We start from the raw sequence: 72,089 nt of genomic DNA, 5'->3' as shown, positions 1-72,089 counted from the left end.
GGAATGAAACACTTTGTTTCAAATAAATTAACTGTCTCTGCAGAAGAGATTAATGAAAGAGAAATTTCTGTAGCAAATCGACAAAATAACTTCATTATTCTGCAAGGCGATTAATGTTTGATTGCCAAAAACATCGAAATAAAATAAAATCATGAAACTCGAAGCTAGTAACATTTTTTTAGCCTACTATAATTATGTGAATGTATTTAAATGAACTCGATATCTCCCAGCCACAGAAATCGGTTTTGTTTTCATTTGACGTAAGAGCTGCAAATGAAGAGGAAACAGCAAAATCACTAAACATGAACACGAATGACATAGAGAGAAGACACGCTCTCCACTAGAGATCTGACTGCTCTGCACATGCATGAATTTTGCAGCTTGGGTGTGCCAGAAAAGCTTTTCTGTTTAGCATCTGACTGCTCACTGCTGTTGCTGATACAGCTAACAGCCACACTTCAAGTAGCCAGAAGTGGGAGAAGGTATGCTCATACCCAACTCAACTGCACATGCGCATGAACCTGATGGCAACTGCTCGACCAAATCTAATGTAAACAGTTGTGACGTTATGCTCATTGGGAGCAGTTTGTTGTTCTGGTGTATTGCATAGCCTTTGTGTTTGATACATTATGCAGCTGGCAGACGCTTGTATGTGCTCTGTGTTTTGTTGTAATGGTGCATTTCATTCGCAACCAAGTTTTTTCTTCTTCTCTCATTAATGTTTTAATGCTGCAGTATTATTCTGCAGTAGGGGCTTACAGTAAAATTTTTTGTTAGAGCATCAGATCTTACCAGTCAAAATTACAAAAATTTAACTGAAAACTAAAACAATGAAAAATTCCCGGGCTTTCCCTGGATTTTTCCAGTTGTCCCATGGCGTATACACCCTGTCCTGAGTATACCTGCGCACTGGACTTTAACTAAAATAGCCTGAAACTTGAAGCCATTTTTTTTAGTTTCTGCTTAACTATGAAGTCTAACCATGTATTTCTTAACAGTTTACTGTGAACATAAATCTAGGAGGCGCTGGTGCTGATAACTACAGCCGTTCTTTTTCAAAGCACTGCATAAACAACAACAACAACAACAACACAGGAGAGAGGCTGAAAGTGCACGTTTATTTTCGAGTATCCAAAGCTGCCGACAGTAAAGACAATATCTGGTTGCAAGCATCTGAACTGAAACACGACAGCCAGGTTACAAATGTAGTGTCATATGCTCTCTAGCAGTTGAACATTTAGCTATCAGTGCTGAAAATGTTATAAACAGGATTTTATTTTTTTGAAGTTACATTCTTAAGTTACCCAAGTATACTTGCGATTTTAAGTTTCTGTTAAAATAACAAAAATGAGATAACTCGGGGTTTAATGTAAGGCAATTATGGAATTTTATGTAATTCAAGTAAGGTTTTACAGGAAATTGCTGTTCTAGACTTGAGCATCAATCCCATTCCATCAGAAATGTTCACACTTATCTCTGAAAGTATACTGTGGATGGGTGGTAGGTGGCTTCACCTTGTGCAGCTCTCTCTAGAAGTGCCAGGAATTCCTGAATGGAAGCCTACCAGTAACAATTAATGGCGAGAGAGGTTCAATAACTTTCTGGTCATTCATTAATTCACTACCAACACAATTACATGGCTTTACAATACACTGTTAACAACAGACCGCAACAAGGTGCTACATTTACCAATCCAACCCTTTTCCCACCAACACCACAAAGGTCACTGACATCATCACATTTTCAAAGTAAACATTTCTCACGTATTGTTTACAGGACTGTATTAAAGCTTACTTAATACCTCAAAAAAGTCCTCATTTAGCAAACTGAAAAAACTCCACTACATTAATATGTTTTCAGTGAAGTTATTTCGTCTACTCTCATACAAGAGCTGAAAAATACTGACAGGTCGGGTTACGAAACTGCTACAAACAGCCCATGCACATGTATATGTATCACAGGGTGTATACATGGACAAGGAAAAAAAATTCCCGGATTTCCCGGTTGAAAATACACTTTTTTCCGTGTAAAGTGCCAGTATACTTTTCCTCGGCACTGTAAAACTTGTCAATCCTTAGAATGTTTATGGTTTTCTACACCGACGTAGAATTTCCCGGCACTTTAGAAAACCAAACTCGGGGGGGGGGGGGGGGGGGGGGGGGGGGGGGGACACGTTTTGGAAAGATGTGCAGCAACATGTACGCTGCATTTTTCCATGTTACGAAGGTATAAATTCGAATTCCGCCAAACACCGCATGTTAGTTTCCGAAGCATTGTAATCGAGTTTCCGACGCGCTTTTGTAAGCCAGTCATAGCTCATGTCACGTGATCTCGCCAGCTGATAGCTTAGGACACGTGATGTAGTCAACCAATAGCAAATTCACTCGTAAGTAGCGTGAACACACAAATCTGAAAGTTAATGATTTAAATTAATATACATAGTGTTTCTACAAGAAAAACAAAGCTTTCACATAAAATATTGGTTTCGGAGATTAATAGGCTGCAAGAGAAGCTAAGCTTCCACATATAATGTTGACTTTTTTGCGCGTTACATTAAGATACATCACACAAATGTGCAAGTAAAGTTTTTATTAACGACGTTGTCTGATCTGGGCTCGAAATTCTTCTACATGGTCGTCCTCAAAGAGTTAATTTTTAAATGAGAGTCAAATGCTCTGTGATTTAAGAAATTCATCGCACATATTTCATCTTGCGTAAAAGGGAATTTACTTTGACCGTAACGCTTTTCAAACCACCATTCACAATATTTTCCCGTGACCTGTTAGAAATTGGTTCGTTTTAGCAGTTGCCAGAGAGCGTCAGATAACGGACGTCACTGCGCTTGCGCAGCTACGATGACGCAGGAGGCCCGTATGTTCGTACGTGTAAAACATTAAAAAGATCTTGCAAAATGTCATAGAAGAAACAAGACATCAGACGATAATTAAAGAGCATCGGAATTTCGTGAACCTTACTAAAATGCATAAGTCGGCTTAAAGTGCACATTCGTATGTCCAGATTCGGATGTTAATTTTCTTGAGTGCCAGTACTGTATTATCTCACGTTTGGTTCTTTATTATGGCAAATGCCATACGAGCTAGAAGATGGAAAACGTGCACTTGACATGCAGTGAACAGTTGAAACTAGCCAACAGTGCGAAATTAAACACTTCGTTTCAAATAAATTGACTGCATCGGCACAAAAGATTAATAAAAGCCAAATCTCTTTAGCAAACCGACAAAAATAACTTCATTGTTCTGCAAGATGATTAATGCTTGACTGTGAGAAAGGTAGAAATAAAACCTGAAACTAACAACGTATTTTAGCCTTCCGCAATTATGCGAACGTATTTTAATTAATTTGGTAGCTCCCGGCAACAGAAATCCGTTTCGTTTCCATTTAATGTGAGAGCAATAAATGAAGAGGAAATACCGAAATCACTGAACGTAAACACAGGTCACAGGGAGGCTACCCACCTCCCCATTACAATCAGACTGCTCTGTGCATCAGTCCCGGATCTATGATATTTCCGAGCCGCGGCAATATTACACTCCTGGAAATTGAAATAAGAACACCGTGAATTCATTGTCCCAGGAAGGGGAAACTTTATTGACACATTCCTGGGGTCAGATACATCACATGATCACACTGACAGAACCACAGGCACATAGACACAGGCAACAGAGCATGCACAATGTCGGCACTAGTACAGTGTATATCCACCTTTCGCAGCAATGCAGGCTGCTATTCTCCCATGGAGACGATCATAGAGATGCTGGATGTAGTCCTGTGGAACAGCTTGCCATGCCATTTCCACCTGGCGCCTCAGTTGGACCAGCGTTCGTGCTGGACGTGCAGACCGCGTGAGACGACGCTTCATCCAGTCCCAAACATGCTCAATGGAAGACAGATCCGGAGATCTTGCTGGCCAGGGTAGTTAACTTACACCTTCTAGAGCACGTTGGGTGGCACGGGATACATGCGGACGTGCATTGTCCTGTTGGAACAGCAAGTTCCCTTGCCGGTCTAGGAATGGTAGAACGATGGGTTCGATGACGGTTTGGATGTACCGTGCACTATTCAGTGTCCCCTCGACGATCACCAGTGGTGTACGGCCAGTGTAGGAGATCGCTCCCCACACCATGATGCCGGGTGTTGGCCCTGTGTGCCTCGGTCGTATGCAGTCCTGATTGTGGCGCTCACCTGCACGGTGCCAAACACGCATACGACCATCATTGGCACCAAGGCAGAAGCGACTCTCATCGCTGAAGACGACACGTCTCCATTTGTCCCTCCATTCACGCCTGTCGCGACACCACTGGAGGCGGGCTGCACGATGTTGGGGTGTGAGCGGAAGACGGCCTAACGGTGTGCGGGACCGTAGCCCAGCTTCATGGAGACGGTTGCGAATGGTCCTCGCCGATACCCCAGGAGCAACAGTGTCCCTAATTTGCTGGGAAGTGGCGGTGCGGTCCCCTACGGCACTGCGTAGGATCCTACGGTCTTGGCGTGCATCCGTGCGTCGCTGCGGTCCGGTCCCAGGTCGACGGGCACGTGCACCTTCCGCCGACCACTGGCGACAACTTCGATGTACTGTGGAGACCTCACGCCCCACGTGTTGAGCAATTCGGCGGTACGTCCACCCGGCCTCCCGCATGCCCATTATACGCCCTCGCTCAAAGTCTGTCAACTGCACATACGGTTCACGTCCACGCTGTCGCGGCATGCTACCAGTGTTAAAGACTGCGATGGAGCTCCGTATGCCACGGCAAACTGGCTGACACTGACGGCGGCGGTGCACAAATGCTGCGCAGCTAGCGCCATTCGACGGCCAACACCGCGGTTCCTGGTGTGTCCGCTGTGCCGTGCGTGTGATCATAGCTTGTACAGCCCTCTCGCAGTGTCCGGAGCAAGTATGGTGGGTCTGACACACCGGTGTCAATGTGTTCTTTTTTCCATTTCCAGGAGTGTATTTAGTGGCGCCCAGCCACAAAACTGTAGCCAGAAGCGGGGTCATACGCGACTCGACTGCCCATGCAAGAGCCCGCCCGCAACTGCTCAAACGAATCTAATGTAAACAGCTGTCACGTCACGCTCATCGAAGGCAATTTGTTCTTAGGAAGCATTGCATATTCTTCCTAAAGCCTCTGACACACTTTGCTGTTGGCAGGCGATTGTATGTGCACTGTGTTTTGTTGTTGTATATGGCGCATTTCCTTTGCGACTTAAGATTTCTTTTTTCTTTCTCTCTCGTTCATGTTTTGGTGCTGCAGTATTATTCTGCAGACACGGGATACAGTAATATCCTTTGTTAGAGAATTGGTTCTTACCAGACAAAATCACAAAAATTTTACTGATAACTAACACAATGAAAAATTCCCCGGTTTTTCCCGGACGAAAAAATTACCGGGATTTTCCCCCATCTCCCGGTCGTGTACACCTGCATCAGGCCACACATTTAAGTGCAACACAGGAGCCACATGCCTTTTGTATGAGAGCTACTTACATGTTTCGTCTACTCACTCCTTTGCTGATACTGCACTCTGCTTTCTGGTAAAAGAATTACTTTAAAAGGAACACTAAGTGAAGCACATGTGGTACTGTGACTAAATGCACCATTCTGTGCTTGGGTCATGATGAGATTTGCACTGTTCCTCTTCCTTCTTTTGCCGTTCTAATTCTTCTCTCCAGTATGTCGTGGTTTTTGAGGAAGTAGCTTTCTAATTATAAAAGTTTTCTTTGTTGTCATTACTGCAACTGGTATTTCTGGTTGAATAACAGTTGTTTTAACCTCTTCGTTCCAGCGGTCCACAAATGTGGGCCTACGTTCGTTATTTTTTTTCTCCGCGAATACGCGTATTTTTCCGCTTACAAACCGTTGGTCCACCAGCGTGGACCTTTATTTCTCAGTTTCAACACGAGAGCGCAGCACCTCGCAAGGAACGACTGATGTAACCCGTAACTGGTACACCTGGGTCCCAGGGACCCGAGCGAAATTTCTTTTTTCCAGCTCCGTGATGTGTGTGGTAGCACTGACTTCCCTCTCCCTGTACTCTCCTAACAATCAACTGGCTACCAGCCCACAACATTGTTGCAGGCGTTTCTTTGTTAGTTTTGTTTCTATAAAGGTGATCGGGTCCCGTGGACCCAGGTGTACCGTTAGTGAAAGTTTTCTTTTCGTGGCATTATTTCCGGTATCTTGGATTTACGGTGTAGTGCTTCAGAAAAATGAGCGAGGAAGATACTACAGATAATCTGAACGAACCATTGGACAGTGATATTGAAGACATAAGTGGAAGCGACAGTGACTATGAAATTAGTGAACATGAAACTGGAAGTGATGAAAGTGATGATGGAGACAGTAACAACGAACAATCTGGAACTAATTATATCTATGGAAGAAACAGATTCAAGTGGTCAACAACACCCAGCATACGTGGAAGAACCTCTCAAACCAACATCATTGCTCCAATTCACTTTCCTGGCATACGTAATGCAGCTAGACAGGTAACAGAAAAGACCCCTCTAGCATTTTGGGAACTACTTTTCAGCAAAGAAATGATTGCAGAGGTAGTACTCAGAACCAATGAAAAGATTATGTCATTGCCACCTGAGTCAAAAAAGAATTCTTTTTCAAATCTAACAGACAGTACTGAAATAAAAGCTGTCATAGGTCTTTGTTATTTGTGGGGAGCCTTCAAGTCAAACAACGAAGATCTGAATGGTTTATATGCTACAAACGGCACTGGTAGACCAATTTTTAGGGCAACTATGCCCTTGAAACGTTTGCTGTTTTTATTACGTTGCCTTCGTTTTGATGATGCAGCAACCCGTGACGCAAGGAAACTCACAGATAAACTGTACCACATCTCTTGGCTCTTCAATTCATTGATAGAAGCTTGTCAAGAAAACTATTCAGTCGGAGAGTACGTCACTGTTGACGAAATGCTTGTAGGATTCCGTGGTAGATGTCCATTTAGGATGTACATTCCATCCAAGCCACGGAAATACGGTATAAAAATATTTATTCTAGCTGATGCCAAAATGCACTACTGTTTGAATGCAGAGATATATTCGGGAAAATCAGCTGTAGCCATCCCGCGCCGTGTCCTCTTACCAACAGCTGTTGTCATGCGGTTGGTTGAACCAATCAAGGGAAGTAACAGAAATGTGACAGGGGACAACTGGTTCTCAAGTGTGGAGTTGGTCAATGAGTTGTCGAACTGTAATTTGACTTATATTGGCACCATGAGAAAGAACAAGGCTGAGCTACCACCAAGCTTTTCAACAGCAAAGGGCAGAAATGTGTCTTCTTCAATCTACGGATACTCTGGTTCTGTAACAATACTTTCACACGTCCCCAAAAAGAACAAGGTTGTCAACCTGATATCGACAATGCACCATGGAGAATGTATGGTGGAAAATAAGCCTGAAATAATCCATGACTACAATAAAACAAAAGGTGGAGTTGACGCACTTGACGAAAAGACGCATAATTACACGACTTCTAGAAGAACAAGGCGGTGGCCTATGGCAGTCTTCTACACTATGCTAGATATAGCAGGTGTAAATGCTTTTGTTTTGTACCATGGGAAAGAAGATACTGATGATGTGACACGCAGAGAATTCCTCATTGAACTAGGTACACAACTCATAAGTGATTGTATGAAAAGAAGATTGGATTCTCCATTTTTGAGAAAAGATATCCGAAATTCCATTTGTGATATTCTAGGCATGACCCCCTCCAAGGCATCAGGAACATCCCAGGTTCACAGTGAAGCTGGTGCTACTAAATCGAAGAGGAAAAGATGCTCAGTGTGCCCATCTAAAAAAGACAGGAAAGCATCCCGGGCGTGTGCCAGATGTCGAACACCATTATGTTTGGAATGTTCCACTGCTTTATGTCCAAACTGTTTCGGTAGTCTGGATGAATGAAATAACTGAAATGGACTGGTGAAGATGCTGTATAATTGAAACCTAATATTTTGTCATAATTTCTGCTATTTTCAAAGATCACATAGTCATTTAGCTGAGAAATGTACTAAAATTTATCCAAAAGTTGTGCCTGCAGAAATTTTTATATTGATTTTGAACTTTTCTTCTGGCTTACTGTTGTGAAGCATAGTACATTTTGTGTTTAAACGTGAAGTTTCAGTTGTCTATCTTACTATTTGTAACTGATGTGCAGGACTTTCCAAAAGTATATTTTTCACATTTCGTATTTTATGCAGTTTATTGTCCTTTTTTGTAACATCTTTAAGGTATGACCATAAATGAGGAATGTGGTTTTAAAACATTAGTAACAAAACATTAATAAAAGTTTCATATTTAAATTTCATTTAAATGTGTTTTTTTTACCAAAATATACTCAAAACTTGGGTGGGTCCCGAGGACCCAGATGTACCTTATGTGTTACAATTTATAGGTGTACCAGTTACGGGGTAATTGTTTACAGCTGGCTGTGCACTCAAAATGACTGCTGAAGTTAGAAAGGTATGTAAATAATTATTATGCTCAAATATTAAGTCTAAAATGCTGTGATTTTTTTTCTAAAGTGTGTTAACTCTTCTAGATGTTGAGAGTTAGTTCCGATTTGAATATATTTTGTTTATTACTATGAAATAACTCATTTTCTGAAGGTCCTCGTATGTGGACCTCAGGTCATAATATGAATTTGCTGACTTCAATTTCGTCTTCGACAGTAGAGTACTGAAGTAACTCTCCATTTTATACTTTACAGATATGAATGAAATATTAACTGACGAGCAGTTGGAAGCGCTTCTGAACGACAGTAATGCCGAATTATCTGATGGGGAAGATGACGAATTTTCATTTTTGACCGGAGATTTTCCTGTTGAACCTGAAGCCAATGATGAAGATAAAGCAACAGTAGATGAGACTGTGGATTCTTTTGAAGAATTAGACGATAGAAATGGTAGGTTTACCCCACATAGTAATGATCAATAATATTATAAATTATGTGGCTAACTTACTCATGTTTTGTTCTTACAATTTTGTTTATTTGCGGATCCCCAAGACGAAATTCTTGTTCCACAACATCTGCCAGTGCGACCTATGAAGTGGTGGAAGAATGAAATGCCGTATTCGAATCCTTGTGAGAGCGAAATCCATCTTCCAGATTATGAAGAAGAGAGAGGAATTTTTGAATCTTTCTTGGAATACCTTCCTCTGACAATCTGGGAGGAACATGCACAACAAACCAATTTGTATTCAGTTCAAAAACGACAACATAAATCTGTTAACACCAGTGGAGAAGAAATGTTGCATTTAGCTGGAATACATGTTGTTGTGGGAGTTCTGGGCTATGCACAAAGTAAGCTGTACTGGCAGCAAGATACTCAGGTTCCAGTTATTGCTAAGTGTATGACAAGAGACCATTTCTATGAACTGAGAAATTATATGCATTTTGTGGATAACACAAGTGAGCACAACGAGAAGCTTTGAAAGGTAAAACCTTTTCTTGATGGTGTGCAGAAGAAGTGTCTGACCCTTCCAAGATCACATCATCTTTCCATTGACGAAAAGATGGTGCCATTTTCTGGTAAATGTGGCTTTGTGACTTACGTACCATCAAAACCTAATCCATTAGGTTTAAAATGCTTCATTCTGGCTGTACCTGATGGCCTTGTGTTGGACTTCATGTTTTTGCTTGGTCAGGTACTGTGTCAGCTGAAGATATGAAAGAATATGGTCTCAGTGCAGCAGTTGTTAAGATGATGACAGAAAGTGCTCCTAGAGACAACCAGCATTGTGTATACACTGAAAGATTTTTCACAAGTGTAAAATCTGTAGACATGTTGCTGGGAAGGAAAATTTATCAGACAGGTACAGTTATGAAGAACAGGTTGGGTCCAATAGTGAAGAAACTGAAAAATGACATCCTATTTCAAAGGGGGGAATGGGAAGAATGGGTTAGGGAAGATGATAAAATTTGTCTTATTAAGTAGAAAGACAACAGAAGTGTCCTAATACTCTCATCATGTGTTGGAAGCAGCCCTCCAACCCCATGTAAGAGGTGGTCAAGAGAACAGAAAAAGAAGATAGATGTTCCTCAGCCAGTGGCAGTGAAGCTTTACAATGAAAACATGGGAGGTGTTGATCTCTGTGATAGATTTTTGTCATATTACAGATGCTACATTCACACATCAAAATGGCCTGTAAGAATGTTTAACCATTTTATAGATCTTGTGATTGTCAATTGTTGGGTGATGTACCACAGATGGTGCTCAGAAAATGAAATACCCAAACAAAGAAGGTTGTCACTGATGGATTACAAAATGCACGTAGGCAAAGCTATGATTAATTACGAATATGTTGAGCCTGTAGCTAGAAGACGAGGACGCCCTTCAGTAGTCAATTCCTCTGATAGTGGAGATGTATGGATAAAAAGCCAAGAAGAGTTCTGTCACAACCAACTGCAGACGTTAGGTTTGACAATGTAGTCCATTTACCAAAATTATTTGAGGCAAAGAATGCCTCAAAATACAGGAATCATGGCTGCAGTTCCAAGACAAGGGTCATCTGCATCAAATGTGAAAAGTATTTGTGTGTCATGAAAAATAATTGTATTGAAGCCTATCACAAAAAGTAAAGATGCATTTATGGGCAATATCAAGTTATTATTTGGCAGAAATTGTTGCATGATATTTTTATTTTCTTTCATTAGTGGAGTATCAACAGAAACCTGTATTGGGAACACTGTATTTAAAAATACTGAAATCATACTTATTTTCTGTGTAAATTAACATGTAGTTAAGTTTACAATAAAATATTTTGTTGAAAAAAAAATGTTTTTACTGAGGAAGAGGGAGAAAAATGTAATCAAAGACAAGTACATTATCATGATAACTGTGGACCTCCATTTATGCCCTAGTGAATAACCAATTTTTTTTTTCTTTGGCATATGTGTCATGCTTGTATACTAGTTTGTTGGAAAATAGGAAAAGAAATTTTCCTGTAAATTTTTTTCGTCTCAGGAGTGAAGAGGTTAAGACTTTTTCGTCTTTGTCTCAGCCATTTTCAGAGGAATCTTATGATGTGCAGCTGGATAACATAACAGTCTACACTGGGCATAAACAGGTTAACAATGCTTAGTGAGAATTTTTGAACAGTGGAAAAGTCAGCAAGGCTGAAGGAGAAAAACAGTTTTTTTTTTTTTTAATTGCCATCATCTGCCAATGATAAGGAAAACAAGATATAAAGTAAAAAGGAACAATGTACTGCCATCTCAATACTGTATGACATGCTTATGTGTATACACGGTGGCCAGAAACATGTGATGACCTTTAAACTTTCATTTGCGGGATGACGGCTATGTTCTCTGGAGTTTAGCTGGTCTGTGAAACATTCAGGTGCATCACATTCCTCCTCCTTTTCTACTATAGCATGAATGCTCCTACATTTTCTTTATATGTCCTCCTTTCCCACTTTTTTGAAATTTTTATTCTTGGCTTAAAAAATAATAAATTCATTTTCATGTTTTCAGTTTTATTCTGTTTGCCAAAATTTCAAAAATGTTGTGTAGTGTAGTAATACTTATTATTATTGCTAGATGGCAGCATCAGTCCATTTACAAGTAACAAAATGTTTTGAATGTTAAACACACTGCATAAATCTGTATTGCTGGACAGATTAGCATCCTTGAGCATAACGTCACCATAACCCCACAGTTACCATTTGAGTTATTTTGCTGAGCTCAAGATGACATCTCTACCAACAGTGCAGAACAATGTGTTGGGCACACATGTATATTTAAGCAATGGCTGAACAATGATGTATTTATTTAATCACTATCCAATTATCTTATTTTCGTGATCTTGCGTGTGTGTAAATTGTATGAACACAGTGTTAAAAAGTGTGAAGTAATTAAAACTTTCTGTAAAGTTTTATGAGTTTTGAAGGCAAAATAAACAAATGGTTGCATGAAATATGAGTTATTGTTTTTACTGTGTGAAACAAGTGTCATTTCTGCACTTTTATTTTTAGCCTGAACATGAAGCATAAAAATGCCAAAGAACCTAATTTCTTTTAGCAAAGCATGGTTCAGGTTAAGGACTGATGAACATTTTCTTCGAGATTGATGTAATACTTATGATCAAATTGTAGTGTGGTGTCTAAATGTCAGAAGAAAAATGTTAGAACTGACAAAAATGGACTTAGCTTCTTCACCATTATGAAAACGAGATGCATAAAAAGAATACTGAATACGTAATGTCAGGAAGTCAGCTTGTTATGCAAGTATCTCTTCCAATGCATACAAAAGTAATAAACTAACAATAGTCTGCTGGTGCAGTAGGGATAACACAACAACAGCTAAACTTCTTTGCCCTTCAAAGGGGGCTTGCAATAATTTTAGGTGGAGGTCTGTTGATAACTTGAAGCTATTCATGGTAATGTTACCCAATAGTATAATTGCTGGAAAATTGGCATTATCTCACTCACTCCGTCGTTAGGCCACGAGTGGCCATCCGACCGCCGTGTCATCCTTGGTGGAGGATGCGGATAGGAGGGGCGTGGGGTCAGCACACCAGTCGTAAGATGGTATTCTTGGCCGAAGCCGCTACTATTCGGCTGAGTAGTTCCTCATTTGGCATCACGAGGCTGAGTGCACCCCGAAAAATGGCAACAGCACATGGCGGCCTGGATGGTCACCCATCCAAGTGCCGGCCACACCCGACAGCGTTTAACTTCGGTGATCTCACGGGAACAGGTGTATCCACTGCGGCAAGGCCATTGCCCAAATTAGCATTATCTGCATCAGAATTTTCCTATCTGATATCAGACACCATACGGCCACATTCCCACATACTATCATTAGATGAACTGCAAAAATCAGGTTCTTATACTTTTGTATATGATGAATTAATAGAGAAATAAAAAAAAAGTAGCTAGATATAAAAGTAAGGTACTGGTCACATGTCAATGATGAAGTTAAAATTCATTACTTGAACACTTACCTGATGTCTTAAGCTACAGCAAAAGATAGATCATAGAGTATCACGAAAGCTGTTGGATGATCATCAACTGGCCTTTAAAAATTTTTAATCATGTTGGGCAGTGATAGACCAAATGTAAATGAAGCAGTTGGTAGAATTATTAGGGAACAAAAAAGATTTTAAACTATCTGCAACTAACTGATATTGGCAGCTGCACTCTACATAATACATGAATTTAAAAAATTCATGATGATCTTCATCCAAAATTGAAACATATCAGACATGCGCAATGTAGATGGCCAACACTTCCTCCATGCATTGAAAGAATTTTGCGTCAGTGACCTGTTCTTTGAAAATACTTCTTGAGTTGCCAAAGAGTGATTAAAAAACAGGTGGTAACTCTTGATCTGGTAAAATTAATCTTGTACAAAGTACGTAAGACAAAATTTTACTTTACATGTTCTAATTTGTGTCTTAGTTGATGAGATGACATCGCTGACAAAGATCCTTCATTGGTGTTTTGTTCATGTTAAAGAATTACAAAACAGCAGTATTTCGGATATTGTATAGAAATTCCCTGACAGTAAACTGAAGTGACCGATGATGGAATGGAAACTGGAAATGAAACAAGGAAAATTCTTATAAAGTTAGTACCTGAAATGCAGAAGTCAGTTCTTAGTAAGAGACAATTTTATGGAGGGGCGGGGACACTACCTTCAAAAATTACCATTCAACAATCAAGAGAGTAGGTGCCTTCAAACAGCAAACAGATGTGAATCATGGACTGCGAATATCATTCAAAGCTCTCAGAAAAAAATTCTGTAGATAGTGCTACATTCCCAAATCTGAATAAATTGGTGAAAGTGTTATTAGACTGCCACAAGGCAATGCAGATCCAGAAAGAGGATTTTTTTAATGCTAGAAATTCTCTTTCAAACCATGGAAAAAGTTCCTATAACACAAAGAGTTTTTGAAAATAGTTACTTAATTAGACTTGAGGAGAAAACAACTGCAAGAAGTGAGTATTAGGTAAAGGAAAGAAGAATATGAAGAGAGGAAGAAAGATGAAGGAGCGGGACAGAGAGAAAAAATATTTTCTAAAATCAAAAGAAACTTTCATGAAAGAAAAATCATGGGGGGGGGGAAATGGATACCAAATTGGAATCGTGTGCCACCAACACACTTTTATCTGAAGTAAAGGAGAAAAACATGCCCTCAAAGTCAATGATATGACTGGCGTGAGGATCTGACAGACAAAGCAAAGTTACAAGCAGCACAAAATAAACTAAATGACACAACCATTGCTCTAGAAACTATATGTGAAAATCAAGAGAGACATCAACAAAAAGAAAAGAACAGAATGAAAATGTTTTGTTTATTTGATTGTTTCTTTTTCTTTTCACTTTTTGAGTACTTAACCCCTTACCGCATACTGGGTCATATGTAGCACATACCATTTTCCTCATTGTGGAGCTCATATTTGAAAATATATTTTATAAACGCATGTTGGGACAGATATGGTATGCTGTTAAGAATATCTCTGCAAACAATGAATGCCATCTGTTGAAAGTAAGGAGCTATGTAGTAAGAATCTTTGCTCTGCGCTGTGAGCCGTGTATGTCAAGTTTGGTCATATGAAAAGTTGTATTTGACACAGTAAACATTTGAGTTCGGAGTTTATAAATTTCTAGGGGGAAAGGACATATGTGGCTAATTGTAAAGATGTAAGTGTATATATCTGTCAATTAGAATACATAAAACATTGAAAAATCGGTTTGTGATACGTATGGCACAACATGCATTATTGGTAGCTTAGAGTAAACATTCATCATAACCTAACTTTCGCAGCTTCTTTCCAGCTGTGTTAGTGCAATGAATGAAACAAAGTTTTACAGCTCTTCTGCCACAATAAGAGTCACTAAGGATGGAAATGTTAGCAAAGACCCAGATATGTCAGATGACGAAACATTTTCTGCAGAACAATATTTTCAAAATGAAGATGTGCTTTGTTCAGAGTTCGATAGTTATGATAATATCAGACCTAAGAGCTATAATGTTAAGAATGGTGATACCAGAAACAGAATCAGAGTCAGAAGATGACAGTGAGATGAGGCTTTCTGCTGATTGTAACCTTTATGATAATGGTGTTGCAGATAGGGTTAAAGCACAGCAATGAATATCAAAACATCCTACTAAGGTGGAGAAACCTACAATACACTGGAAAGTGGGACACTTGATTAGAAAAGATGAAGAGAGAAAATTCACCGGTAATACCAATCATTATTGGATCTTGACAATCCTGTGGAATATTTTCAGTACTTCTTTACTGAAGACATAGTGTAGTACATAACAAAACAAACTAATTTGTGTATCTGTACAATGGCAACCCAATATGTTAATGTTGAAGAAATGGAACACTTTACTGGTATGACCATGCCAATGTCCATTATTCAACTCCCAGCAACAAGGCATTATTGGTCTCAACATCTGGGCCACCCTGCTGTAAGTGACATAATGATCTGTGACCAATGGAAGGAAATCAAATGCTTCATACACTTTTGTGATAACAGTAATCTAGTCCCTGCTAGTGACCCCAACCATGACAAACTTCTCAAAATTCGCCCACTGCTAGACCAGTTGCATGAAAGACTGTTGCGAGTACCAATAAGAGGAATTTTTAGCTGTTAATGAACAGATTATTCCAACAAAGTGCAGATCTTCACTAAAACAATACAATCCTAGTAAACCACATAAATAGGGGTTCAAAGCTTTTGTTCTTAATAGGGTGCCAGGATTCAGCTATGACCACTCGAAAACTGTGGTCGATGGAAGTATCCAGATTGTAATGGAAAATTCTGCATAACATGTCTGAAGTACAGTGCATCTTTATGTTTGATTTCTAATAAACAAGTAAATTAATGAACATAAATTGTAATTATTTTAAAAAAATAAACTTAGTCCTGCTAATGTGTGTTTATACAGTATCTTGTTGTATATTTTTGAAGTGTTTTCTCATCCAGCCTGAAACTAGAATAACAAAATGTTAGCCGTAACTGCATGCTGTCCCACATACAGCACAAACCCTTAAATCAAAACTAACGGACCACACATAAGAGATATAATATTTTAAGTATTTTTCTAGACATCAGGACACATGTGTAATTTTCTTCATGACAATTAATCAACTCTATTAATGTTAAACTTAGAGATAATGATGCTCTCATAACAAAATCAGATAAAGGTAATTCTCTTATTATTGCTACAAAAGATGAATATGTAGCAAAAACTTCAGAATTTTTTGAGGAAAACAATATTTCTGAGCTACAGGTAGATCCTACCCCAATTTTACAAAAAGAAATTAGATCCGCGGTCAATGATGCAAATTCCTTACTTAAGCCATTCCAGAAAAAACAGCTGATTAACATGAACCCCCAGCCACCTAAGCTTCGGGCCCAGTTTAAGGTCCACAAAATAAATCACCCCATTCGGCCTATTTCTAATAGTATGAACAGCGCTTACCACGATCTAGCAAAATTCCTTCATGATAAATTAAAAAGGTCTTATGTTTTTCGAAATAATTACTCTATAGCTAACAGTCAGAGCCTCATCAACAAAATAAAAGACATACACTGCGACGAAAACACAAAGGTGTTCTCATTTAATATTAAAAACCTTTATACCAATGTGCCTGTACTAACAACTTTAGATATCATAGAGAATAACTTACGTTTGTTCAAAAAAGAACACTGATGAACAGATCACTGATTTCATTAACCTAATGCAGATCGTAACAAAGTACAATTATTTCGAATTCAATGGACAGCTGTACCAACAACCTGATGGTCTTGCTATGGGCAATCCCTTAGCTGGCATCCTAGCAGACATTTTTACCAACTCTCTAGAAGAGATATTTTTCAAAAAATTTTCCCATACCACCTTAGGAATTGTTTCATATTCTAGGTACGACGATGACATTTTAATAGTCTATGACGGAACGAACGATGGCATTAACCACCTGTTCGAGATCTTTAACAAACTACATGAAAAAAATCACCTTCACATGTGAACTTGAAAACAGCTCCCGTCAGTCAAATTATTTACACTTAACTTTGACAATAGTGAATGACAAAATCTCTTTCAATATTTTTCGTAAGGATTCTTTTTCTGACCAAATTGTGCCAGCCCGTTCCACACACCCACGATCTCACAAAAAAGCATTTTTTCACTCTGCTGTTCATAGAGCAATCTCTACCCCTTTGTCCTCTAACAGAATTACCACACTTGGGACCACTATTGACGAGCCTGGCTATTTGAAGAAATACTTCTCTTTACCGTATGTGGGGCCAATAACCTACAGATTGCAACGTCTCCTTAAAAATAAATATGGCTGCAACATAGTTTTCTCTACCAACAACTCTCTCAAAAGTAATCTTATCCATAATTTAAAACCAAGATGGTCGCCTCTGCAAAACTCAGGCGTTTATAAAATCACCTGTGACACTTGCTCAGCTTATTATATAGGACAGACTGGACGAGCTTTTTCGATTAGATATAAAGAGCATCTATTGGGGAAAATAGGTACAAACGTACACAATTCGTCATTCGCTGACCACCTTCTTATCACAGGACACAAACCTAAATATGTTCATCATATTAGTATCTTACATACGGAAAAGAAAGGCTTCAGACTTGATATTCTTGAACAGTTGGAAATTTTCATACATTTTTCGCGTAACGACCATTTAATCCTCAATGAGCAATTACAATTATGTGATAAAAATTTCTTTGATGGTGTAAAGCCATTGCTTAAAATCACTTAACGCAGAATATTGCTATTATGCTTCCCGTACTGTAGCCTTAAATATTGTTCTCTCTCTCCCTGTTTTACAGTATAATATTTTGTTCAACTTTCGATCTGTTACATACTATCTGACATAATGTAATCAGCATATTACGTGCACTCCTGTTCCAATGCTTCCGACAGCTGTTGTCACTGTAAATTACAAGCATTCAATACTAGATGGCGCGATACAAGGTGCTGACTTGCTAACATCGACGGCGCGCACGCCTGTCAGTCTGATGCTGCTTACAGTGCCGGCCGCACACGCGACCCTTGGCGGCGCGTCTTAATCAAGTTGTGCATTCCTAGGAAAATTTTATAATGTACAAATATATTTTTATCTTTAACATGAGCACTGTTGCTCTAAACCATTTCATAACTATTTACTCTATGTAAGTATGCTTTCTTTGTCTACTGTACCATAGCAGTTAGCTATGATGTAATTTTATTACATATGTTTAATTTAATAATTTATATATTATTCCAAAATTCTGTTATAGGTAATGTAAAAATTTTTTACTTCTGATGAAGTCTGCCTTAGAGCAGTTGAAACCTAGGTAAAGTTGAAAATTTTTTACCTGTGCAACCGAATAGCTGTGTTTTCAAGTAATATTATAGACAATAAAAAAGTCATGTCGTAAGAGGTTAAAAATTGGAGTGCATAGAAATATTTATAAACAAAGGTAATAGTAACTTTCCTTAGACAGTCTGCAGTTAAAGAAAAATACTAGTGAAACTGTAAGTCTACTAATTTCAATCTATCATTAGTAGAAAATGTTGATGTTTTCATATTAAAATGAGGTTGTGAATTTAGGGAATATGATTCCAGTAACTGTGAATATATTATCATTTTCAAAAAGCAAATCATGATAAGACGAACTGGAAAATTATTTGTGTTTAAAGTATAATACACTGGAGAAATTCAACTATCATATTATGTTGTACAGCAACTGAAGTTCTCCTACACTGAATCCTACTTTTTCACTTTTACTTTTCCTACTTTTTGGAAAAAAGACTGCTGTGTTGCCTGAATACTGCACAACAACACTAGAGGAGTTTAGCTGCTCGATAACTTTTAATGCAGTTTTGCTCAACATGAAGCCTCTAGTCACAATACTCCATTGCTATGGGTATTGAAAATTGTGTCACAACGGAACTGTAAACAGCAGTGAGCCTGCAGGATGTCCTAGTTCGATACTTACACCAGAAAATGTGAATAATGTATGGAATATGATCTTGCGTATCCCTCGATGGCAAGCTATCGCACTCGGGTTAATCGATACCAGTGTTCACCGTTATCTTGCACAAAAATCTTGTCTGCCTTATGTACAAGGTCCAAGTTGACTTTAAGCTTACTAAAAGGGTCAAGATGAAGATACTTCAATTTTGTAATAAGTTCTTGGAGCTCCTGCAAGCTTACTGCTTTCAGGCAAGGCTCTTTTCCACTTGTCTGGGCACACAAACAAACAGAATTGTCAGTTCTAGCCTCCACACACCCTGTGTGGATTGCTGGAGCATACTAGACACTGCTCAAAAGTGGCAAAATGATGAGCAATTCCTTTGAGCGCATTATTGGTATATGTATTTTTGAGAATGAGGGCCATACTGTGAAAATAAATTCCAAATGCAACACAGCCAAGCTGCAGAACATTTCTACATCATGAAGTCAATCCCCATAATCACCTATGGTTCCAGCAAAATTGTGCAATAGTCAGTACTACATATCTTTCCACAGGAGCCCTGAATGAAATGTTTCCAGGCAGAATCATTTCTCACTTTGAAGACACCAACTGGCTTGTTCTTGTTCACTTCACCTGACCTGACAGCATCTGATTATTCATTGTGGTGCTATCTTAACAGAAAGTTCGTGAACAACCGGTACAAACGAGCTAGCAGATCAAATTCGTGAGTGCGTTCTGGAGATTCCAAACAACATGTTACAGTGAGTTATGTTTTCTTCCAGACAGCCTATGTAAGTGTGCTATTCAGCATGACTGACACTTACCAAATATTACTTTTAAGAAATAGTGATACACACTTTAATTCTTCATAAAAAGGGAATGTACCTTTACAAAAATTACTCTTTCCCCCGACTTGTTTTATTCTCAAACCATCAGCTGTTTCTGGGGCGCCCTGAATATTTTATTTTTCAGATGGGTTGTCCCCCATAACCTCACCTTAACTGTTCAGAACTGGGCCGAGGGACAAGACATTCTAATGTGAATTCATTATCATCGATGGTGGTGATGTTTTTGCTCGGTGATGGTCCATTGCCATATACTGTGAATCAACCTTCAACCACTTGATTTCTTCTGGAGAGTATCCTGGAGTACATATTGTACACAAGTCAGTGAAAGAGAATTAAGCTCAGCACCTAGGTGAACCCTTTTAACTGGTTCTGATACATACTTACATGCTCTCTTTGCTAATGATGTATATATGCAGCAGCAGTCGACAATGCCACAAGGGCAAATGTCAGATATATACGTGTGTTTTGACGTACACATGTAGAACTACAGCATATCGTGTGTGTGTGTGTGTGTGCTGTACAAATAACTTCACAATACTGCTCATGGATGGCAGGAGACAATTCTTATTTGCCTTTTGCAACTTTTGGAGGTATTACAGTGTCAGAACACGTACAAATCACTTAAAAAATTTGCAAGCTTGGACAGTCAAACGCAGAAGTTGGAAAGTTGCTTATGAACAATGACACTGAGGATGAAAATTAATTTCATCTTCTTATGAGCATTTTGGCTCTTCAACAAATCAAGGCCAAGAAAATTGTCCTTCCGTTTCACGTGCTTGTCTTCTTTGAGCAAAACTGGTGACTATGACAAAGTGGTCCCTTCCAGTGAAAAGTAAAGCACGTCTTTGGATAGTTTTCAGTGGCAGAGAAAGGTAATGCATCATGTGATACCTAAGTTTGACTCATCAAATTCAGGTGCAAATCTTGCATTTGCAGATAGTTTTAGCGCCTTGGAAATTTGAGAATTTTTTTTCTTTTCTCCATCTGATATAGTTCCACGTATCATAGGAGATACACTAACAGTTATCATAAATATAATGTGCAGAATATTGTTATTGAAGGGAATAGCCGTGTTTTTGCCTGGAGAGACACGTGTGTCGATGAAATGTATTGTTTCCTGGAGGTAACCCTGCTTATGATGCACTGATGAGTTGAACATACCACATTATAAGTTAAGAGATCCTCTTCTTCAGAGTCCAATTTTTCGTGAAATAATGTCTCCAAGACAGATATTTGCTGTCACTCTGTATGTTTCATTTATGTGATGATAATGTTCCTTCTCAGGGGGACAGCACATAAAGTGTGGTTATACACTGAAACACATATAATTTTAGATTTGTGACGTGCACCTATAACAACGGTACTACTGATTCTGGTTTTGTGACAAGTGTAACAATGTCACTCACAAGTATGATGACAGTGGACATCATTCAAATATGACATGTGCAGAGGCTATTACGGTATAAAGTGCCACACAGTAAGTTTTTATTAATCACAGCATAGTTTACCATCAGATTTGTTACCATGTTTAGCTTCTAACACGGATTTGTTAACTTATAGGAAGAGACACTGTAAGAATACTATCACACATTTTCTGTGCATTTTTGACAAAAGTTACCATTTTAACAAAAAGTAAGTTAACAGTCCTGCACTGTTGAAACCTTTCTGTCAACAGCTGCAGGTGACTAAGGAAAATTCCCCATTCTGTTTAAGGGGATAAGGAATTGGATTTTTGGTGAAATAAATCGATTCCTCTTTATACGACATATCATACACGTCTCTATTAGAATTAGAACTATTTTATTTTTATAGATTTGTGAGATCAGGTATTGCGCTTTTGTGATACACTTCTGTCATGGGGGACGATAAACTTTCTGGCACTATATTCATGCGACATGAATTCAAAATCCCGCTTTCCAGCGACTCTTTATACATAATTTGTACGAAATTGTTTGTCTGGTTGCATGAAGTTACTATTTAATTTTTTGACTTAGGACTGCTTGTAAACAGTGTGTTGTGAGAAAGTAGTTGTGCTTCCCCCCCCCCCCCCCCCTTAACGAGCATAAATCTGAACTTAAGAGAGATAGTGATATAATTCATTGTGCAACTGGAAACTTAATAAATTGAAGAATTTTTTTTTTATCAAAAGCTATATAACGCTGTTCAAACAGACTGTATCACAACTATTTAAAGAAACTGCAGAGAGGAAAGTTACATGGCAACAAAATAGTCAAAATTAAAGTGCCTATATCAATGAAATTATACAGCAGATGCATCACCAAAATCCAGGTAAATTATATTACCGGCAACATTATTCATCCGCCAGAGGCGATTGTTGGTACTCTGCACTGTAAGATGTACCTAGTAAACAGGTGTAATCTCAAACTGGCCAAGTAGTTTACACAATTTGCAGAGTATGGTAAAGTCATCATTTTCAAAAGCATTCACACTGGGCATTCAGCAGCATATGCAATTTCCTTCTTTGAACAACCTGAAATCGGGAGCTTATTGTCTTGTGGCAAAATATTCAGCTCCAGTACACTCAAACTCAGACTCCAGTTTATTGTCAAGGAAGCATCACTCGAACGACTGCATCGTGAGGATCCCTGAAGTTGTAGAAACATCTCAAGTGTTTGTTTCAGAGGAGCCGAGACCATCATTGTGATCATTGGTGAAGATTATTGATGTAAGCAAACTGACAATGAACATAATTTTTGAGGATGATACACGACACAAATCTTATAATTGAAGGCCAGACAAATGCTCCCTGAAACTGAGAAAGCAAAGCCTGTCAGTCACTGATATTTTTTTGAACAACTATGCCATGGGGCGAATCAGATTTTTTTGTCTGGTGTGAATGTATCTTATGGACAGAAAAAATAATTCCTGTCAGTTCTGACAAGTTCACAAGCTCACCACTGTGTCCTGTGAGGTCATGTCATGTCTCCATATTTTTGTTAACTCCACGTTTTTCAGCAAGACAGTGCAATGGCCCGCATAAGCTATCTGGCACAATACTGTATTTTACACAATTTTGATACGATTTTTCCTAAGGAATTTTAGTGTGCCAACACTCCTAATTTAGATCTCATGGACTACGGCACACAGACAGTAGTTGAAAGGGTTTCCAACAAATCTCAACATGCCAATCTGATGTCATTAATGACCATCACAGAGGTAGGCAGCACTTGCCAATATAGACTATGATACATAATTTTGTGCACACATGCACTTCAGACAGATATTGGAGGTCATTGTTTATGCTAAAAGAGGTTGGGCTGAAATACTGTGTTCTACACATGTAAAGAATTTTTCATAATATTAAATACTTCACAAACAAAATTTTATCTAAAGAAACTAATAAATTGTCCTGGGTTTGGTGATGCACCCTGCCTGTACCACCTTATATAACATCCTCAAAATGTCTTTCATCTAGCAATACCTTCTAGTTGTTCTGCTAACAGAAATATAATTTACATAATGAAAGCAAAACTTACATATTCCAGTGAACATGGTGGGAAAATGGGAATTCAATGTATGTGATTGTCATGATGCAGTGGTCAAAAAGTTTTATTAGTCAGAGTGTCTTCACAAACAGCTGAAAATTGTAATTACACTTAATCTCCCCCCCCCCCCCCCCACTCTCTCTCTCTCTCTCTCTCTCTCTCTCTCTCTCTCTCTCTCTCTCCCTCTCCCGCTCCCCCTCACACACACACACACACACACACACACACACACACACACACACACACACACACACACACACACACACACACACAGGTTTAACTAACTGGCTATTACATAAACAATGCAAATGGGTACCCATGAATAACTATGGCTATAGTCAAAAATGCAAATGCTGTTCTACAACTGAAACAACAAAACAAAAAAATACTGAAGCACTGTCTGCTCCCTTTAAAAATGTGTACCGGCTATTACATAAACAATGCAAATGGGTACCCATGAATAACTATGGCTATAGTCAAAAATGCAAATGCCGTTCTACAACTGAAACAACAAAACAAAAAAATACTGAAGCACTGTCTGCTCCCTTTAAAAATGTGTGATTGAATTCATATCAATTAATTTCACCTCTGTATTGTGATTAAAATTCAGTTGTACGTAACTGCAAGTGCCAAATGGCAAGAAAGGATTAAACTGAAGGAATCTTTACTTTACGTTAAGTTCAACCCATACCCTGTTTTTAATAACTATATCACAGTCATTTTTGTCTTAAATGCAAAAGTGCCACAGATAACATACTACACACTTCTCAGGGACCACATCACTGCACAACATACAATGGACTAAGTCTAGTGAGTTATTACTACCATAACCAACTTCCCTTGTGGTGAAGTTAGTCCTTTTCTCTGCTCTTTTTGAAGTATTGAGTTAAATAATACGGCATCAACGCATATTCTACTATGAACATTTCCTCCACTATAAGACAACAGCATTATTATCAACTTTATAGATGAAACAGGTACTTTTACTGCTATTAGAATTGTTACAACAACAACAACAGCCACCAACATAAGTAGCATGATGAAAAGAAAGACAGAAGTGCCATTGTTGAGGTTTAATGACCGATTCTGATGAATCACAACCAACGTGATACAAAATGAGGCAGTCTAGCGTTGTCATTAATCAGTGGAAATTTTTGCCTAGTGGGCACAATATGACAAAGTGGTCTACATGAATGGAGCTCATTCAACAATATCAACAAATGAATCACTTTTTTTTTTCACCCATTCAAGTAAACGTTAACTAACCAGTTCAATAAAACAGGCAACTACCTTCCTTCAAAGTATCTCCCGGACAGCCATTTGTGACTACCCATTCTGATCGTCGTCTTCTTCATCGCCTTTGCTGTGCTCGTGTAACAAAACATAATCTCTTGAGCTGTATCCAAATTTAATAACATCTCGCTCCATCAGTTCCACGTACTTCCGTGCCTCAATACGCTTATTGTTCACATACGTGCCGTTAGCAGAGTCCAAGTCGATGATGTACGGTCGCACTCTCTTGCCTTTTGTTCCATCTTCTCGAGTGAAAGGCACAAGTCTATACTGCAGGGCTGCGTGCTGCTTCGAACACGATGGGTGGTCCACAGGGATATCAGCCACCTGCAAAAATTTTAAATACTAGCTTATAACAGGGATTCTGTATGTAGTAGACTGGCAGAAGTGTTATTTATTTCATCACTGATGGTTACAATGTCCGTGTTTATACAGTGTCTATCTTCTCATGTGTCTGTTCCTTCAGACATGCATGCATGCATATCAGGGACATGTGATGTGCAGAAATGGACACTGCAGATACGGAAACTGTATAACTGCAGACATTGTAACCATCATCAGTGATGTATCCTTGCTTATATGAGATAAAACGATGGTAAATATCTGTCTCTCCCTGCGTCAAAATCACAATGTGTGCAAGCATAAGGGTTGTGGACTCCACGTGGAAGTTTGGGTCAGTCCTGAAGGCATGCTCAAACAGCTGAAGTGATTAAGGGACTGCTCATGATAAGTGGGAAATACAGATTCACACCCCAGTCCGGCACATATTTTCAACTGTCACAAAGAGCTGACACCAATCCAGATTCACAAAATCCAAATCAATTTTGTAATATTATTTATTTATGGATATGTGGCACCTGGGAACATTAAAGCCATCACGCCTATTACTAGATATCCTTAGAGATTTGAAATTATGATATTCATACTACACGAGAAGTAAATATTGACAATTAATTTGACTGAATGGCTGATGATAACACCAACAGCTCTCATAATGAATATCTATAATTTATGAAATGCCAGTCTTTGTGATATTATGTTAAGCTATTTCCTCGTTACATTCTTATCAAATTGTAACACATCCTTTCCTAGCCACCCAGGTGTTCTTTAGCAGTTTTGATACTGTAGTCACCCAAGCTGATTTCTAGTGGCAGGGGGAAGTGAGTTTATGTTCGGCCAGAGGAAGATGGGTTAGATTTTCCCTAAATGGATGCCAGTTGGAGCCGAGTAGACTGGCTCGGAGGGAGAGAAATACTGCAGGAATGATTCTTAAACTCCTGCCACGAGACACCACTTTATAGAAGTGCAGTTAAGCAGGGGCAGGGGATGGCTAATACAATGCTTACATTCTCCTCCAGATTTCTGAATGGCTCAAAGGTCTCTATTTTAAACAATTTTGTGGGCTGGTTGGGTGCTCACGAAATTGAGGAGTCAGACTGAGCCCTCATCAAATTGAGGTGGCAAGCTGTCAGCCATTTTCCCTTTTTCTCTTTTTCCAAATGTTAATTTTGAATGTCTGGAATTAGTGGCTTCTTGGCATCAAAGATTACATTTCTGGAATGGAATCCTATAAAGCATACGAAAGTGCGTTCCGCTGCAGGGGCATCGAATTCTATGCGTGCACTTTTTCGTGTTGTATGTCAGTGCCATGGATTAATGAGTGTCCACTTGTTCTGTGAAAGAAGGGCTCAGAGTGGTGTGTGGAAACATAAGCCAGCTGGAGATGTGATTTGAACAGAAGTGTAGGACTTGGATAGAGTTAATTAATAACAATAAATTTCATTTTTTTTCTGTGCAAATTTGTGCATGTGCATGTTTCAGTGATTGCATGACAGTTTCCCTACTTACCTCATGTAATTGATTGTGAAATAAGGACCAATATGTACTGAACAAAGATGAATAAGAATGCATTTATTAAATGACTAAAAAGAACAACATGAGATGTCTTAAAATTAACAGATTTTGAGGAAAGTCACTCGTCAATGTGGTGGCACAAGACAAAGGTGGCGCACGGTAGGAGCAGTGGACAACAAACAAAGTCACTACCTTGTCCCCAAATATCACCAGCATAATACCAAATTTTATCGAAGTGAGAGGCTTAGAATTAATCATCTCTTGTGGAAAAAATGGTCTGGACAAGATCCGGACTAAATGTACGTGTTTAACACACGAGTTTGCCGGCAGTGTCCAGTGGACCTTACGCACACTCACATGGGCATTAACATTTGCCAGTCGGAATGCCTTGGAGCATGAAACACCGATTTACATGTTGGGCTGTGTAGCACGAATAAAGACAGTGAAATGGTGGCGAGTCACAATACTTCACGAAAGGCATTTCGGCATGAAATCGATGCTGATGCTGTGAGGAGAAGACGAAGACTGAGAGCAACGCTAGGTCAGTGGAAATCTCACTAGGAACTGAGATATTTTCTTGTACCAGTAGCTGCCATAACAGACAGCTATAGCGAGCTAGGAACATACGGTACTATAAAGATTACGACGATTTGAGTTGAGGGGGTGCTAGACATCATAGTCATCAGAGCCCTGACGAAAAGTCAGCATGCAAATCTCATTGGTGGGGATGAAGGCTGTCCCCACATGCAGAGCAGTTTATAATGTCAAAATCTGCTGCCCTTCCCCACCAATTTAGGGATGAGGCCTGACAGTGCACAAAATTCCACCAGCCTTGTAACACTAGAATCAGTATCTGTGAGGATGGTGGGTACATCTCCAGCGAGACTAAGGGCTGCCCTGATATCAGTATACAGGACACACACAGACAAAATATGCTGAACTGAAAGTGGCATGCAAGAAACTTCAGAGTGGGGGATCCTCCCACTGGAGGAGAAAACCACGTGTTAAAGGGCTATGCCTGAAGCGCATTCTGGTACGCAGAACCTTCTCCCAGCGGCGAAGCTGACATTAAGTCTGCCAAGCCTTTGTGGTTGATTCGAGCGACCGCAGTTTATTGTCTGTCACATGCAATCATTCAGCCTCCAATGCATCTGTCAGAAAATGAGATGATGGCGTGCAACGGGATGGGACAGTGATGGACAGCACCATCCCAACATGCTTCCTTGGCGACTGTCAGCCATGTCGTTGCTCTGTATCCCAATGTGGCCAGGTATCCAGCAAAACATCACCTCCTTACCACAGTGTTGGAACCACTGTAAGGAGTCATGGTTGCACTGAATCAGTGGGTCTACTGGATACATTTGGTGCTTGCAGGGGACTAAGAGAGTCAGAACAGACAAGAAACCTTGTACAGTGATGTCTGAACCCTCCCCAGTGGCACCAGAATGCCATATAATTCATCATCATAATTTGTAAATTGTTCTGGAAGATGCACTTTAAAAACTCTTATCAAGATAAACAGCAGAACAACCGAGAGCATTCTCTTGCTGGGAGCCAGTTATATAAATAACGATAAAACTGTGGTACGTACTTAAAATGGACGACAACATAGGTGTAAAAACAAAATCTGGAGTACAAGTTTTACTGTACTGTGTCAAGCTTAAAATCACTCTGGGCCTCTGAAGACACCAAGGTGGCAATGTGTTCTGTCCCTGGCTGTGTATTTTGATGCCTGGTACATCCAGATCCTTGAAACAGTCCATAGCATGTATCCCAAATGGCTTGGTCGCATGGGGCTGATTTCTGAACAGCCGTTCATAAGTGAGTTGGACCACTGAACTAAATGTCAATGACTGAGATTTTCAGTGCCTGCCAAGCCAAATGGATATGTTGCCAAATCCAGAGTGGTGGTTCACCAGCCTCTGCACACAGACTCCGAGCTGGGCTGGTCCGAAACACTCCAGTCGACATCCAAATGCGCTCATGGTGGACAGCATCTAACATCTTCAGATAGGAAGGACAGGCCAATCAGTAGACCACACTGCCATAATCTAAGTGTGATCGAACAAATGCCCTATAAAACTGCAGGAGGCGGGACCTGTCAGCTCTATGTTTTTCCGCTAAGACATTTTAAAATATTCAATGACTGGAAACCCTTTGTTGATAGGTCTTTCAGGTGGGGGAGCAAAGTCAATTTTGAGTCAAATAATAAACCCAAAAAGTGCACAGTATCTTGAAAACATAAAATATTGTTCACCACTGTGAGCATTGGTTGGTTAAACATTTGACGAGCACGGTTAAAAGTGACACATGTAGTCTTGGGTGAGAAATGAAAACCAATTGTCCTGGCCCAGGTTTCCAGCCTCGTAATGGTCAGCTGTAGCTGCCTCTGATCTTGCCATCGTCATAAGATCAGAGGAAGAGTAGACGACTGCAAAGTCATCCACAAACAAAGAGCATTTGACAGGGCTCGTGACTGCAGCGGAAATGGCATTGACAGCGATGGCAACTGCCGTGGGGGATCCCATTCTCCTGAACATAGAAGTCAGATTTGGCACTGCCAATGCGATATTGGAAACGTTGGTCCTCAAGAAAGGATTGGATAAGAAGTGGCAGATGCCCACGTAGTCCCCATTCATGAAGTAGGCAAAGGATGTTGTACCTCCAAGTAGTGTCATACACTTTTTCGAGGTTAAAAAAAGGACAGACGAAATGGTTTTGGCGTAAGGATGACTCCTGTATTGCCATCTCCAGTAGAATTAAGTTGTCAAGGGTGGAATGGTAGCACCTGAAACCACACTGGGTGCAGCTCAGGTGACCTCGGGATTCGAGCAGCCAGATGAGGTGGCTATTGACCATGCGTTTAAGAGTCTTACCCATACAACTGGTAAGGGTGACAGTCTGGTAACTGTTAGGGGCGCCACAGCAGTCCTTGTCTAGTTTCCAGAATTAATATTACCTCCTTCCAAGTCGTGGGGTACTGTCCAGCAAACCAGATCTGACAAACAAGAGGAGCTGTCCTTTCACTTCAGGGCACATGATGAAGCACAGCATTATGGATCTCATCAGATCCTGGAGCAGTGTCTCTGGCTGCAGACAAAGATAATTCCATTTCCCGCATGGAAAACGGAAGGTTGTAGACTTCGTCATTATTCAAGAAGAAATTTAGCTTCCTCACCTCTGCAGTCCTACAGAACACCTGAAAAGCAGGAGCTTGTCAGGATGACATAGTAACAGTAAAGAAGTGTTCAGCTAAAACTTGAGCCATGTCTTCTGGTGTGTCCACCAAGACCCCATTACTTGCCACGGCCATAAGGGGATGAGTACTACCTTTGCCTGAAATCCATCTTATTGATTCCCAAACTTGCACATTGGAAGTGGACCAATTAATGGAAGTCTTGAATTTCCTCCAGGAAGCCCTCTTTTTTTGCTTTATCACTTGTCTCGCATGTGCTCCTGCACATCTGGAGGCATGAAGAATGTCTGTAGTTGGACAGTGTTTTAAGTTCTGCAGAGCTGTCAGTCTGGCACTGATTGCCAATCGACAGTTGTCATTCCACCAAGGTATAGGCTGCCGTCTCAGGTGGTTACTAGACCTGGGGATGGACGCTGGGGCAGCCCAATTGATCTCACAAGTGATATGGGTCACCACCCCTTACGCACAATATTTTTGTTCAAAAATAGCCTGTCAACTCTACTGTAACAATTTTCCCTTTGTATCAGCCATCTGCAAGGTCTCCTGTTGGCCACCATCCTAGTCGGCATACAGATCCACACTGAGAAGCAGTCACTAGACTGTAAATCTGAAGCTACTTCTCACTGAAATGAGTCTGCAATAGCTGGGGGAAAAAAAAGAAGGGCTGATGGCTGAAAAAGACCCTGTAGCTGTGGAAAAGTGTGTCACCTGAACCGCGTTCAGAAGGTCGATATTCTCAGAGTATATGAGTCATTTGATCATCCGACCCCTAGAGCAACTGGTAGCTGAGCCCCACAGCACACTTTGTGCACTGAAGTTCCCCCACGAGGAGGAATGGGCATGGTAGTGCCCGGAAGAGTTCTTCCAGTGCGTCAAAGCATCAATAGGGGGAAGGTACAATGAACACAGTGTGATATTAAAGGGTACAAGAACTTTCACAGCAACTGCTTGCATGGCTGTGGTAAGAGGGGCAGCCACTCCACTTGTCTACAGTAGTATCGTCCTTCCTGTATGCCTGGTAGCCCCATAATGCAGGTGTGTCAGTGACTTTAAGATGTGTTTCTTGTAAGCAGATGCAGAACGGTTTCTTCTGGACCTATAGCTGCAATTCTTTCAAATGTGAGTGATATCCATTCAAATTTCACTGCAACACTGAAGTCCCTGTGGAAGCCATTGGTTAGCAATGGTTGTTCTCTTTCTCCCTCAGAGGCGATGATTTACTGGAGAGGTCAGGGAGAACATTAGCCGCTTCCTTGGTCTCCGGTTCCTCCAACTGGAAGTCCATATCCTCAAGAGCATAGTGGCCATCAGAAAGGAAGAGAGTGTGCCGATCTGAAAGTTTAACTACTGCTTTCTTGGAGTTTTAACTACTTTTCAAAGGATGTTTTTCTTTACTGACACGTGGTTGGCTGGATTGCGGAGATGGCTTAGTTGGCTTCTGATGTTGGTAGTGGTATGTGGCTTAGGTGGCAAGCCTATTGTTGATGACTTCTGAATGACTTCAGTTTCAAGTGGAGCATTTCCCCACACAGGTACACCGACAAGTGCTAGTACTCATACTTGAATCTGTGGTCTGAGTTCGTGTGGAGGCATCACACTTAGTGATTGGCATCTTAAGAGCTGATGCAAAAAAAGTAGCAAAAACCAGTGGTTGCACAGCTTTGAAAGCCTTTTTAGCTTCCCCATAGGGTATGTGTCTCTTTACTTCCAACTCCTGAATTTTACTTTCCTCGTTGTAAACCCCACACTTCCTGCTCCAGACTGGGTGATACCCAGAGAAGTTCATATGTTTTGGAGGAAGTATACAAAAATTGCCCAAGTCATGAGGGCTGAGCCTCCACAATTGCAATACATAGCCTTCCCATTACATCCCATAATGGTATGGCCAAATCTCTGACATTTGTAGCATCACACTGGTAACTCCACGGGGTCCAACTCCATTATACTGGAGCAGTTAATCATGCCCTTATTAACGTAAAGGGTGTCATGCAACTCAGCCTCGACTAGGGAGCCACCTAGGGCCTTACATCCCAGAAGCTTAGATATTTGGTTTGAATCTGCTGATTCTACTAAAAGTGTTCCATTACGAAGTCATTTGACACTTTTTACAGACCCAGCAATATCTTGTGAATATAGAAACGGGATATTTTCTCAAAGGTTCCCCCTGTTTGCTTGATTACAACGAAAGTGTTATGGCACAATAATGCCTCCGTTACTATGTTTCTGAGACTTCTTTTCGGGAGGACTGACCAACCGAGCTCTCTTTGAGGAGTGGGTGTAGGTACCAGCTGACTGTACACCCGTACTATCAGTGACAATAGTAGTAGTAGTTTGATTAGACCGTTCCATAGGGATCCCATGATACATTAGGGAAACAACCGTCGACCCAGGCAGAGCTCTGCATGCCTTAGCAAGCCTCATACAACGAGAGGATGGCAGGAGCCCGAGAGGTTGCCTGCCGGAGACTGCTTTACTTCAAGAGCCATTCACCTCATCAGCACGTAGCACATGTTGAGGTTGAGGTTTTTTTTTATAGAGGTTTGTACCTTCATTGCGGTCTAGGCGGTGAAGCAATGGCCTACATTCTCCAAAACAAACATTATACCGCTGCGCTGCACAGTGGTCGCTGAAGCATACCCAGAGCTTATGGCGGCAGAGGGCTGGCGGCACTTATCAGTCTCCAGCTCAGGAACCCCGGGGGTCAGCTAGCCCATACTCAGCAAACGAATGCAGAGCCACTGAGGGACGGAACTATTGAGACATGTGGCGAAAGGCTGTCACATGAGCTTTTGTTGAATTGTTACTTGTTTTGTTGCTACAGTAATTATTAAGGGCACTTACTAATAGCCAGATGAGAGAGGTGTATTGAATTGTTAGCGGTGATCATTTCCAGTCCAATGGTTGGATCTCTGAAACTTTTATGAAAGCAGTTTGATAGTTACAGGGCTTTTAATTACTGACAGTTGAGTTGCGAAGTTTAACCCTGTCACACAGATCAACGTGAGACTGGCTACCCTTCCTTTTACTGATGTGTAATGTAATAGGTTGGTGTATAAGTTTATAGCATTTTTCTTTTGCATGGGTTCATTTATCAATTGTAATTTTCTATTTGTAGTTCACTGTTGCTATTTGAGTTTACATATTATCATTTTGTGTTCTGAAGATACTGAGTGGAACTTTGGGCACTAGAAAATGGAGTTCCAAGTAGAGAATTTGAACATTTCTGACATATTCTTCTGACCGAGTTCAATAGAGTGGTGACATCAGCAAAGGCAGCCAGAAATATTTGTGCTGTGTATAGGGCTAATGCAATTGGACAGAGCATGGCAAGGAAATGGTTTTCTCATTTTGAGGAGGATCATTTTGATACAAGTGTCTCTCGATGTTCAGGAAGACCTTCAGGGTTGGATGAAGATCGTTTAAACACACTAATCCACATCAGTGTATTTGAGAATTGGTAAATGTGACGAATTTTGATCATTCCACCAATGTATGACATTTGCATGCAATGGGAAAGGTTTGAAAATCTAGTAAATGGATACCGCGAGCTCTAAGCCACAATCACAAAAATCGGTAGGTGCCTGTATGTGCATCTCTGTTTGCTCGCCATCAATTGGTTCGTGAAAAACATCGATTGTTCCTACCCTGAATGATTACTGCTGAAGAGAAATGGTGTCTCTATGCTAACATAAGGAAAAGAAAATAATGGTTGTGCCCAAACAAAGCAGCAACTCCCTGTACAAAGGCCAGCACACATCCACGAAAGATAATGTTGCGCATCTGGTGGAGCAGCGATAGTGTGGTGTACTATGAACTCCTTCCCCGAGGTTTAACCATCACTGTTGACATTTATTGTCAACATCTGAGATGTCTTGCAGATGCAGTCAATGAACAATGACCAGGAAGACCATAAAGTGATGCTACTCCACCATAACGCACACCCACAGTCTGCTAGATTGACAAAAAATACTATACAGGAGTTGGGTTGGAAAGACATTCTGCACCCACCTTATTCCCCAGATCTTGCGGCCTCACATTTTCACCTTTTCTGCTCTCTGTAGAACAACCTTCAAGAAACTTCTTTTCCGGATGAAAATGCACTCTGAATATAGCTCGAAGAGTTCTTCACCTCAAAACCACGATTCCTACACTCACAGAACTGAAAAGTTACTGCAGCATTGTTGGACTGTTGTAAATAGTGAAGGAGATTATATTGACGATATAAGTCTCAGTTACGTGCATCTGTTGTATTTATTAAACTTATGGAAAAATGCAATGAACTTGTGCACTAACCCAATAACAGTGAAACAATAAATCCGGGCCCACCATCAAATATTTCCAATCAAATCAGGAGAGCAGTGCTCTATGTCATTTCTTTCAATGTCATGCATTGCCAAGACTGCAGATGTGAGATGACTTCGCATGAAGTCATGGATGTTCCATGAAACAAATGAAAGCAATGTTTAAAAACATAAGAATTATATGTATCACAACAGTACTGAAGCAATCAAATGTGGAGAAGCAGCTGAGTGGTCAGAGGAAGTGAGAGAAACAGTAAGATAAGGCTAGTGGATGAGACGGAGGGAAGGAAACAGTAATGGATGGATATGAGAAAAACATTTCAGTGTTAGCAATTTAACAAATATAGTGTCAGACAGAAGGAAAATTGCTGGTATACATCAAAAGGGAAATAATGTTGATGGTAAGACTGCACGGACTTTTTAGCTAAAATGCAGGTTACTAGGTCCCTTGTTCCACACTTGTACACATGAAAGGGAGAAGAAGAAAAATTTAGTGTTATGCAAATGTGCAGCCAAGATGCTGGACATATCCAATCTGGTATTGCAGTTATGGAATGACGATAGGTTTTTGATACGTGAGGATAGGTACTGAGGACACTAGTGCTAAAACACCAACAAAGTAACAGGATGTGAGAAAATTACATTCCTATTCCATCACGTTCCCCCTAACTGAGCACAGGAAGGACCAACAATCTGGCAAGATACACTTTCGGTGGACGTAACACAAATGGAAAATAGGCTCTTCAACAAATCAAGTAATGACTTTTTGGAAGACTATATGTTTACAGAAGGATGATCCTCAAGTCATCTACCAACTAATTTACAAATATTATCATTGATAACACATACAGTGTATCAAAATCAAAATTCATTTGAGAAAATTGTAAAATTACTGTGACACAGACTGGCCAGTCAGTAATTACCTTCAGAGGGTTAAATTCAAAATACTGCATATACTTGTACAGAAAGTAGTAACGACAATCAGTTCACAATTACTTTAAGATTGACACTTAGGCAGGAGCACACCGAAGACACACAATCTCGTATTTCATTCAGTTCACTTGAACTCACAAACTATTCAACATATAAAGATGAAACCAGCATCAGTGTGTTCTTGAAGAAAAATGTTCAAATGTGCGTGAAGTCTTATGGGACTTAACTGCTAAGGTCATCAGTCCCTAAGCTTACACACTACTTAACCTAAATTATCCTAAGGACAAACAATTACACCCATGCCTGAGGGAGGACTCGAACCTCTGCCAGGACCAGCCGCACAGTCCACGACTGCAGCGCCTTAGACCGCTCTGCTAATCCCGTGAGGCTGTTCTTGAAGACCACTCAATGTTTTCATTTTAGGTTGTTTTTTTTTCCAGCAAATTTTTGAGATGATACATTGAAAGTTTATGAAACTGCATTTGCTAATGACATCAATGAGTTTTCAATATTACTCAATTTATGTGGACACATTAGGGGAATGAAGGTTTACAAGCATTTATCCGTTTTTGTTTCATTTCATTTTTCTTAGGAAATACAGAAAACTTAATTCATAACTATTTCCGTTGTCTGCAGTGGTTAGTAAACTTCGCGATCGGATGGCATTTCAAAACATTGTCTTGGAGCTCCTCAATACAATGATAAGTGTAGCACAACACTTCAGTTGATCATCAGTCACTGATAAGAACTCATATTCATGTAAATAACCTTATATTCACTCAAAACTGCAATGACAACACAACATGATACAGCACGGGTGGGCTACCGAATGGTGGCATGGTCAGATTTGATGTCAGCATTGCAGCCTTTTACTGCACCATCTCTGAGTGATTCCTACTGTGTACTCTTCATAACCATGGGAAAACATATCACAAACACTCATGGATATGATGGAATGATTTATAACTGCAATAATACATGAATCTGGAATTGATATTTTTGCCTTTTGCAACTAAGAAAAAGAATGGCACATCAAGTATACAAACCTTTCTATCACGGCCAATCAGGAATGCAGACTGTCTGTGAAGGTACAGCGTGGGCAATGCCTCATCGCCTTTGAATGGGTAAAATCGCCACCGACGTTTCGGCTTGCGAGCTTCTGGAGGCTCGCTGTACTTGATAACAACACCATTGTAAACATTGACATCTTCTGTCAGTTTCCCTGACAGGCCAAAGTTTGGCTTCTTCTTATCCTCAGCTGAGGAAGGGCCTCCAGAGTTGTTATTTGCAGCCTGTTTGTTGTCAGACTTGCCCCACTCGTACTCCCTCTCGTCTTCGGTGGGACGCTCACGTTTTATTCGGCGAGGACCTTCCCGTGAATCACCTACATGGTCCCTGGAAAGCAAATGACATGCTTTTACACTCATTTGACAACTGCTTTCACTAATACAACAATAAAAAGGTTGTTCTGCACTTTGCAGAAATGTCACAAAACAATGTGATGGCTATTCTGTATGTGAAGAAACAAGCTCTACATTTCAGTCTTGTCTAGTGTTACTTACAAAGACAGTCCCAAAAATCTCTCTCATTGAGAAGAGAAATGAAGAAGCATGATCACTGCACAAATATCATTTCTTCAATGTGACTGGAAAATGAACTAGAAGGTGACTCATTACTTAACACTATCAACTACATCCCAATCATCACTGAACTGCACTATTAGATGTGTAACTCTACTTTTTCCAATGTTACTTCAAAATAATAAAAAGGCAACACTAATGGCTAGTGTGCTGAGTACCTACATCCACTGGTTATCCACGAACACAATGATTAACTATTTGCATCTGTTTATTTTGTTTGTGCATTCTAATACGCCTCAGATAGTTGACAATACCTAAGCATGAAATATAAGCAGCAAATCATTCTGTATGTGCAAATGCAGTCAAAATTGATTCACAGCTCAATAAATGGATGGAACAGTAACAAGAAAGTATAAAGTATTAGTGTTCAACTGATAGCCATACTAATGGGCATGATGAAATTCCAAATGGGCAGCGATCTGCCGTAATTGAAAGACTTGGCACAGAAAAGTTTATGCAGGATGAAGTTTTACAATACTGTCCTTATTCAATGCGTTTCCTCACATTTCACGAAGTTCTTTTTGGAAAAAAATGCTATTTTTTATTTGACAAAAATGTGTACCATTACTGGCAAAACATAAATATACAGCCAATAGTTAACCAAAATAGCTTCACTTCTAAATGTGTGCAAGTATTACCTGTAATCCCTGTCTTTTATGTAATTGCTCTTTATTTTAACTTTTCGCAAAAATCTTCCCAATTGAGTCTTTAAATGGAAACAATGGATACTGCCCCAGTCTGTCTCTCTGTAGCATTCACCGAGTATGTTCATTTACAAGGTGCTGCTCACAAAATTTTTCTATGCTTACCATTTAGTTACTGTGCATGGTCTCCTCCAAAATACTCTCCTCCCAATTGATACACTGCTCCCAAAGCTGTTTCCACTTCCACAAGCAGTCTTGGTATGCCTCTAGCGGGATCGGTGAAGCACGATCTGCGAATTTTCTTTTATCTCATCTATCATTGCAAACCGTCTTTCAGCAGGATTTTCAACCTTTTTTTTTTTTTTTTTTGGGGGGGGGGGGGGGGGGGCGCCTGCAGGGACCAGGTCTGGAGAGTATGGAGGATGAGGCAGCACAGTTATTTCATTTTTTTGTGCAATTGTCATGCACCAACAGGGCTGAATGTGCAGCTGCATTATCATGATGCAAGAGCCATGAATTGTCTCGCATGTTTCAGGCCATTTCCTTCTCACATTTTCTTGCAGGTGTCGCAACATACCGGATAGTGTCATCGATTAACAGTTTGTCCCTGTGGTAGGAATTCATGATTAACTAATCCTCCAAAGTCAAAGAAGACTATCAGCATGGCTTTGACATTTGACCTGACCTGAAGAGCTATTTTTGGCCTAGGAAAACCTTTCCTGATCCATTATGAAGACTGAACCTTTGTCTTAACATCAAAACCCTAGAACCATGCCTCAACACCAGTTATGACTCTCTCAAGGAACATCTCATTCTCATTTGTATGATCCAAAAGCTCTTCACAGATAGTGAGGCGAAGGTCTCGGTCTTGACTCATGAGCCATGGGACAAACTTGGTGGCAACATGATGTCTTCCAAGATGCTCTGTCAGGATTTCATGGCATGATATTACTGAATTGTTAAATTCTTCTGCAATCTCTCAGACAGTTAGTGATGTGGACAGACAACAAAGGGCATCCTGAATGAGGGTCATCTTCAACTTCTGTCTGGATATTTTTAAACTTTGTGAAGCATTCATAACACCAAGTACGGCTTAAACACTCATCACTATAGGCTTCCTGCATCATTTGGTGTGTGTTTCATGATTTTCTTGAGTTTCATGCAAAATTTAATGCAGATGACTTGCTGCTCTAACTCTGCCATGTGCAACATAACATTCCACTCAATATAGCACCGAAAAATAACTAACAGATATACAACAATGAAACTTCTGGCAGTTACACATTAAATACAGGCACGTGCAGGGATGCCAACCACATTTCGCTCCAACACATCATTGGCACGATGTTACAAATGATCCAGAATTTTTTGAAGAGACCTCATATGCAGCATTTCTGATGATTTTCCCCTTGTTGGAGGTAGTGCTGAAATTCTGTTGGCCGATTACACTTTAATCTCTTCTATGGAGCCAAAATGCTGCCCTTTAAACCTTTATTTCATTTTCAGTACCAAAAAGAAATAATGCAGCAACCCGTCTTTGTTGTCCTACCTCAGAATGTTTGGTGTAACATCATCTGTAAATCTACTCAATACACCAAAACTTCCCTGTGACTGTCGGACCACATGGAAAAAATCCTTACAGAAAACAGCATTAAAAAACAGATGTATTATTAGTTAGAATTAATTTGCTGTTGATGTGAACTTCTAACATTTTTTTGGGCTGTGGAGATGATGGTGTCTTTCACTGTGAAGATTACTGTTTTGTTGCAGGGTCACTAATGTACACATACCATTCACTAGCAGTTATTTATTTGTTTAACCTGATCTAATTTGGGCCTCTCTTACATCAGGCCATAGTTTCACATGTACAGTACCCTTTCTACATCATATGTACCTAAGAAATAGCAATTTTAATATGAAAAATTAAAAAAAAGAAAATTTGGTAAGGATCAGACAGACAGAAGAGCTGATCCAGTTTTAGACCACAGGATGCAGAGTTAATTTGTGAAATGGAACAGCTATTTGCGTTTCTCTGAGCCTAAAGGAACTGTTAGAAGTTGCTTTTCCCTCTACTTCTCTTTAGACACAGTGTCACTCTGTGACGACAATGAAATGAGACGTCCTGGCAAGGAAGATAAATATTGTTTCAGTTGTGAATGGGTTTACAAGCAATTATGAGTCCACAGGAAGAAAGATGGTGAAAATGTGCCTGGAGAAGGAACAGAATTTAATGGAATCTTGTAAGTATTACAATCTGTTTCTTGGTGTATATATTTCAGTAGTAAGTACTATAATAATAATAATAATAATAATAATAATAATAATAATCCCTTTAGATCACATAACATCAACAGATACGAAGAAAGTAAATTGGAAAAAGAAAACACTACATGGCAAGCACCCATATCATCTAACACAGCCACACATCGATCAAGACGCATGCAACACATGGCTAAGGAAAGGCAATATATACAGTGAGACGGAAGGATTCATGATTGCAATACAGGATCAAACAATAAACACCAGATATTACAGCAAGCATATTATTAAAGATCCCAATACCACAACAGATAAATGCAGACTTTGCAAACAACAAATAGAAACAGTAGATCACATCACAAGTGGATGTACAATACTAGCAAATACAGAATACCCCAGAAGACATGACAATGTAGCAAAAATAATACATCAACAACATGCCATAAAACATAAACTAATAAAACAACACGTTCCCACATACAAGTATGCACCACAAAATGTACTGGAGAATGATGAATACAAATTATACTGGAACAGAACCATTATAACAGATAAAACAACACCACATAACAAACCTGACATCATACTCACCAATAAAAAGAAGAAATTAACACAACTAATCGAAATATCCATACCCAATACAACAAATATACAGAAGAAAACAGGAGAAAAAATTGAAAAATACATCCAACTGGCTGAGGAAGTCAAGGACATGTGGCATCAGGATAAAGTTGACGTTATACCGATTATACTATCAACTACAGGAGTCATACCACACAATATCCACCAGTACATCAATGCAATACAGCTACATCCAAACGTATATATACAACTACAGAAATCCGTAATTATTGATACGTGTTCAATAACCCGAAAGTTCCTAAATACAATGTAACATATACCATACAGTTAAAAGGAAGTCACGCTTGATGAAGGTCCACGTCACTTTCCATTTTTAACCAGACCTAAGGTCTGAGAAAAATAGAAATAATAATAATAATTATATTATTACTAGTATTATTATAGCTATTAATGGTGTTGACATTATTATTTATATTCATAGCTGAGGAAGAACGTGATGTGGAGATGCTCAGGACATTCATTGGTTCAGATACAGATGATGATCCATCTTACAAACCGGACAACACTATAGATTCTGGTGAGAAGCCAAACAATTACTAGACACTATAGCAATTTCAGTGATTTTTTCCTCCTTTCTCTGAATACCTGTCATGTTATTGTTAGACAGCAGTGTTGAGCATACAATGTCCCTTGTAAAGAACGTCACAAAAACTGCTGAGGATGCAACTATTGCACAAGTAAATCATCACAATCAGGACGGGGATACTGCAGATGCCAATGCTGAAAAATGGTAGCGGTTGAAGAGGAATGGAAAAGAAATCAAAGAAAAGTCAATTGACAGCAGGGTAGAGCATGTATTTTTATGCAGAATTGTGAAGTTCCTGCAAGAAATGTGGAGCCGAAAGATTGCTCTAGATGCCCAAAACAGTTCAGCAATAAGTTTACTGAGCAAGACTGACAAAATATCCATAGAGCTTATTGGGAACTTGGATCAGTTGAGCTACAAAGGCAGTACCTAAGTAAGTTAGTGGAAGACAGAGAGAAAAAAGGTGCAACAACAAAATCGGATAACTCACGAAGGAAGAGGACCAAGAAATTATATTTACTAAAGGGTTCTGATAAGATTCAAGTGTGTATGCAGTTTTTTCTCAAAACTTTTGACATTTCTGAAAACTTTGTAAGGAATGCTATTAAAAAGAGAGATGAACATCACATAATTGAGAAAGAGTGAAGAGGGAGTCATGAACCAGATATAAAGAGAGCAGAAGAAAGTAAAGAGGCTATAAGGAAACACGTTAAAGAGTTTTCCTGCCCTTCCTCCTCATTACACGAGGAAATAATGTACAGCAGATTATTTACCTGCCAATATGAGTATTAAGATAATGTATGAGTTATATCGGGTACAATGCTATGAGGAAGGACAGTCAATAAATTATGATGGTATGGGGAGATAATCACAAAGGACTTTAATCTGAAATTCCACAGCCCACGAAAAGGTGTGTGTGATAAATGTTTAAAGTTTTCACATCTGGCCGAGGAAAAGGAAGACAGAGATTTTAAAAGGGAACAGGAAGAGCATTTGAAGAAAAGGAAAGAAATGGCAAGGGATTTTAAGAACATTAAGAAAGAAACTGCAAGGAAAGGCAAATCTTTGCTAGCTTAATCTCACTTACAAGCTGTGCTTTACTGCCCATAAGTGAATGAAAAGGCAGTATTCTATAAAAGAAGACTCTCCATGTACAATCTCTCAGTTCTTAATATAGGAGAAAACAAAACTGATTGCTACATGTGGGACGAGACAACAGCAAAAAGGGGGTCCATAAAGGTGGCTTCATTTCTGTGGGACTTTTTGAAAAAATCATGAGCAAAAAAAACCGATAACCTTGTTTTCTGATACATGTGGGGGCCAGAACAGGAATGCCAACATGAGCACTATGTGTTTGCATGCAGCGAATGCACCGGACATTCCAACTATCGACCAATGCTTTTTTGAGCCTATATATTCACAAATGGAAGTAGACTGAGTGTTTGCGAGCATCGAAAGAAAAAGAAAACACATAGATGTTTCTGGTCGCATTGGCTGGTGTACAATTTTAAGAATGATCTCAACAAGTACAGAGTGACAAAGATGGGTAACATTCAAATTTTAGATTTCAACCAGCTTCAGAAGAAAATAATTCAGAATAGGAAAACTGCTGAAAATGGAGAAAATGTGAAACGACTTAAGATTGATTGGATGTAAACTATGAAAGAACAGCGTGACACGATGTTTTTCAAGTATTCCTACGATCATTATGACTTTCAAGTTTTGCACACCAAGAAAAGACCTGGCCTACGAAATTCTTCGAATTCAGGACCTAAAGATAATACTATCTGCCCAGCATATGACAATCTTCTCTGCATACATAAAGAAAAAAGATCTTATAGATTTATGTAATAAGGGTATTATACCTCCTATGTATCACACATTATACCAAGGACTCAATGCTGTTAACGATTTAGAAAATGAGGAAAACATGGAGGAATCACAGGAATAGACTTCATGTTTATTCTCTGTTTTTTATATCCCTTATTACTGTTCCTAGTTCATCACCTTAGCTATTTCATGAAACCACTAATTTTAGCTCGTTTAAATGTCTGTGTTGTATTATTTTTGAAACAGTAATCCACAAATAGAAAAACAAGTGTGAGGGAGCACTGTTTCGCTAAAATGATTTTTCCTATGTTTGTTATGTGAAGATTAAAAAACATGAATATCATTTCTGTTACCTGTAAATTATTTATTGTAAGTTCAATGTGACTACAGACAAATAACACAAAGTGAAAATATTAATGGCTTTTATATATTCTCCATCACAGTTCTCTTGCTTATAGCACTCACTGAATAGCTGTGACACCCATTCCCATAGCTCATTTCATGTAATCTGTATTTATAAAGACATTATTAATACAACTTCAGTAATCTATCAAATGATAACATTGCTTAAAGCTATGTATTATTTGTTTGACATTCATATGTTATACAGCAGCAGCCTTTAAGCTAAGGATCGGACAAACGTAACTATGTGGGTAATTTCATAAAATATTGCATTAGTGTCCACCAAGTGACTAGAATATGTAACACCTATTAGAAAACAACAGTCAATGAAGTATACTATTTATTTACCATGGAAGATATGTGAAAAATTATTAGAAATTACTGTTTTTTGGACAAAAACCTTTAAAACAAATTATCTTAAAATACTGTTTTTAGAGTAACGTTTCTTTGGTCCTAAATGGGTGAATTGTGCAGGTACGTTCTCTCCCTGCAACATATCTCTCATTCCTATAGACCCTGGCCTCTAACTTCACTAGTCCCATCCCGGTCTTCCACCCACTCCAGCAGTACACACACCTTTTACTCCGCCAACATTCCCACTGGTCTTTTGCCCTTCTCCCAACACAGTGTCCCGAAACTGCACTTAGCAACTCTACCCAGTCCTCACCATGCCAATGCACACACTCATATTATTGTTTTCCAATCAAGCACTTTCAACTGTTTGAAAAACTTAACAAATGTGATTCCACTGTGTCACCTCTCCCCCAGTCAGTCAGTCACTCACCTGGATCGCTCCTCCTGTTCATCGTTCCTCCGTCTTCTGCTCCTGCTCCTTGAATGAGAATCATCATCCCTTTCAGTCTTTACGGATGATGACAATTCACCGTTCACCCGGCCATTCCTCCGATCTCGGTGGCTGGTTCCATTCCTCCTCTCTGGCTTAACACGTCTAAGTAGCTCTGGGTGGGGCTTTCGCTCACCAGAACTAGAGCGATCACGGGGTTCCTCCTTTATACGATGGTCTGGCCTCAAACTGTTGTGACTGCTGGGAAATGTGAATTAAATTTTAGAATAAAAATTTAAAGAACAACAGATTCTATTAACACTAAATGCCACAAAAATGTATCAAGATCAGCACAGCATAGAAGACACTGAATGTGGAAAACTGCAAAATGATCAGAGATCAGGAAAATTGCAAAATAATAATCAGGTCAGATTTACAACATTGTAAGCTGTTGCCATAACATGACTGAATATCAGGTATAAGCATACATAATATAATCTAGAAAGTGGAGCATATTATACTTGACTAGCAAAATCATTTCTAAAATGCCAATACATTCTTTGAGAACTTTTTAGCTTTGTAATGATGCTGGAGATCGAATTTTCAAGCATTAAAAATGAAAACTGTTATCTGGCAAGTTCATAACAAGTATTTCCAGTCCTTCAATTTAATGAAATCCGACTTAGAAGTGTCTAGTAAGACAAATTCCCAACGCCTGTTTCTTGCTGTACATAATATTTAATTTTCTAACTGGAAATATTAAATTTTACTGGAGGCTTTTCTGAAGTCAAGTAACACGACCTAAGTGCTGTTACCTGCAGCTCTCTGTGACCAGTTAACACAGGAGATGAACTGTTTTACACAAAGCACAAGGCATAGTGTTTGCCACATACTCTAAATACACTGGTCTCCAGGATGTCTGCTTTCAAACTGAAGTTCTCTCTTGCTCTTGTGTTGTTAAGAAAAATTATAGGATTATTGGTTTTCTGTGAAACATTCTGCAACAGTTAAAAGTGTACAGCAAAGGCACCTGACTGCAAAGCTGGATCACAATTTTATATTATTTTCTTCATATTTATTTCTTAATGTTCCTATTTCTATTATTATGGGCACAATTTTTTTAAGGTGAAAGTATCTTTGCTTAACTACATAGATTATACAATCATTAACAACAGAGTTGTCTGAAGCAAAACTCTTCACTTCCTAAGGAAAATAGTAACTGTGCCTACTACTTCTATTGAAGGCAGTTGAAAAAACTGCATATTCTTCGAAGATTCAAAAAAAAAAAAAAAAAAAAAAAAAAAAAAAAAAAAAAAAAAAAAAAAAAAAAAAAAAAAATATTGAGAAAGCTTGCAAACAGAAATCTAAGTTTCGGGCACCAGCTAAAAATAGTAAGTGAGAACAATGAGCAACAGACTCATTCTAGCAAGATACTGCTCATCGACACAAATATTAGCATTATCAGAGAAAAGAGCATCGAATCATAGAAAAATATCTGTACCTTACTCTATGCAAGAAGGATTTTTCAGTGGCAGCAAAATTTTATCAGTTTCACAACCCTCGGTTTCTGGTAAAAATAAATTAATGGATCCAAAATTATAAAATAGAGCTAAGTGACGTAGTTGAATTTTAGGAGACATTGTTAAGGTACAATCTGAAGACAATGAGTAGCTTGATCACAAATGGCTAAACACCAGTCATTCCATTAGAGAACATGGAGAGATGACGATATATGTGGAAGTACTCCTATTCCCATGGCAATGGCACTATGATTACTGTTTCGCATGCTGGGACTTCCTCTGATTTTGCACTGAACTGTTTTACAGTTTACAAATCGGGGAAATCAAGCAACTGCCACGGGGAGATGATTCACTACAGTTTTCTGCAGTAGTTTAAAAAGGCAACTATTTGAAAACAAATCAGAAGTTATGCTACCATAATGGTTAATGCCCCACCTCTGCAGTTATTAAAGATGAAGCTCCAATAATGGCAACACAAAAAAAGCATCACTCTAGCAGAAATTCAGAAACTGTTGGGGGAAGCAATGGCACAAATAATGCTGTGGAAATGGAGTAATGTTTTATGCAACACAGAAACAGTTGTCGATGAAGCAAAGTGCGTTCAGACAATAATATCGAAGATGCCATTACATCCTTGGGCAATTCCAATGGCTCTTCCACATATCAGAGTACTGATAATGGCAATATTACGGATGTAGCATCTGACGTAAGAGGTACATACCCTTCACTGTATGTAGACACAGCTTTTGTTTCATATTTCGAGTGAGGGGCATCTACCATGCTTAGATTATAAATGTCATTTCACTATACAGAAATAACACTCTGCACAAGTACAAGATACTGCAAGGACTATACAGTGATTAGTATGTGCTTAAGCAGTTTATATTGTTTTAAAGTTGTTACTTATTGTGTTTACATGAAGAATTCAGATCCATTCGAGCACTGCTATCATTACGAGTACACCGACTAAATTTGAATCATACTGATTATTGTAAAAGACCATGTAAATCTATTATGAGATAATGTTATTACGATGTTGTAGAGTGGATTAACATTGCATGTTAACAGGGAACCCGACAAGACAGTTGGTATGGATTTTTACAGCTGTTGCCACTAGGGTCATTGCACACAGTGACCCAACAAAATCGCCCCCTTCCACACAATATTGTGCTTCGTTGCCAATCACTTTGATATTCTGATCCAAGTACTGTACCATAAAATCACCGTCAGCATTTCAGTAAGTAGTTTGGACATTACTGAAAATTGCAGTACCACACGTTGGTTTTCAGTCATGATGTCACCAAGATGGTGGACTACCATTCCTTAAAGCTTAGACAATATGACAACCAGGACATTACACATTATGCATTCGATCAGACACAAACACAAAAAATAACTGTAGGAATAACATGAAACTAATCGGGCAAATGCAGAAAATAGGGGTTTTTGTGTGGGAACAAACTAGATACATGACAATCCTAGTAGCTAATGAAGACTTTAAGAGTTCATGCAAAAATGAACCTAATGGAAAAATCAGAAAAAGTGGGTATTGGAAATATCATTTGACCTATTTAGCGCAAAAAGCCCACCATATCAGGAACAAAAAAACTTACAAAAACTAGGCATCAAAAATTTAACTCAACCTTTATAGGTCAAACGAAGTCTACAATACCAACACACCCCAACTATTACCAAAACCTAACCACACCAAAATAACTACAACATACTCAATTTGCATCCAACGCTACAGACTTTGAAACCCAACCAAAACCATAAAAAAGCTACTCTAACGTAAATTTCAATACCCACGTCTCAAACAAAATTAGGTACAAAAACCAGTACACTACAGTTCCGACTATAAAGAACAAAAATACCATAAAAAGATACATACCACACAAAGCCAGCTGGCAAATAAATCTAGGCTAGCACAACGTAACACACATACAAAACTGGGTTTACGGAAACGTTCGATTCCACCCGTCTGCTCTGACCAATGTCGTCACCAATATGGCGGAAACGACAATTCACAAAAACTCCCGTATCGTGACTATGACGTAAAGATGACAACAAACACAAAAATAGATCGAAAACCCATCAAACACTTAGTCCTCCAAAAATATACTGAAACTAACGGGACAATGGGGGGAAATAGGGGGTTTTTGGGTGGGGACAAAATAAAATAAACACGCGTCACTAAACCAAACGACAAAAACGATAAAATAAAATGACCACAACCTTCCCAAAATCAACTAAAAACAATATCCACTGGAATCGAACATTTCCCTTGACCTATATAGGTCAACAGCAACTACCGATACCAAATCATGAAACCCAAAACTACAACCAAGTCCACAATCATCACTACTTCAAAAAGCACAACAAAAAACAAAACTGGAAATGAACACTTCCCTTGACCTATATAGGTCAACAGCAACTACCGATACCACACTGTAAGTCTCAAAACTTTCACCACCACCACCACAATGAATCCTACCACAAAAGGAAACACCTACAAAAACAAAATTGGAATTGAACGCTTCCCTTGACCTGCTATCCTTACGACATCTCCACATATAGCCATCCCTAATCCGAGCCACCGGAACTTTAGTAAGCCTCATTTCTTCACAACACACTGAACACTTCATGACTTCAGCCAACAGGCCGAATAGCTGAAGAAATTTTATTAGAGACAATGCACTGTCCCTCATCATCGCCGACAACTGAAAACTTTTGACCTTGCCAGTCATATCCATACCTACCAAAGACATAAAGTGATTTACCAAAATTGACACACACCGAACAGAAAAAAAAACCTACAATAACGCTGACATAACAAAACCAAAATCGTTAACTCACTGAAAAATAGTCTGCTGAAACCACAGTCACCAACAATACCACACACGTGCAATGCTACCACGCAAATGAACCTCATACGCCACGTAACACACTAACCATAAACACACCACCAGAGAGAACCACCGACAGCAACAATACACCACCTATAAACACACCACACACGCAAACTAAGCCAAAAACATCACCTAACACACAACACGTAAACACACCAACAGAGAGCACCACCGATCACATCAAATTTCAGACCGTGGACAACACAATGAAATAATAACTTGAGACCAAAAACAAATCAGTGGCCATGGCCAATAACTTAACTCCTTCCCAAAACACTGAGTAGCACACAGAACTACGTCCAACGCCACACCAACACCACCTACAAACAATTTAAGAACAGACACATCTCACACTAGAATGCGCCACCACTTTACTCCAACAGGCGCTCTGCAAATAAGATCCATTTCCAATAAGCCACACAACAACGAAATCACACAACAGTTGTATCTCAGGTCCACGCCAATGGGTGGGGGCACAGGTTTCAGTTGACCCTTAGTTTCTGGTGACAGTGGGATCTCCGTTCAGCCACAGGTCTCAGTTAGGTCGGAAGCCAATAGTTTCGATGCGAGTAGGCAAAGCCAATGATTTGACAAGACAATTATATTTTTATAAACCTATAGCTATATTTATATCCCCACTGAAAATCTCTATTTTCTATAGCTTGAAAATATCAAGTTCTTTATATGCTATTAACAAAAATATCCCCTCCTAAAACCTTCCATGTTTGTATGATGTCTTAGTAACAAAGTAGGTTACACAATAATGACAAATAGATTGCATTGTCCACAACTTTGTAGCTGTATGTGGGCAAAACTCAGGTTCAACAAAGAGAAAATTTGGCCACATATAGACTCAAGAAAGAAATATCTGTCACCCAAGAATGGATTATGTAAATGTAACAACAGTTGGATGTTGGAGCAGGCCAGTATGAAAGTAAAGTAATTATTGCAACTATGAAATTAACATACACAATGCCAATTGTGTTCAGAATGTAAGACTACCAAAACCAATTAGTAATGTCAGATTTAAAAACACAAAATTGGTAACCTTTAAAAGGAGATGTGGGTAGGGAGAAAGTTATATTTTAACACACTATTTGCCCCACCAGTCCCTCTAGCTAAGTTACAGTGAAGGCGACCCCCCCCCTTTTTTTTTCTTCGACTACAAATCTAGGCAATACAAGCCTATTTGTTAGACCCAGATAATTATGTTGCTGTCTGACATTTACAACCTATATGGACACACAGCTTTGCTGCATCACATATGCTAAACGTGCATGAAACTTTACGTATGGGTTCTCAATTTTTTTTATGGTTGCCAGAATCACATATTATAAAGGTAACATACAACTTGCATCCACAACACAAATGATACTGAACCCTCCATGCCTGCACACACAAAGCAACGGCCTTTCTATGAAAATAAGCCTACCCAGGAATCTCCAATGCATATAACCACAACAGCCCTGTGCACAGAGAACAAGAAACTGCAATAACATTCATGTCATCCATGTCAAAACATCTGCTCATCAGAAAGTGTCTTTCAGAGTAGAACACAGTTATGCAGTTACCTTTCTAACAATATCAAGGTCATAAAGATAGAAACCCTGTTTTTTAAAGAAAAAAAGAAGTGTGATTTTCTCTTTACATGATGACCCCAGAGAACTGAGTGAAATCTTACAAAAGTAAAATGGACAATTATGTTCCCTGGTGTAATTTTTATGAACAGCAATGATGTTCAATTTTACTGCGAAACAACATTTTATGTATCAACTGCTTAAGAAACACACTTATATAATTAAATATTGGGAAATACCTAAAATAACAAATATGTATTGTCAACAGCAACACTGCTGCCACACATACACAATGTCTAACTCAAATGGCTCAGAGCACTATGGGACTTAACAGCTATGGTCATCAGTCCCCTAGAACTTACAACCACTTAAACCTAACTAACCTAAGGACAGCACACAACACCCAGTCATCACGAGGCAGAGAAAATCCCTGACCCCGCTGGGAATCGAACCCGGGAACCCGGGCGTGGGAAGTGAGAACGCTACTGCACGACCACGAGCTGCGGACAATGTCTAACTATGCTGCTTATATTAATCATGCGTGATAAATTACATTAACATAATCATATGTATTTATGGTGAAACTCAAACTCTGTGCTGTCCACACCTACATGTCTGTTTTTATTAAAGACTCCACACTTTGAGATCACCTCACTCAGTAACGTACAACACATTAAATATATTATGCATTTTTGTTGCAAGTCCTACTAAGATGAGAATGCAAGAACTACGTCTACCTGTTGGAATGCCAGTTCCTGTCGTTAACGTCTGCTGATTGTTTTTGGTCCTTTGCTCTTTGACGGCGTCTTGTCTCTTCATCACTGCTTAGTGGCTCCTGTTTCACTCTCACTAGCATCTGTTGTTGTTCATGCTGATGACCAGGCGAATGGTCATTATCAGTTTCCCCATCACGTTTCCTTCGCGATTCACTTAAATGATTAGCTGTGTGATCGTCGTCCAGCCTATGTTTCTTGCAATGTTTTCTCTTCTTTTTTTCTTTATGTCTGTGCTTCTTTCTTCTCTTGGCTTTCTCTTCATCTCCTTCTGCGTCGTTATCAGTGTCACTAATTGAAATTGTCATCACATCACAACGCGTGTTTTCACCGTCCCTTTGTCGCCGTTTCCGTGCAACGTTTTCGGGAGATTCACTGCCACTAGCACCACATTGGTCCTTGGCAACAGGAAAACATCTCTCACTTCCCGACGTATCTGACGGAACAGGAGCTGGGGATGCGTCATCAGTGGCTGTTTTCGATGAACTCTCCTGCCGTCGTTTATGTTTAGAATGGCGCTCATGATGGCGATGACGACTATGGTGGTGACTTTTACGGACTTCACTTTTCATATTTCTGCTGTCGTCCTGTAAACACAATCATTTTGTGACTACATACACTTCCAATGTATATAAAAAAAATAACATTAAAAGTCACTAAACTGGAACCCAAGAAATGATTTTTCAGTGAACAGGAGAATCTATAACAAACTACACTAACAAAAAATCACTTTAAACTTTTATTGATGTGCATTATATTACTTTAAAACCAATTGCTCCACGGAGGCGAAAAAAATTACCGTTAACGAATATGGAGGTCACGAGTCCCATCGATGGACGAACACTTCCTTGAAATCTAGGTTAGGATGGTATTTCACACACTATTTATACAATTTCACGTAGATTTTTTTAGAACCTGACACATTACCTGGTGAACAATCCGCATTGAGCTTTATCAATTTCAAAAGCTCTTGACAAGAACACGTTCAATTTTCTTCTCAAAACATTACTTAACAACTTACTTCCTCCCCCTACGTCAGAAACAGAAGCAATCACTGGCGTCACGTTGGTTACACGACAGTGTTGCCAACCTATCCATAACTTCTCGTTTCCTGCCGAAATGAGCGGTTGCTTCCACAAAATACTCCCTCATTATCTGCTATTAAGTATACTGTAATTAACTTTAGATTGTATATTTTCGGTTTACTTCGGCTCCTCGTATTTCGGGTATTTATTTTATGACAATATCGATAAAATTACCGTATTTTTATGTAGAGGAACTCTGACTCAAGTTTAAAAGAATAACTGACCATGCACTGGATAGATGTAGACAACGTAGAACAAACAGTTCATAACAGGAAGGAACCTCCAGAGTATACAGTCACTGTAAAGAAACACCTAAAGAAACAGGGATCATTGCATGATAGGTATAAAACAAAGCACGCGCCTATACACAAAGAGATGCTGAAGGAAACGCATTTAACTGTCAAGAGAGCAATGGGTGATGCCTTCAATGACAACCGTGCAGAATACTGTCACATGATATTTCACAAAACTCAAGGAAATTTTGGTCATATGTAAAGGCTAGTAGTGGCACCAAAGTTAGTGTCCAGTCCCAATGAGTGCGATAGGAACTCAAACTGAGGGTAGCAAAGCGAAAGCTGAAATGTTGAATTCCGTTTTCCGCTTAACTCCATTTTCAAATGTTCCTTTATAAAGGGAAACCCAAGAGGATTGCTCCAATTTAATCATTGTGCCATCAAACGAATGAATGAAATAAATATTAGTTTGAGTGGTGCTGAGAAACAGTTGAAATCGTCATCACTGAACAAAACTTGTGGCCCCGATGGGATTCCAGTCAGATTCTAAACTGAGTTTGTGGCTGAGTTACCCCCCCCCCCCCCCCCCTTCTAACTATAATCTGTCGTATGTTACTCGAACAAAAAACCATGCCCAGTTCTTGAAATAAGGCACAGGCCACGCCCGTTTACAGGAAGGGTGGTAGAAGTGATCCACAAAACTACCGTCCAATATCCGTGACATCGATTTGTTGTAGAAATATTAGAAAATATTATGAGTTCACACATAATGAGGTATCTTGAACAGAATGACCTCCTCAATGCCAAACAGCATGGATTTTGGAAACATCGGTCACGTGAAACCCAACTTGCACTCTTCTCACATGCCATACTGAAAGCTTTGGATGAAGGCAACCAGGAAGGTGCAGTATTTCTTGATTTCCGAGAAACGTTTGGCTCGGTACCATACCAACGCGTATTGTCGAAAGTACGCCCATATGCGGTATCAAATGAAATTTGTGACTGGACTGCGGAATTTTTGGTACGGAGGACACAGCATGTTATTTTGGCTGGAGAGTCATCGTGCCCCCAAGAAGTATGTTGGGACTCTTGCTGTTCATGTTTATATTAATGACCTTGCAGACAATACTAATGGTAAAAGTGGGTAAAACAGGTGGTAGACTTCAGTTTATGGTAGCATACTGGGGAAGTTCAATCAGTCTACAAAAGAGATTGCTTTCAAATCACTCGTGCAATCAGTTCTAGAATCTTGCTCAAGTGTCTGGGACTCCTACCAGATAGGACTAACAGGGATACTGAAGTATACAGAGAAGGGCAGCACGAATGGCCACAGGTTTGTTTAATCTGTGGTAGAGTGTGACACAGGTACTGAAGTACGAGGGTTGGAACTTAAATAGTGGCAACTATTTATTTACAACTCGTACAAAATAGATACGTGTTTCAAAGTTTTACTGACCTTCAAAGTAGTCATCAGCATTGTGTAAAACACGTTGCCAGCGACGTGGAAGTCGTAGGATACTCTTCGCAGTTCCAGTGTGTTGACAGTTCGAGCGGCGCGGTCTGTTGCCTGACGAATTTTTAGCAGTTCTGAAACGAATGCCGTGAAGTATTTCCTTCAGTTTAGAAATCGAGTTGAACTCAAGAGGGCTTAAGTCAGGGGAGTACATTAGCAGGTATAGCACTTAGCAGCCGCATCAGTCAAATACAGTACGTGCCTGAGCATTGTCCTGCAAAATAATGGTCAGGTCCTGCAGAAAGTGTCATCACTTCTGTCTCTAAGCAGGTCGTAGGTTGTGTTCCAAAAATGAACAGCATACCTGCTACTGCACTCCCCTGACTTAAGCCCTCGTAGGTTCAACTCGATTTCTAAAGAGAAGGAGACACTTCACGGCATTTACTTCAGGACTGCTACAAATTCGTCTGGCAATAGAGGGCGCCGCTCGAACTGTCAACACAACTGGCACTGCTAAGAGTATCCTACGACTTCCAAATCGCTGGCAACGGGTTATACACAATACTGGTGACTACTTTGAAGGTCAGTAAAACTTTGAAACACGTATCTGTTTTGTATGAGCTGCAAATAAATAGTTGCCACTATTAAAGTTTCAACCCTCAAAATGGCTCTACGGGACTTAACATCTGAGGTCATCAGTCCCCTAGAACTTAGAACTACTTAAACCTAACTAACCTAAGGACATCACATACATCCATGCCCGAGGCAGGATTCGAACCTGCGACCGTAGCGATTGCGCGCTTCCAGACTGAAGCGCCTAGAACCGCTCGGCCACACCGGCCGGCTCCAACCCTCGTAAATGGGCTGACAGATTCTTGAAGACAGAGGTAAACCTTCCTGAGAAAATCTGTTAACAAAGACTGAAGAACTGGCACTGAATGATTACTCTAGCGATATACTACAACCCCTACATATCACTAACATAGGGATCGTAGGTATAACATTATAATAATTACTGCACGCACAGATGCATTCAATCAATCATTCTCCCCGCCCGTCATACGTGAATGGAACAGGAAGAAACGCTAATAACTGGTACAATGGGACGTACCCCCTGCCTTTCACCTCATGTTGGTTTGCATGGTGTAGATGTAGATGTTGTATACTGTTTTATAAATACTGAACTGAATTTTGATACTGCATATTTTTAGTGTTTTGCTGTCTCATTGTACATGTTTAATGGTATGATACTGCCTGAATGCATGCATGTTTTACGACTTGGCAGTGCATGAAAATTTGGCCTCTAGTAATACGATAAAGAAAATACACTCATATGCAGTAACATCCACAGGCATAGGATATGACGTGTTAGCTGCTCCAAGTGGATATGCATTTATTGTGCTCCACATTTCACGTAGCTTTTGGGAAGTATACTGATGCTGCAGTGTTCGTCTTTGGTTCAAATGGCTCTGAGCACTATGGGACTTAACATCTTGGTCATCAGTCCCCTAGAACTTAGAACTACTTAAACCTGACTAACCTAAGGACATCACACACATCCATGCCCGAGGCAGGATTCGAACCTGCGACCGTAGCAGCCTCGCGGCTCCGGACTGAGCGCCTAGAACCGCTAGACCACCGCGGCCGGCGTTCGTCTTTGGCACGCTAGTGTAAAAGGCGACGCCAAATCAGATAAGACGCAAAATTCGTGTGATTCGCACGTTTACTTGGTTCTATTTAAGTAAATAAGACGACTGCCAGCATTACGGTTGCCCCCGAGTAAAATCACTTGTGTAGATAAGAATCGTTCATTCATTCATTTCCGTGTCCGGTCGGCATTAAAAGAAAAAGAAAAGCTGCGATAGCTTTGTCATTTCCTTCGTAAACATCTTGTGTTGTGCGTGGGTTGTCCAGGAGGGGGTACACAAGTAGGTGGCTTTGATCTTCTTAAGCCCTGCAGTCGCAAAAGCTGTCAGCGCTCGCTGGAAGGATTCTCCATTTCTTCAGGTTAAGAACAAGAAGTAACCGGTCTCCACTGAAATAAAATCGTTCAGAAACCTTAGGACCAAAGATTTGACGTAAAATTTAAACATGTTTTTCAGTTCGATTTTATAAAAACTCTTTCGGGTGTCGTCATATACTGAGTAGTACTATCTGTCAATAATGATCATAACCTGTCGCTATTCAGAAAATTGTTGTAGGCTGTTGTGTAGTCTTGTATCGTCAAGTGGAAACTTAACCTGTGTTTTCAGAAACTTTTGACCATACTACCCTTGTTCAGAATCGACAGTTCCCTAATTTAGTCATATACGTACGTAAAACAGGGCATATTTTTGTGAATCTTCGGACGCTTGCAGAGGTTTTTCTAAGTTGCATGTATTTTGCAGGATATATTTTTTAATAAATCGGCTCCTGTGATTTACAGTTTCCATAAATAAGTAATATACAATGTCCCATTAGTTGTTTCTTTTAACCGACTTGTATACTCGTGCATTTCAAGTAACTTAAGCTACTGTCGACTTTTTTAGTGAACACAACCCGAAAAACTTTGAGGAACAGTGAAGTTCAAAGTTTTCTGTTTTCGTAACAGATATCTCGTTCCGGCTCCAAATCGCTGTAGTTCTAAAAGGGAGCAAGGTATTGTGTAGCATTGTATTATCAAACGTAAACTTCACCTGCGTTTCCAGAAATTTTTGACCACAGTACCCCTGTTCAAAATCGACAGTCCTCTAATTTAGTTACGCATTTACGTAAAAAAAGGTATATTTTCGAGAATTTTCGAACGCTTGCAGAGATAGTGAGTTACAAGTGTTTTGCAGAATCTATTTCTTAACAAATCGGCGTTTGTGATTTACAGTTTCCATAAACATGTAACATACTGTGTTATGGCATATCAGACCCGTAAATTAAAATAGAATCACAGCAAGCTTGTAAGTCGCTTGTTTACCGTTCTGTAAAATATTGCACCAGACGCAATGCATTCTCACTGTGTTCGCTGTTAGTAAGCAGCTGGAAATCGCTCTCTTTCCTGTCAAGTGATTGGAAGCTGCTACGAACAAGTGTTATGTACCATATGTATCTCAACATTATCCTCTCTTGAGGATACTGTCTCTTTTGGTCGAAATACCGGACCCATCATAATTCATTTACTTGACTGTGAGTGACGCGTCAATGATAGGTCTAGGAGTCCCGTACAGCGGAGACAGGGATCACAGAGAACTAAGGATGTTAAACTCCTCCACCTAATAAACGGGGTCGAGGTGTGGTCTTCTACTGAAATCGAAACTGAGCCAGTGTGACTCACTACAGCTACTGGAAAATAACCTATGTCCTGTGTCAAGGGGAGGTAAACGCCTGTTTGTCGTCATGCTTGCCAAACCCAACCTTGGCAAGCATGGTCAGCGGATCTCTTTCCAATTGAGAACGTCTGGAGTGTTAAGGGGAGAGCCCTCCAGTCAGGTCGGGAGTTTGACTACCTAACGCGCCAACTGAACAGAATGTGACAAGATATATCTCAGTAGGACATGCAACAACTCTCTCAATCAATGTGAAGCCGAATAACTGCTGCATAAGGGCCATAGGTGGACCAACGCGTTATTGACTTTCTCTGTTCATGAAGCTCTTTCTCTTGAAAAAATCATCCAATTTTTGTCTGTACACGTACCGTACATCACATCTACCGGTTTCCGTCCCTTTCAGATAATTCCTTCGTGAAGCGTAGCAAATATACAGGGTGATCCATTGATCGTGACCGGGCCAAATATCTCACGAAATAAGCGTCAAACGAAAAAACTACAAACAACGAAACTTGTCTAGCTTGAAGGGTGATACCAGATGGCGCTATGGTTGTCCTGCTAGATGGCGCTGCCGTAGGTCAAACGGATATCAACTGCATTTTTTTAAATAGGAACCCCCATTTTTTATTACATATTCGTGTAGTACGTAAAGAAATATGGATGTTTTAGTTGGACCACTTTTTTTGCTTTGTGATGTATGGCGCTGTAATAGTCACAAACATATGGCTCACAATTTTAGACGAACAGTTGGTAACAGGTAGGTTTTTTAAAATTAAAATACAGACCGTAGGTACGTTTGAACATTTTATTTCGGCTGTTCCAATGTGACGCGTGTTGTCAGGCGTTGTCGGTGGATCACGATAGCAAATATCCTTCAACTTTCCCCACAGAAAGAAATCCGGGGACGTCACATCCGGTAAACATGCAGGCCATGGTATGGTGCTTCGACGACCAATCCACCTGTCATGAAATATACTATTCAGCACCGCTTAAACCGCACGCGAGCTACGTGCCGGACATCCATCATGTTGGAAGTACATCGCCATTCTGCCATGCAGTGAAACATCTTGTAGTAACATCGGTAGAACATTACATAGGAAATCAGCATACACTGCACCATTTAGATTGCCATCGATAAACTGGGGGCCAATTATCCTTCCTCCCATAATGCCACACCATACATTAACCCGCCAAGATCTCTCAGGTGAATGACGCTTCGTCGCTAAACAGAACGCGTGCAAAAAATCTGTCATCGTCCCGTAATTTCTCTTGTGCCCAGTGGCAGAACTGTACACGACGTTCAAAAGTCGTCGCCATGCAATTCCTGGTGCATAGAAAAATTGTGCGGGTGCAATCGATGTTGATGTAGCATTCTCAACACCGACATTTTTGAGATTCCCGATTCTCGCGCAATTTGTCTGCTGCTAATGTGCGGATTAGCCGCTAAAGCAGCTAAAACACCTACTTGGGCATCATTTTTTGCAGGTCGTGGTTGACGTTTTACATGTCGCTGAACACTTCCTGTTTCCTTAAATAACGTAACTATCCGGCGAACGGTCCGAACACTTGGATAATGTCGTCCAGGATACCGAGCAGCATACATAGCACAGGCCCCGTTGGGTATTTTGACCACAATAGCCATACATCAACACGATATCTACCTTTTCTGCAATTGGTAAACGGTCCATTTTAACACGGGTAATGTATCACGAAGCAAATACCGTCCGCACTGGCGGAATGTTGCGTGATACCATGTACTTATACGTTTGTGACTATTACAGCGCCATCTATCACAAAGCGAAAAAAGTGGTCCAACTAAAACATTCATATTTATTTACGTACTACACGAATATGTAATAAAAATGGGGGTTCCCATTTTAAAAACCGCAGTTGATATCCGTTTGACTTATGGCAGCGCCATCTAGTGGGCCAACCATAGCGCCATCTGGTTTCCCCTTTCAAGCTAGACGAGCTTCGTTCTTTGTTGTTTTTTCGTTTGATGCTTATTTCGTGAGATATTTGGCCCGGTCACTATCAATGGACCACCCTATATGTTCCCGTACAGTGGAGACATTTTACTTAATAGTCGCTTGCCTGCGTGTTTCATGACAGCTGTAGTCGCTGCAGTGCCTGTTCCTTTGGACAGACATGCGATATTATATTTCTGTGCTAATACTGGACAAGCGATTTTCTAGTACAACGTCTGACCTGTAAGGGAATGTACATAATGGATGTACGAGTACAGATCGTAGACACATGGTTGATGACATATGGAAGTTTGGGTCTGGTCGTGAGCCGTGAACGGGTAGGCAAATGGTTAGGTGACCACTCGTGATAAGCGGGATTTGGGATCGAGTCCCAGTCTGGCACCAATTTCATTTTCATTATTCTGTTGTACAGTTGATGGTTGCCCTCATTCACATTTGCAAATTCATTTAGTGTAACTCTTGGAATTTGTTCATCAATATTCCCTAGCATGTGTGCAATATTGAACAACCTCACTCCTGTGGGAAAGTGCTATATCAGAAAGACAGATTAGAGACCATAGGATGGGGAGTGTTCACTGGAGTTGACAAAAATATTGTCTTTAGTGTGGTCAAAGTTGAGTGTGACAGTGCAACTGTCTTGAGCAACTAGCTCAGCAGCCAACATACAATGGAAATACCTTAGACGTTGTAGCTACATATATTTATTGGGACAAAGCCATTCTGGCGCACTCTGCATTGTTGCCAGATGTATCCAAGATGGCGGCGATGACGTCATCCAAGATGGCGGCGTGTAGACTTGGCAACAGTGCATGACATAATCCAAGATGGTGGCCATGGCGTCATACAAGGTGGCTGATTTGGATGACAAGTTCAAATTCCATCAACACAGTGCAACACACCTCTACTAACCTAAGAAAATGGTGGGAAATAGGTCAATTGGGCTACCTCCACTAACCTAAGTCATCTGGCAGCCACCTCTTCCTAGGGATTATTAGGGAGAGGACTCGGTCCTGTGCAGGACGTAAGTCTTTATTTTGCATGCAGTATTTAGTTAAACAATTAGAGGCACTACCACCATTCAGTGTAGTCACCATGGGGTCTGGAGTTCAACTGACCTTTTACACAGTACTGCCACCAAAGGGCGTTGTCATCTGTTCCATGACGTAATCCAAGATGGCAGTCTGGTGCGGGGGGGGGGGGGGGGGTGGAAATGGCAGAAAACAGTATGCTCACCAGGGGTTCGGAGTCCAACTGACCTAGTACACAGTGCCACCACCAGAGGGAGCTGTCGTCCATTCTCTGACATAATCCAAGATGGCAGCCATGATGTCAGCTGATGACACACGTACCATTATCCAAGATGGCGGATTTTGGCGGGAAACAGTGTGTTCACCATGAGGTCTGGATCTAGTACACAGTACTGCCACCAGAGAGTGATGTCCATTCCGTGATGTAACCCAAAACGGTGGGGGCAAGATGGTGTGAAACAGTGTGGTCACCACAATGTATGGACCTAGCACACAATACTGTCACCGGAGGGTGCTGTCATCCGCTCTGTGACATAACCCAAGATTACTGTCTGGAAGGGAAAATAACAGCCTGCACTTGGCTGGAGAGAGGAAGGAGTGTACTTTATTCATTTTGGAACAATTTATTTAGGGATGGATTTGATATGGTATGCCGGCCGGTGTGGCCGTGTGGTTCTAGGCGCTTCAGTTTGGAACCGCGTGACCGCTACGGTCGCAGGTTCGAATCCTGCCTCGGCCATGGATGTGTGTGATGTCCTTAGGTTAGTTAGGTTTAAGTAGTTCTAAGTTCTAGGGGACTGATGACCACAGATGTTAAGTCCCATAGTGGTCAGAGCCATTTTTTTGACATGGTATATTTATCATACTGATACAAAACACACGACCTGACATGCTTGGGGTCACACCACACAGCCCACAGACCTGTAAACTACTACTACTAAATAATGCTCTGCAGACATGCAAACAACTCCTAACTTACTGAAATAATTTCGGTACAGACATGCAAACTTCTCCCACATAATGCAGTACACTGATGTGCAGACACGAAATCAACTCATAAACTGTCCAAGTCACGCATAGCACATCCTACAGACCTGCTCACAAAATAATGCAACACACATGCAAACAATGTGCACAGACTCCACCCACCGCCCCTGTCCACTGGACCGCACAGGACGCTACCGTACATTCTCCCAGAAGTCGAGATGCACCGGTGGCTGTCAAACCACGCACAGGTGCCCACAAGCATGAGGGGGCCACATACGATTCATACTTGACACCTGAGAAATTCCTCTTTAAATACATGATCACCTAGGCACTGTTGGTGATGTGACCGGATGGGAGCGAAGACCTATCTGCAGAGCGCAGACGCTCCAAGGGCGCGAGCCACTGCCGGACACAAGCCAGTGTGAGCCATTACGCTCATGCCGCTGTGAAATTTCTTCGACTGTTATACTGACGTCACATGTCTATCTAAATAAGGGCCAAGTCATCCTCTGGACCGCACGCGCATGTGTTCACTACTGCCGACGTCATCCCTCTCTCTACCTGCGTTACAGCAAAGACCTACACTCCTGGAAATTGAAATAAGAACACTGTGAATTCATTGTCCCAGGAAGGGGAAACTTCATTGACACATTCCTGGGGTCAGATACATCACATGATCACACTGACAGAACCACAGGCACATAGACACAGGCAACAGAGCATGCACAATGTCGGCACTAGTACAGTGTATATCCACCTTTCGCAGCAATGCAGGCAGCTATTCTCCCATGGAGATGATCGTAGAGATGCTGGATGTAGTCCTGTGGAACGGCTTGCCATGCCATTTCCACCTGGCGCCTCAGTCGGACCAGCGTTCGTGCTGGACGTGCAGACCGCGTGAGACGACGCTTCATCCAGTCCCAAACATGCTCAATGGGGGACAGATCCGGAGATCTTGCTGGCCAGGGTAGTTGACTTACACCTTCTAGAGCACGTTGGGTGGCACGGGATACATGCGGACGTGCATTGTCCTGTTGGAACAGCAAGTTCCCTTGCCGGTCTAGGAATGGTAGAACGATGGGTTCGATGACGGTTTGGATGTACCGTGCACTATTCAGTGTCCCCTCGACGATCACCAGTGGTGTACGGCCAGTGTAGGAGATCGCTCCCCACACCATGATGCCGGGTGTTGGCCCTGTGTGCCTCGGTCGTATGCAGTGCTGATTGTGGCGCTCACCTGCACGGCGCCAAACACGCATACGACCATCATTGGCACCAAGGCAGGAGCGACTCTCGTCGCTGAAGACGACACGTCTCCATTCGTCCCTCCATTCACGCCTGTCGCGACACCACTGGAGGCGGGCTGCACGATGTTGGGGCGTGAGCGGAAGACGGCCTAACGGTGTGCGGGACCGTAGCCCAGCTTCATGGAGACGGTTGCGAATGGTCCTCGCCGATACCCCAGGAGCAACAGTGTCCCTAATTTGCTGGGAAGTGGCGGTGCGGTCCCCTACGGCACTGCGTAGGATCCTACGGTCTTGGCGTGCATCCGTGCGTCGCTGCGGTCCGGTCCCAGGTCGACGGGCACGTGCACCTTCCGCCGACCACTGGCGACAACATCGATGTACTGTGGAGACCTCACGCCCCACGTGTTGAGCAATTCGGCGGTACGTCCACCCGGCCTCCCGCATGCCCACTATACGCCCTCGCTCAAAGTCCGTCAACTGCACATACGGTTCACGTCCACGCTGTCGCGGCATGCTACCAGTGTTAAAGACTGCGATGGGGCTCCGTATACCACGGCAAACTGGCTGACACTGACGGCGGCGGTGCACAAATGCTGCGCAGCTAGCGCCATTCGACGGCCAACACCGCGGTTCCTGGTGTGTCCGCTGTGCCGTGCGTGTGATCATTGCTTGTACAGCCCTCTCGCAGTGTCCGGAGCAAGTATGGTGGGTCTGACACACCGGTGTCAATGTGTTCTTTTTTCCATTTCCAGGAGTGTATTTGCAGAGCGACTCAGCCTCGCAAACGCTATAGAAAACTGTTCCACCACTCGGGACATGTGTGTGACGCATACTGACATCACGGGTCATGCAATAGAAAAACAGTTCCACTGGTCGTGACATGTGTGACGCGCATACTGACGCATCACTGCGCATAGCTACAAACCGTCACAATCGTATAACAAGGTTGTGAATCTTATACTGATGTCACATGGCTATGTAAAATAAGAACCGAGTGGATCTCTCGGAAATTGTATAGTGTCCCAGAAATAGTTAACGCTCGCTTTCTTGATGTCTCAGCTTGTATGCACGGAAATTCTTGCTGTAACAGAACCTGTTTACGAAAATAGCTCGCAATAACCTCGAATGCATTCTTCCTCGCGGTCCTAACGTCCATCACATATTACCCATCCTGCTTTGAACATATGCAAACGTTCTCACCTCTATGTAGAGACTCCTATATCTCCCCGCCCCCCCCCCCCCCCCTCTACCCACCCGGCTCGCCAGGGCGCCAAACAACCAACATTGCTTCCCGTTTGACATACTTAACTCAATGCGACTGTGAAACTCGACAGCAGTCACTTCCCAATAAGAAAGCTTCGAGTGAAACTACTGAGTTGGTGCATAAGTTGGTACCGCTTTTCCAAAAGTTTAATAAACACAAGACACACAAATCAGAGACTTTAGCCACCAATAGTATATTCTCCTTTACTATTTACTTTTCGATTCCGCGACTGTTGGAAATACGTGGTTTTTGAGGAGAACAACTTGTCGAGTCATGTTCAGAGCGCATATTCATCCAGAAAGGAAATTCATTGATGGTTGTTCGACAGAGATCGGAAAAGGTGAAAATGTGATGGCGCAATATCAGCTGAATAAGGTGGTTACGGAACTATTTCCCAACCCAACTTCTGTATAGTGGTTTTTGTCAGTCTGGCAGAATGCAGGTGAGCATTATCGTGCAGTAACGTTATTTCACGCAGTCTTTCTGGACATTGCTCTCGGACTGCGTCTGCAAAACGTCTAAGTTGTTTACAATAAATGTCAGCAGTGGTGGAAAGGCAATCCCTAGTACGCCACACTTTTGCTGTTCCACCAGATGCATAACATTATCTTTTATGGATGCGCGCAAGTCTTTGTACAAGGAGTTGCTGCTTTGTTTGAACTCAGTAATTCCTTTCGTTTCGTCGTCGTCGTCGTCGTTGCTGTTGTTGCTGTGGTCTTCAGTCCTGAGACTGATTTAATGCAGCTCTCCATGCTACTCTATCCTGTGCAAGCTTCTTCATCTCCCAGTACCTACTGCAACCCACATCCTTCTGAATCTGTTTAGTGTATTCATGTCTTGGTGTCCCTCTACTATGTTTACCCCCTACACTTCCCTCCAGTACTAAATTGGTGATCCACTGGTGTCTCGGAATATGTCCTACCAACCCATCCCTTCTTTTGGTCGAGCTGTGCAACAAATTTCCTGTCTCCCCAGTTCTGTTCTGTACCTCCACATAAGTTACGTGATCGACCAATTTAATCTTCAACACTCTTCTGTAGCACCTCATATCGAAAGCTTCTATTTTCTTTTTGTTTAAACTGTTTTACGTCAATGTTCCACTTCCAAACATGGCTACATTCCAGATAAGTATCTTCAGAAAAGACTTCCTAAGACTTAAATCTATATTCGATGTTAACAAATGTCTCTTCTTCATAAACGATTTTCTTGCCATTGCCTGTCTATAATTTATATCCTCTCTACTTCGGTCATCACCAGCAATTTTTCCGCACAAATAACAAAACTCATCTACTACTGTAAGTGTCTTGTTTCCTAGTCTAATTCCCTTTGCAACACACTATTTAATACGGCTACATTCCACTATCCTTGTTTCGCTTTTGTTGACATTCATCTTATATCGTCCTTTCGAGACACTGTCCATTCCGTTCAACTGCTTTTCCAAGTCCACTATTATTCTCGTATGCATCAATTACAGTAATACACATTTAGCAAAACAAAGAAATATATATAAAAATGAACATGTGAAATTATATATAGTATAAAAGTTTTAAAACGGCTCAGACTACACTCGGATGTTGATGGACTCGATCCAGCGGAGTGCCTCGTGGGATGCTTGATGGAGCTTCTCAATGCCATCAGGGAAGCGCCTGATTGGACAGTCATTCACAATGTGGCTCATTGTTTGGGTGTCACCACAGTCACATACACTGTCACTTGAAAAGCCCCACTTGCGCATGTTGTATTTGCACCTACCCTCTTCTGTCCGATATCTGTTTAACTGCACCCACACCTCCCTTGGTTGGTGGAAGCCTGGAACTGGAACTGTTGGATTGTCTACAAGTTGGTAGTTTCGGGTTCTTGTAGCTTGCCACTCACGTTTCCACTCTGTGTCCTGGTCGAATCCTGTGGATAGCATTTGGACTCCCATTTTATATGCTGGTCTTCTAGATTTGAGGCGTTTCCTGGGCAGTGATAGCAAATCGTCATGAAGAATTATCGAGTTGTTTTCAGAAACTTGCTGACAGACCTCCTTTCGACGGAGGTCTGGTGGACAGATGTATGAAAGCACTGGTAGCCAGCAAGTAGGTGTAGACCGGGCTGTGCCACTAATTACTCTCATAACTGAGTTCAGTTGGACGTCTACTTTCATTACGAGGGCGCTTCGGAGCCAGACTGGTGCACAGTATTCTGCTGCAGAGTAGACCAGTGCAAGGGATGCTCCTCGGAGGACTGATGTGGTTGCTCCCCATGTACCGCCTGCCAGCCTTCTCACGAGGTTCACTCGTGTTTGTATGTTCGTGGCCAAGTTGGCAAGGTGTTTTTTGTATGTCAAAGTTCTGTCCAGAGTGACTCCCAGGTATTTTAGGCTTTCATTGTATCCGACTATACCAAGAAATCCATAGTCGTCTCTGACAGAGTGATCGAGAAACCTCAAAGTCTTTATTTCTTCTCCCTGGATATTTATTTCTTCTCCAAATTTTGCTTTTGTTTCCTTCACTGCGCGCTCATTGTACAAATTGGGTATCATAGGAGACAGGCTACAACCTCGTCTCATTGCCTTCTGAACCACTGTAACTACTGAGAAGGCTACCGCCTCACTTCAGGAACCATATGTTAGCCTGGCCTCTCCACAGGTAGCCCTCCAACGTGAGTGGTCTATTCTTCTGATTACATTAGGTGTTTTTATGTGTTTCATTGCGGTGGAGCTTGTGCAATTGATGATATTCCCGAATTTCACTGATTCAACGAATGAGCCGTGTCCGAGGGGAACACAAATAGTGCAATTGTCGTTGTAATGTGGAAACGGAACTATTTATCTGATGTCTTACAGAGCAAGATCAGTGGCTTTCGGCCAAGGGTGGAAGCATTTCCGAAATCACTAAATTTGTAAACAGTTCGGGTGCCGTCATAGTTAAAAAAGGATTGGAAAAGGGCACAGGTCATCCCGTTTTCAAGAAGGGACGTCGAACAGATGTGCCGAACTATAGACCTACATCTCCAACGTCGAACAGTTGTAGAATTTTGGAACACGTATTATGTTCGAGTATAATGACTTTTCTGGAGACTAGAAATCTACTCTGTAGGAATCAGCACGGGTTTCGAAAAAGACGGTCGTGTGAAACCGATCTCGTGTTATTCGTCCACGAGACTCAGAGGGCCATAGACAGGGGTTTACAGGTAGATGCCGTGCTTCTTGACTTCCGCAAGGCGTTTGATACAGTTCCCCACAGTCGTTTAATGAACAAAGTAAGAGCATATGGACTCTCAGACCAATTGTGTGATTGGATTGAAGAGTTCCGAGATAACAGAACGCACCATATCATTCTCAATGGAGAGAAGTTTTCGGAAGTAAGAGTAATTTCAGGTGTGCCGCAGGGGAGTGTCGTAGGACAGTTCCCATTCACAATATACATTAATGACCTTGTGGAAACATCGGAAGTTCACTGAGGCTTTTTGCGGATGATGCTGTAGTATATCTAGAGGTTGTAACGATGGAAAATTGTATTGAAATGCAGGAGGATCTGCAACGAATTGACGCATGGTGCAGGGAATGGCAATTGAATCTCAATGTAGACAAGAGTAATGTGCTGCGAATACATAGAAAGAAAGATCCTTTATCATTTAGGTACAATATAGCAGGTCAGCAACTGGAAGCAGTTAATCCCATAAATTATCTGGGAGTACGCATTAGGAGTGGTTTAAAATGGAATGATCATATAAAGTTGATCGTTGGTAAAGCAGATGCCAGACTGAGATTCATTGGAAGAATCCTATGGAAATGCAATCCGAAAACAAAGGAAGTAGGTTACAGTACGCTTGTTCGCCCACTGATTGAATACTGGGATCCGTACCAGATAGGGTTGGTAGAAGAGATAGAGAAGATCCAACGGAGAGCAGCGCGCTTCGTTATAGGATCATTTAGTAATCGCGAAAGCGTTACGGAGATGATAGATAAACTCCAGTGGAAGACTCTGCAAGAGAGACGCTCAGTAGCTCGGTACGGGCTTTTGTTCAGGTTTCGAGAACATACCTTCACCGAGGAGTCAAGCAGTATATTGCTCCCTCCTACGTATATCTCGCGAAGAGACCACGAGGATAAAATCAGAGAGATTAGAGCCCACACAGAGGCATACCGACAATCCTCCTTTCCACGAACAATAAGAGACTGGAATAGGAGAAGAACCGATAGAGGTACTCAAGGTACCCTACGCTACACAGCGTCAGGTGGCTTGCGGAGTATGGATGTAGATGTAGATGTACTGTGCATGGCAAAATGATCCTATACAAAACCGGCGGCGAGGCAACTGTGGTGTACCAGGGGCCATACGTGATGGGGATGCGGATGTGTGTATGGACAACTGTTAATCAACTGACCGGCCAGATGCTGCGTCTGGACCTGCACAACAGGCGCCTGGTTCGTGTAGCCATGCTGATTGCTGGAATTTGGACGCAAATAGAGAACTGTATGTCCACCTAGTGGCGACAGGTCGCCTTTTCAGATGAATCACGTTTTATGCTTCATTGGACAGATGGCGGACAGCACGTACGGCAAGAAACGTCTGAAAGCAAACACTCCACAACAATCGCCGGAAAGGTCCAAGCTAGAGGAGGGAGAGTTACGGTCCAGACATATTCGTGGCATTCCCTGGATGATCTCGTCATTCTGGCATTCGCCTTTCTCGGGCAAGTGCTCTACCGACTGAGCTACCCAAGCACGACTCACGCCCCGTCCTCGCAGCTTTAATGCCGCCAGTACCTCGTCTTGGTCCTTCCATATCAGCGCACACTCCGCTGTAGAGTGAAAATTTCATTCTAGAAACATCGCCCAGGCTGTGGCTAAGCCATGTCTCTGCAATATCCTTTCTTCCAGGAGTGCTAATTCTGCAGGTTCGCAGGAGAGCTTCTGTGAAGTTAGGAAGGTAGGAGACGAGGTACTGGTGGAACTAAAGCTGTGAGGACGGGGCGTGAGTCGTGATTGGCTAGCTCAGTCGGTAGAGCACTTGCCCGCGAAAGGCAAAGGTCCCGATTTCGAGTCTCGGTCCGGCACACCGTTTTAATCTGCCAGGAAGTTTCAGCAGTTTGGATATTTAATGAGGGCTATAACGATCATTCAGAGAGAACATTTTGTTTGGAAAAGAATGCGAGGCGAGACAGGAATTTTACATTACACAAGGTTTATGAGCAGGCACATAGGTGTCCGCAAGGGGAAAGGTGGCTGGGGAGCAAGTGGGTGCACTTGCCAATTCCTGGTATTTGGGCATGGCCTTTTTATTCATTACACTTTTCTCGAATTACGAGCAATCATTGACTGCGACAGCACTAACCCGCAGATTAAAAAAGAAAAAAAGAAAAAAAGGAGAGATAGAAAGAAAAGAAAAGCTACACACCACGAAGGAGTTACCCGAATGGGACAGAAATCGATATGTGATGTGTATGTAAGACAAACAAATGATTATAATTTGAGAATAATTGAAGGATTTATCCAAGAGAAAGAGATCCACAAATTGAGCAAGTCAGTAATGCGCTGGTCCACCACTGGCCCTTATGCAGTGTTTGGCACTGATTGATAGTGTTGTTGGAGGTTCACCTGAGGGATATCGTGGCACATTATGGCCGATTGTCGCGTTAGTAAGTCAAAATACCGAGCTGGTTGGAGGACACTGCCCATAGTGCTCCAAAGATTCTCAGTCGGGAAGAGATCAGCGGCCTTGCTGGCCGAGGTATGGTATGAAAATCACGAAGGTAAGCAGTAGAAACTCGCCCTGCGTGCGGCCGGACGTTATCTTGCTGTCATGTAAACCCGGAAGGGCTTCCTATGACGGGCAACAAAACGGGACGTAGAATAATGTCGGTGTACCGCTGTACTGTGAGGGCACTGCGGATGCAACCAAAAGGGTCCTCCTACGAAAATGAAATGGCATCTCATACCATCACTCCTAGTTGTTGGGCTGTATGGCTGGCGACAATCAGGTTCGTGTCCTACCGCTGGCCGGGGCGTCTCTCACTGTGAGCACAGTGCCCTTTCTGTGAGATTTCTGTAAATGGCCCTTGTGGTCAATGAAGTACCAGTTACACGTTGGATCGATGATGATGAATTCGGGATTCCAAGTGCCTCTCTGACAACTGCATGGTCCTCACGCTCTGATGTCTGTCTGGGTTGACTACTTCCTTCTTGAAGCTGTGTCCAGCCCCTTCCTCCAAACTTCGTCGAATAGTGCATGTGTTGTTGTTGTGGTCTTCAGTCCTGAGACTGGTTTGATGCAGCTCTCCATGCTGCTCTATCCTGTGCAAGCTTCTTCATCTCTCAGTACCTACTGCAACCTACATCCTTCTGAATCTGCTTAGTGTATTCATCTCTTGGTCTCCCTCTACGATTTTTACCCTCCACGCTGCCCTCCAATAATAAATTGGTGATCGCTTGATGCCTCAGAACATGTCCTACCAACCGATCCCTTCGTCTGGTCAAGTTGTGCCACAAACTTCTCTTCTCACTAATTCTATTCAACACCACCTCATTAGTTATGTAATCTACCCATCTAATCTTCAGCATTCTTCTGTAGCACCACATTTCGAAAGCTTCTATTCTCTTCTTGTCCAAACTATTTATCATCCATGTTTCACTTCCATACATGGCCACACTCCATACAAATACTTTCAGAAACGACTTCCTGACACTTAAATCTATGCTCGATGTTAACAAACTTCTACTCTTCAGAAATGCTTTCCTTGCCATTGCCAATCTACATTTTATATCCTCTCTACTTCGACCATCATCAGTTATTTTGCTCCCCAAATAGCAAAACTCATTTACCACTTTCCAAGTGTCTCACTTCCTAATCTAATTCCCTCAGCATCACCCGATTTAATTTGACTACATTCCATTATCCTCGTTTTGTTTTTGTTGATGTTCATCTTAAATCCTCCTTTCAAGACACTTTCCATTCCCTTCAGCTGCTCTTCCAGGTCCCTTGATGTCTCTGACAGAATTACAATGTCATTGGCTAACTTCAAAGTTTTTATTTCTTCACCATGCAATTTAATTCCTACTCCAAATTTTTCTTTTATTTCATTTACTCTTTGCTCAATATACAGACTGAATAACATCGGGGAGAGGCTACAACCCTGTCTCACTCCCTTCCCAACCATTGCTTCCCTGTCGTGTTCCTCGACTCAAACTGCCATCTGGTTTCTGTACAAATTGTAAATAGCCTTTCGCTCCCTGTATTTGACCCCTGCCACCTTTAGATTTTGAAAGAGTATTCCAGTCAACATTTTCTAAAGCTTTCTCAAAGCCTACAAATGCTAGAAACGTAGGTTTACCTTTCCTTAATCTATTTTCTGAGATAAGTTGCAGGGTCAGTATTACCTCACGTGTTCCAATATTTCTACGGCATCCAAACTGATCTTCCCCGAGGTCGGCTTCTACCAGTTTTTCCATTCGTCTGAAATGAATTCGTGTCAGTATTTTGCAGCCGTGGCTTATTAAACATGATAGTTCGGTAATTTTCACATCTGTCAACATTTGCTTTCTTTGGGACTGGAATTATTATAGGTTTCATTAAAATGAAGAGAGATTAGTCGATTATTCCAAAAGGCTTTCTTGAGCCCAACTACACTTACTGAGTACACAGAATGAAATTCGCGAAGACTTTATGCCCAGGTATCGACATGTACTCTGTTAAATATCCCTGTCAGCAGCGAGGTGAAATTACGCCACCGCCATCGGCCGCCAAAATATAGAATGTTGCAATTTTCGTCGATTCCTGCATGAATACGAATTTTTGATCATTGTGATAAATCCTCCGTGGTGCATTGTGCTTTTGTCTTAGAGTGTATAGTGGCTGTAGTTTCCCCTTGCTTTCAGCAGTTCACATTATCAATATAGTAAGGCCATGTTGCCTAATGTTACAAGGACAGATCATTCCAACCTTCTGGACTGTTTCCCCTGCAACTACTGAAAAGGCTGTGGCCCCTCTTCAGCCGGCTGGAGTGGCCGAGCGGTTCTAGGCGCTGCAGTCTGGAACCGCGCGACCGCTACAGTCGCAGGTTCGAATCTTGCCTCGGGCATGGATGTGTGTGATGTCCTTAGGTTAGTTAGGTTTAAGTAGTTCTAAGTTCTAGGGGACTGATGACCTCAGAAGTTAAGTCTCATAGTGCTCAGAGCCATTTGAACAATTTTTTGAGCCCCTCTTCAGGAATCAGATGGTATTCTGGCCTCTCCACAGATAGCCTTCCTATGCGGGTGGTCTACTCTTTTGATTACTTTATGTGTTTTTACATGTTTTATTGTGGCTGAGCTTGCACTATTGGTTGTATCCCCGAATTTCCGACATTTAACGAATGAGCTGCAAGTCTTCAAAATGGAGTAGTCAGATGGTCTTAGAATGTCTAGTAGGTCGACAGCTCTTTTCTCAGTTTTGAAAGTAAAGTGAGCCTAGTGACCCTAATACACGAACCAGTCACGTTAATGTGACCACCGCCGATGTTCGGTGTCAGAGTGCAATAACCAGTCACAGACCACTGGCAGCACTATGGTTCAATACTTTTATCTTGGTGGTTCGCGCATGCCCGCCCAGACGCGGGAGATTGCTGGGTTGCCAGTTGCACGCGCCAAGAGAAGCAGCGCCATAGTATAGTTCGCAAACTTACGTTTAGAGGGGAGCGCGCAGTTTATGAAGAAAGCCAACACGGCCGCATTAACCCTTTCGCTGGTACAGAGACGTGCTCCCCGCATTCCGCGCTGTGCCCGATTTTGTCATCACTGCACTGCTCGCCTGTGCTGACACATGGTGTTTCGACTGCTTTGACACACTTTATCATTCGATTTCACAAAAACTATTTGACCCAAAAATTTGATTTTTCTCATCTTCTTGACTGATAGTTTCCCCCCATAAATGACTTAATTTTGTTTCGATGTTCAACGCAGTTATTGTGCAGCATTAGATGTAGTAAACCATTGCACGAAATTTGAAGAGTTTGCAGAGGTAAAAGTCCATAGCGTATACTTTCCGTATGGTCGATTTTAGTTGCCACTAGAAATTTCAAAAAATTAAATTCAAACGAATACAATTCATGAAGTAAGACAATTTAATAC

General features: G+C 41.0%; 1 protein-coding gene across 3 annotated transcripts; it reads right to left on the bottom strand.

The window, feature by feature from the left end:
* Positions 1-24,005: 24,005 nt before the first annotated feature.
* On the bottom strand, positions 24,006-51,479 carry LOC124717015 (smad nuclear-interacting protein 1). Of its 3 annotated transcripts, none has more exons than XM_047243657.1 (5): positions 51,342-51,479; positions 50,379-51,001; positions 43,636-43,896; positions 35,955-36,303; positions 24,006-24,951 (listed from the first exon to the last, which is right to left on the bottom strand). In XM_047243657.1, the coding sequence occupies exons 1-5, from the start codon at positions 51,357-51,359 to the stop codon at positions 24,658-24,660; spliced, it is 1,545 nt and encodes a 514-aa protein (XP_047099613.1). In that variant the 5' UTR covers positions 51,360-51,479; the 3' UTR covers positions 24,006-24,657. The 3 variants fall into 3 exon arrangements, with proteins under 3 accessions (XP_047099613.1, XP_047099614.1, XP_047099615.1); XM_047243658.1 differs by having other exon boundaries at positions 43,636-43,893; XM_047243659.1 differs by having other exon boundaries at positions 51,214-51,353.
* Positions 51,480-72,089: the final 20,610 nt, after the last annotated feature.

The sequence above is a fragment of the Schistocerca piceifrons genome, chromosome 9 (assembly GCF_021461385.2).
Source record: "Schistocerca piceifrons isolate TAMUIC-IGC-003096 chromosome 9, iqSchPice1.1, whole genome shotgun sequence".
NCBI lineage: Eukaryota > Metazoa > Arthropoda > Insecta > Orthoptera > Acrididae > Schistocerca > Schistocerca piceifrons.
The sequence above is the reverse complement of the archived record's forward strand: the minus strand, read 5'-3'. Positions and strand labels throughout refer to the sequence as shown.

What these genes read in the sequence shown, in the direction of transcription:
- LOC124717015 (XM_047243657.1), bottom strand. An exon ending in AGGAACTGGCATTCCAACAG is followed by an intron (nt 43,897 to 50,378) that starts GTAGACGTAGTT and finishes CACATTTCCCAG; the next exon opens with CAGTCACAACAGTTTGAGGC. An exon ending in TGATTGGCCGTGATAGAAAG is followed by an intron (nt 24,952 to 35,954) that starts GTTTGTATACTT and finishes AAATTTTTGCAG; the next exon opens with GTGGCTGATATCCCTGTGGA.